This window comes from Oenanthe melanoleuca, chromosome 28 (assembly GCF_029582105.1).
Source record: "Oenanthe melanoleuca isolate GR-GAL-2019-014 chromosome 28, OMel1.0, whole genome shotgun sequence".
Taxonomy (NCBI): Eukaryota; Metazoa; Chordata; class Aves; order Passeriformes; family Muscicapidae; genus Oenanthe; species Oenanthe melanoleuca.
Window position 1 is genome coordinate 5,715,058 of NC_079361.1, and position 68,322 is coordinate 5,783,379.

At 46.0% G+C, this 68,322-nt stretch overlaps 6 protein-coding genes across 10 annotated transcripts; 2 read left to right on the top strand and 4 right to left on the bottom strand.

Moving 5' to 3' along the window:
- Window positions 1-16,988: 16,988 nt before the first annotated feature.
- AP1M1 (adaptor related protein complex 1 subunit mu 1) lies at window positions 16,989-25,580 on the bottom strand. The gene is made up of 12 exons (XM_056512734.1): window positions 25,428-25,580; window positions 24,735-24,891; window positions 24,293-24,360; window positions 23,620-23,750; window positions 23,325-23,472; window positions 22,872-22,998; window positions 22,019-22,161; window positions 21,261-21,332; window positions 20,827-20,985; window positions 20,090-20,215; window positions 19,815-19,890; window positions 16,989-19,145 (listed from the first exon to the last, which is right to left on the bottom strand). The coding sequence occupies exons 1-12, from the start codon at window positions 25,467-25,469 to the stop codon at window positions 19,123-19,125; spliced, it is 1,272 nt and encodes a 423-aa protein (XP_056368709.1). The 5' UTR covers window positions 25,470-25,580; the 3' UTR covers window positions 16,989-19,122.
- A 447-nt stretch (window positions 25,581-26,027) lies between these two features.
- Window positions 26,028-28,137, bottom strand: FAM32A (family with sequence similarity 32 member A). Its single transcript, XM_056512743.1, has 4 exons — window positions 27,287-28,137; window positions 27,031-27,169; window positions 26,884-26,937; window positions 26,028-26,726 (listed from the first exon to the last, which is right to left on the bottom strand). Exons 1-4 carry the CDS (start codon window positions 27,361-27,363, stop codon window positions 26,658-26,660), a joined length of 339 nt encoding a protein of 112 aa, XP_056368718.1. The 5' UTR covers window positions 27,364-28,137; the 3' UTR covers window positions 26,028-26,657.
- A 1,330-nt stretch (window positions 28,138-29,467) lies between these two features.
- On the top strand, window positions 29,468-33,751 carry CIB3 (calcium and integrin binding family member 3). 2 transcript variants are annotated; one of them, XM_056512741.1, is made up of 6 exons: window positions 29,468-30,052; window positions 30,363-30,397; window positions 31,223-31,334; window positions 31,678-31,825; window positions 32,567-32,762; window positions 33,259-33,751. In XM_056512741.1, the coding sequence occupies exons 1-6, from the start codon at window positions 30,002-30,004 to the stop codon at window positions 33,278-33,280; spliced, it is 564 nt and encodes a 187-aa protein (XP_056368716.1). In that variant the 5' UTR covers window positions 29,468-30,001; the 3' UTR covers window positions 33,281-33,751. The 2 variants fall into 2 exon arrangements, with proteins under 2 accessions (XP_056368716.1, XP_056368717.1); XM_056512742.1 differs by lacking the exon at window positions 33,259-33,751 and adding an exon at window positions 32,878-33,187.
- A 126-nt stretch (window positions 33,752-33,877) lies between these two features.
- RAB8A (RAB8A, member RAS oncogene family) lies at window positions 33,878-41,060 on the bottom strand. The gene is made up of 8 exons (XM_056512740.1): window positions 40,759-41,060; window positions 40,399-40,459; window positions 40,106-40,166; window positions 39,678-39,755; window positions 39,175-39,264; window positions 38,499-38,564; window positions 38,123-38,173; window positions 33,878-37,755 (listed from the first exon to the last, which is right to left on the bottom strand). The coding sequence occupies exons 1-8, from the start codon at window positions 40,880-40,882 to the stop codon at window positions 37,663-37,665; spliced, it is 624 nt and encodes a 207-aa protein (XP_056368715.1). The 5' UTR covers window positions 40,883-41,060; the 3' UTR covers window positions 33,878-37,662.
- An 80-nt stretch (window positions 41,061-41,140) lies between these two features.
- TPM4 (tropomyosin 4) lies at window positions 41,141-50,342 on the bottom strand. Of its 4 annotated transcripts, none has more exons than XM_056512737.1 (9): window positions 49,935-50,342; window positions 47,822-47,947; window positions 44,411-44,544; window positions 44,042-44,159; window positions 43,562-43,632; window positions 43,265-43,340; window positions 42,913-42,975; window positions 42,764-42,833; window positions 41,141-42,238 (listed from the first exon to the last, which is right to left on the bottom strand). In XM_056512737.1, the coding sequence occupies exons 1-9, from the start codon at window positions 50,046-50,048 to the stop codon at window positions 42,156-42,158; spliced, it is 855 nt and encodes a 284-aa protein (XP_056368712.1). In that variant the 5' UTR covers window positions 50,049-50,342; the 3' UTR covers window positions 41,141-42,155. The 4 variants fall into 4 exon arrangements, with proteins under 4 accessions (XP_056368712.1, XP_056368710.1, XP_056368714.1 ...); XM_056512735.1 differs by having other exon boundaries at window positions 41,141-41,526; window positions 49,935-50,284; XM_056512739.1 differs by lacking the exons at window positions 47,822-47,947; window positions 49,935-50,342 and adding an exon at window positions 46,465-46,740.
- A 10,953-nt stretch (window positions 50,343-61,295) lies between these two features.
- On the top strand, window positions 61,296-61,559 carry TINCR (TINCR ubiquitin domain containing). The gene has a single exon (XM_056512956.1). The coding sequence runs from the start codon at window positions 61,296-61,298 to the stop codon at window positions 61,557-61,559; it is 264 nt and encodes an 87-aa protein (XP_056368931.1).
- The last annotated feature ends 6,763 nt before the right edge of the window (window positions 61,560-68,322 follow it).

Here is a 68,322-nt window from a genome sequence, read left to right on the forward strand (position 1 = left end):
CCCAGCTCGGAAATGGTGATGCTCTGTACTCGAAGGATAAAGTGGTGGAGAGTTCATTCCTCCCTGGGATGATAAGGCCAGCTCTTACCCAGCTAAAGGCAACTGGAGCTGATACTATTGCAGCTCTACAGATCCAAGGAATTCTCCTTAAAGGATTACCTTCAGTCCCTTAGTTGTGTCCTGAACTTCTAGATCTTGCCTATTACTCTGGTTTTGGGGTTGCCTGTCTCTGTGGGGTTTGTATGACAGCAGCATTTTTGTTCTCTGCCTTTCCTTTGGAGCTTGGCTATTGTGTGAGAGCATCTCCAATGGAAAAGCTCCTCTCTATCATGAGGAATTGTCTCAGTTACACTGTTCAAACAGCTGTGCTTTTCTATACCAGAGACAAGGAAATACTGATCAGGGAGCTGAGCGTATCAAGCGTGATCTTCAACAAGTAACTACCATCATCTCTCAGCCACCATCTCTACCATGACCCTTATTCTGATTGAAATCACTTTACTCCCTGATTTATCTACATTTCACACAGATGTGGCTAACTCTGCAGTTGAAAAAGAAGTGTACACAATGTATACAATTTCTACATGTGAAATAGTTGAATTGTGCAGTTAAGTTGCTGCTTTTTGTGGCTTTTATCTCACATCATACCCTGCAATGGGGTTTTGGCTGTGCAAAGGCTATTCTCTTTTGAATGGATCTTGGCAAGTGAGGCTTTTAAATCCAGCATATCATTTTGGCAAGTGATCCTTATTTTGCAAATGTAGAATGGTTGCAGTCATAGCTCCCAGCATTTGCCCTTGTAGTTTATGGAACAAGTGGTATGGAATAGCAGATTCACATTTATTTTCAGGCAGGAAGCCAGTAGTGCAAAAATGTCTCATGAACTGAATGGTTAGGGTGAAACCTTTTTAAAAAAGAATCAAGGTGGTTGGGCTGCGTTTATCATGCACAGCTAAGAGGTCTAAAAATGACTTGTTTTGATCCTATTTGGAGCTCACTATAATTAAAAACTGACTTTGTGCAGATTGGCTTTCTGTGTCACAGCCCATCTTGGGACAGTAATACCAGCAAGAACAATTAGTTTAAGTGTCCTTCACAATTGCTGTTTGTTTGCACCCAGTTTCTGGTGGAAGCTGCAGGACGACCCCACTCTTGCCAGCAGCCTCAGTAATTGCCCACTAGTCACTGAAGGACAGACACACCAAGCACTTTCAAAGCTCACTTGCCCTCCTTCAAATATAACTGAAATTTATAGCTAGCAGCTTCTAAAATAACTCACATCACTACCACCTCCAAAAACAGCTCTGGAACCATGTGGCCTTGTGGTTATGGCTCTGGGGTTGTGGTGGTGAAGTCAGAGATTCAAATCCAGTTGTAGGGAGATAAAAAGCTTCAAAGAAAGTGAAACTGGTTTTGCCTTGATTAGGTGGAAATAATAACACCTCATTTTGCATACACCTGAAAACCTAAATTCAGAGCCAAAAATCAGGTACAATGCAGAATTCCATGTCACAGCAAGAGATGCACTGGATGTGAATATCGTGTGGTTGCTCCTGCCAATTTTCATGTCAGAGGGGCTTGAAAGTCAGGGTCTGAAGCCTTCAGAGGCAACACAGGCAGAGACTGGTAAGGTCCACTCTATTTTTCAATGCACCTTTTGGCTGATTGGTGTTTCAGATAGGAAAGGATTTTGTTTCCTTACTACATGAGAGCTGCTCAGAGCTCTCTCTCTAAGCATTTAGGGAACATTTGCAGTTGTGCAAGAATCCCATGGATGCTGCACTGGAAATTGTTATGATTGTACAATGATTAGTAAATACAAATACAATAATAGCTCTATGATTTTACATTGTACAGGAGTTACAATTCGAAGGAGCCAAATAAAAACCAGACAGCTTTATAAACAGATGACTTTAGCCTTCAATACCAAAATTATCTAAACCTGAACTAAATGTAAATACATTTCTGAGTCATTTGGCACATCTGGAAAGCTCTAAGTCCCCTCTCAATATGCAGAATTTTCACAAAGCCATCACTGTCCTGAGTTATTCCTATAGCCAGTTGATATGTTTTGAGGCTTTATAGAGAAATCCTTGAGGGAATTTCCTTCAAAAACTGGGCCAGGTCCTACATTGGCTTTAGGAGGGACCTGCCTACCTGTCCAAAAGAAAACCCACCCCAAGCCCCACTGAAACTCCAGACTTGTGATGTTAGCTTCCAGGTTTTGTATCTCTCACTGACACTGGATCTAATTCCCACTATTTACACAGGGTTCAGAAGAATTTAAACTTGATAATGAAGGTCAGGTTTAAGTCTCACTTCATTGTACACAGGAAATAAATGTGAAGGCATATTTCAAGCATAAATGTCTACAAACTCTCTGCTACAGATGACAACAAGAAGAGTCCATGGAGTTATTAATCCTAAGGATAGCTGTTACTGGGTTAAGAGGACATCTAGATGTGAGCATGTCACATTTTTCTGATTTATTTAGTAGCATTCCGATGGGAAAACATAGAGATGTTAACGTGCATCAGTGCTACATATTGTCCCTGTAGGAAAATCCAAACCTGATTCCTTGGTGACAAGCTTGGCAGATTATTTCTTGAACTGAATCAAAATTAAGTTTGCAACAGAGGCAGATCTGAAGCATTCACAGAAAGAGAACTGGTGCTTCCATTGTTGGATTCCAGTGGCTATCAAAGATGTCTTTGAATTTATACAATTAGAAGGAGCCAAATAAAAACCAAACAATTTTCCAAGCAGATGGCCTCAGCCTTTGATACCAAAATTTTCAAGTTCCCTACACAGTGGTTTTAAGATAGATGTTAATGGATCTTCAAGCAAGAAGCATTAGTGATCTGGACTACAGCAACATTTTAATTAAGAAGTTGTACAATAACAGACTCAAAATGTAAACTTCAAAACATTTAAAGCCAAAATTGCCGTGGATTCAGAACTGGCATTGAGCATGTAATTTTTAGCATTCCAGACTGCCTTCATTATAGTTCAAGAAGCCACAGAAATACACCGTTACGAGCCAGGAATAGTTCGTCCTTTTATTTGGAAAGAGAATTACAGAGGGAGCTATTGGGAACTGAAGTTTAGTTCCTAAAGCAGGAGCAGTCTGCAGTATTTTTATACACAACTGCAACCACAGACTCGCACTCACTCAAACACGCCGGACTAAATGGTGCCGGCTGTATAAATACTCAACACCAAGTTAAAACACAGGTTCTTTTTTATTTCAGCTTTGAAGGTTTATCATGCTATTTCTACTTTTTCAATATCATTTTAAGTCTAGATGACATCATATATATATATATATATATATATATATATATATATATATAGAGTGCCAGTAACTTAAACCAACAAATTAAATTTGGAAAAAGGCTGATTCCTTTCTGGACATTGTTGATGGACACAAAGCTTGCTTCCATTTGTGAACATCCACTTAAAATTACAAAGTAAATCCTCTAGGACTTGCTATATTATGATTTTTTTCCAGTGAGTTACTCCACAACTACATCAGAATGCTCATATAATATTTTCTTCAGAAATTGGACTCACATAACTTGTTGGTATGCAAAATATGTAAGGCCACAGTCTGTTCTGAATTACACTCCTGCAAACTGTTGAAACTTAAAAGGGAGTTTAAAATATGCATGAGTAAGGAAAACAAATGGAGCCTCAATTTGCAGAGTGCCTTGAGATCTTTAGAAGATTTTCTGGAGATCTTTACAAGATCACTGTACACTTTGTTACTGTACCTTCAAGACAGGGAAGTGTTCTGATTCTTAAACTACTGTAGTCGAGGTTTTACCAATGCTTTTGATAAATGAAAATGGTAGCAGCAGCAGATGCCCCACACTAAGGTTCTAAACTCACTATAATTAATTAAAAAGCTCTAATGGAAAAAGATCCTAAATCTTATGGCTGGTCAGACATCAACTCTGGTTTTATTTTACAGAGAGCAGTAAATAAGCCTGACATGGACAGACATGAAAGAACATTCTAGAAGTGGTCGGTTGCAATAATTCTGCCCAGGAAGCTGCTGAAGAGCACAGCAGACTGGCTGCCCTCTCCTTTGCTGTCTCTTTTTCCCTGTGTTGTTATAAAATCAGGGGAATTGATTTTGCTTCATGACTTTGGTTGACTTGGGCTATAGAGCTGCACTTCTAAAGCCTGAATTCTGGGAGAGAACATTTTTAACTTGCTTTAGAAACTGTTTTGGCTATTTTCAGATTGACTATTGAACCACAGTGGAAGTCTGTGTATTCAAGATATTTCGGGTGATTGTGTAACTGGAAAAAACTGTCCTGATTTTAAAGTATTTTTGGCCTACAAGTGGAAGCAAATAAGCAAATTTGGAGACTCGCTGGAAAGTAATTGCTCCTGCAGGATGATGGCTGTGCCAGGAACTCTGGCAGCTTCACTATTAAGCTTCAAAAACCTCTATTTTCTGATGCAAAGGATTGAACCAAGGATACATAATCTAAAATGTAAGGAACTTGGAAAGAATAGATGTCTATGAAGGGAAATGTCCAAGCATATGAACTGCACTAGGAGGGAATCCAAGGGAAAAACGCCTGGCAAAGTCTGGAGGCTCCTTGGCTCGTCGTGGTGGGAAGCAGGAGCTGTGGGGCAGCGAGAGTCTGCTCTGGGGTGCAGCTGCTCGTGGCACAGACTCCGGGGTTATCAGATGTGATCTCGGGCTGATCGAGAGCTTGTGCAGGAAGAGCTGCTGATGCCAATGACACGAGAGAGGAGCAAGAGAAGCTCCTTGACAGTGAAGCGCTGGATTCCAGCCCTTGGCTAAGAACAGTCTGTCCCTGCACTTCCATCCAGTGATTCATCGGTGACTGGGAAAGAGTCATAAGAGCACCGCTGTCAGCTAATGTGTCATTAAAGGAAGTGTTCTGCTTCTTTTTTTCCTAAACAAGAAGTTAACAAGTGTTGTTTTTGCCTCGCCAGGCTGTAATCTGGCATTTCAAAGGCTGCAGTGCCTTGCCTTTGCTGCTGTTCCCTCGCACTCAGGGCTGTGGCTGAATTCACCCAGGCTGGTTTGCAGGGCTCTGTGCTGTCAGCTCTCTCCACGGCTCCTCGACAGAAATCCCTGCTCTTACCCCTAGCAGCCGAAGTGTTGAGCAGAAAACCTCAAGGGGCTGTGGAGAGACACAAGTGGCTTTGAAGCTGAAAGAAAAGTTTTTCAACTGAAGAAAAATTTAGAGATACGTGCATAACCAATTCCCTCCTGCTGAGTTTACTTTTCTTTTTCCTTTTCTTCTTGCTTTTAATTTTTCTTTTCCCTATTTTCTTTTTTTCTAACCAATATTTGCTTGAGCTGCCCTTTCTCTGTATTCCCAGACTGGGGCTATAGCACAGCAATAGTTTTCTGGTTGTGTAGATTTATCTTTGTAGATGCTTCTTTCCCAATCCAGCCCAAATGGGCATGTCCAAAGAACTTTAACCTTCCTGAGGCACCCAGAACAGTTCAATACAGGTGACAACAGAAATAAAGATTTTTAATGCTTTGTCTTTAGGATTTATATCTGGGTTCAGTCTATGCAGTAGCAGAGTAGTAAATCAGCCACATGAGCATTAGCTCTCTCTTTCTGCTGATGGGATACTCAATTCCCTTCTGAGACACCCTGAGAGGAGAGGGGAAATCCTCCAGAGAGAGAAAATCTTCCTGATAACAATAAAGTGCCTGTGCCATGGTGAAATGTGCATGTCCCTGTTTTTCTGTAGTGCCATGGGTAGTAAGTATGAGGTGCTGAATTCATTAATGTTAGCAAAGATCTAATTTCCTGTCTGATAGAAATTTATAGTATCATAACTCGTTTTTTGCTGCTCTTTAGAGCAAGCAAAGTAATTGCATTCTGATTAAATTATATATTTATATTTATATTTATATTTATATTTATATTTATATTTATATTTATATTTATATTTATATTTATATTTATATTTATATTTATATTTATATTATTATTTATATTATTATTTATATAAGATATAAGCCATCTCTGTATAAGCTATATTTATATGTACACACACACTTATATATAAATCCAAAGATCTTGTCTGAAAGGGGCACTGAAGAAAGGCTACAAGAGGAGAAGGACCAGTGTGATCTGTGCAAAAAGAAGCTATTTAGCCATAATGCAGGTTTTTGAAATTGTTTCCATATATCTTTTAGGAAAAACAAATGTCCTTGCTATATAATAAATCCAGGTCACAGGTATATAAATACAACAGAAACCATCACTAGCTCAGAATCAAATGGCATAAAACAAGCACGCCCAGTTAAACCTCCCCAAACAACCTGCCCAAAGCTCCAGCATTAAAAACCTGGAAGAAAAAAGTACAAGGTTCAAGTAACTACCCCATGGATACAAATTGCATAAACTCTCCTATTATGAGCTCATCTGGGTGGTTGTGTTTGTGGGGTTTTTGCTTAAAACATCACCCCTTCAGTGATGTGTTGGCTCAGCTGTGCTGTGGGAAGGGTTGTTGTGATGGGATGTGGTGCTTTTTCCATCTTGTCACTGCCCCTGGCTGCGTGGCAGCACTTCCTGAGCAAATGGGCTTGTGGCAGCAGAGGAGCAGCTCCATTTCTCATTCCAGAAGCTTCTGTAAATGGGTGATCCTGCAGAACACAGGTGCACGCCTTCCAGGCGTCCCTGACACTGGGGTTTGGTGACAGGAGGGAAACTGGCAGCTTTGGGCACGTAGTGAGCTGTTTCAGGGACAGGGTGCAGGCTTGTACTGCCTTTTCATTTGTCTGTTTGGCCAGAGCAAGGTGCAGCCCTTTCATTTGCCTTTTTGGCCTAGAGCACAGATGAGTTTTCAACTCCTCCACAATTTCACATTAACCGAACAAGTCGTTGGAAACCACCGAAACTCAGCCCTCTACGAAAGCAACCCCGAGATGAGCAGCAACTGCTGTAGGGCTTGAAGCGACAATGGTGAATTACAGTGTCTATCAGCAGTGCTCCTTTTTCCTTTGGAGCTGGTTTGGAGGGTGCTGCTGTGGCCAGGGAAGATGCCCTGGAGAAGGACAGGACAGCTCTGCATGCCAGGCAGTGACATTTGTAGCTGTTCTCTCCTCCTGCTGGTTTTCTGAGAGCTCAAACAGCCTTTTTGACAGAAAAGCAATTTTTCAAACTCACTACCATCTTTGAAACTGCAGCCTGAGAACAAACAAAACTCATCTCACCAGTAGCATTGCCTGTGTACTTGAGCTCTAGCTGTGCTCTCACTGATAGTGGTGTGCGAGGTGGGGAGTGGACCCTGGCCCTACAGGAGAGAGACAAACCCAACTAGATTTAAATGGGTTAGTTACAAGTGAGCTCTTTAGGCAGGGACTGATTTTGTCTTTGGTGCTTGCTCACTCTGTGCTGCAGGGGAGGTTTTTGTGTGCCTGGGACTTCTCAACACCACAGCAGGTCAGTGCCAATAGAAAGCAGACTCGGGCAGGTGGTGCTGCGAGCTGCAGCTCTCCCGGCAGAGGTGAGGGATTCGCCCGGGAAACGCGCGAGAAATGCTCTAATGTGGGTCAGCTGGGGAGTCACAGTCATCTTCCAATTCTCTCTCCCCCTCCAAATTACTCTTGGCTCCTGCACTGGTGCAGCTGGTAAGGACATGCTGTGAGGCAACTCCTACAGGCACTCTGGATTCTGAAATGCGCTGCTCAGTGAAGCAACTTAGTAGTTATCATTCCCTCAAAAAAGTCCAGAAATAATATCTTGGAGCCAAAGTGGAGCTTGCCAAGGAATGAATGCCCTTGGGTGGAGATTACTGATGCTGTATTTGTTACAATAGGCAGGAGATATCAGACCATTCTTTAAAATAAGCTACAGTAAACAAGTTGGGTAGCTGAGCCCTTCAAATGTTTCATTATTGATGAGTTTTAAAGTTAAGAGCTTCTATCGTACAAATCTTGATCTAGGGAAAGATAAATGTGCTGTTTTTTAGCATTTCACTACAAACATGGTGTTTGTGCCAACTGACAATGATTAAATACGGTCGTCTCTTCTGAGAACTGTAACCGCACCGAGCTCCCCGCCACCAACTGCAGATAAAAGGAGTCAAATCATGTGTGGTTTCCTTCAGACAAAACTTGTGGTGTAGTGTTTCGTGAATGATGTTGTCCAAAGGCAAAATAATCTGTTTTGCCCAAAGATATTTTTACAGAAGACTGCAAGAGTTTATTTTTCAATAACAGACAAAGTTAATTTATCCTTTGCACCATGCTCAGTGATGGCTCTTTGTTAGTGCAGAGGTTCAATGCTACAATATGCAATGGGAATTTTTATGCTCCCAATTGCTTTAATTCTAACAATGGCTAAAAAGGCAATAACCTCAAAACAAGCTGAATATATGGTGGGGTTTTTCTTAATAAAATCTAAAATTCTAGCCATTTTCCCACCACTGTGCCCTAGCTCCTGTGCCTGCTCTTGCAGAGTGGTGCCCCCAATACCCCTGAGACAAGGGCTCAGCCCAGCTTCACGGGCATTGCGGGGCTGTGACAGAGCCCTGGCACTGACAGGTGCTGTTTTACACAGAAAATGAAAAGCAGCTGTTTCTTTCTTTTCAAAAGTATCAGAAAAACAAGAAGATGGTTCCCTCCCTATGTGGGCCAAAGGCTCCTTCAGTCCTTTCACTTTCAGCCACGCTGGTAGCACTAGTTCTCTGCCTTTCTCTGAGGAGGTTTTCCAATTTATTTCACTGGTGCTCTTTCTGGCCCGTGGGAATTAGCTACAACTGCCCTTCCCCTGTTACAGACCAAGATAAAAGCAGTGGTGGAGCCACCCAAAAACCCCAAAAAGAGAAACAAAGAGTCCCAGCCCCAGGCACCTCAGCACCCAGAGGGTGCTCTGCAGAAGGCTTGGTTTGCTCGCCCTGGGAGGATGCTCGCCCTCCCCAGCAGCCCAGTGCCAGCAGCTCTGGCACCTCATGGCACCTCCAGTGCCCAGCAGCCCCTTTTGCCAGGCACCACCAGTGCAGGAATGTTTGCTTGGCATGGCTCAGTCGTGGCCCATCCCCAAGCAGGTGTATCCCAAGTGCTTTAAGCTCCACTTTATAGGGAATGGCCTTTACAAGACATGGGCTTGGGGCAGTGGCCTGCTGTCCAAATAACCTTCTGGAACACCTGGACACTGCCAGGAGGAGGATCTTAGAGGAAATCTGTTGTGACTGACAGTTGTGATTCATCGTGACTGACCTGCTAATGCCTCCTGTGCCCTGAGAGGGTCCTAAACCCACCGGGTGGTATTTAAACCTTTCCTCTACTGGCAGAGCTGTTCAATGGCTCTGAATCAATGGCTGTTGAAGATGGGATCTGACATGGGGCACCATTAAATGTTGGGCCACAAAACAGCAGGCTGACAGCCTCCCTTCAGAACTGCACTATGGATGCAGGGAAAAGCAGCTGTAACATTTATTTTCTCTCTCACTCTGTGACTCTGTGGGAGATGAGATGGTCAGAAGCCAGGAGATGTGAGGCCAACATCCTCCACACAAGGACCAAGCCAGCATCTTCTCACCCATACAGCAAAGGACAGGGGAACCAATGGGCTGGAGGGAAAAGGGAAAAATACCTGGTGTTCAGTCTAGAAAATGAGGCAGCACTCGCAGCTGTGGGTGCGGATGGAGGGCAGGGAGCAGAACATTTTTGATACCAGCTGCCCAACAAGGCAGAGTGGGACACCCCATGTGCCACTGCACTTTCCCACAGCACAACCAGCACTCTCACCCAGGATTTGTGCAGGAAACGTGGGTGAGAGGTTCTCCGAGAGCAGAAATGATCCTGCACCAGCCCAGCCTCCCTCTGTGCTGGGCTGTGCCTTGACTCAGCGTGTGGGGAGTCACAGCTGGGGACGTCCCACAGCACCTGCAGGAACTTGAACCGAGTGTGGAGGTGGTGGTGCTGTGAGGGCAAGAGCTTTGGTGAGATCAGCAGGGGGAAAAGCCTCGAGGAAGGATAACGCTGATGTTTTGGAGCTGCAGAGCTCCTACAGCCCTCGGGAGCATCACCTGCAGAGTCCACCCAAGGACAGGTCCTGTGGCAGCAGCTCTGGGGCTGCAATTTTTGGAAGAGGTGGGTTTTCTGGTAGAGGTTCCTCCCCACCTTCACACAGGACTCTGAGCTCTCCCCTGCATCAATTCTATCAGTAAATGCTTGCACACGAACACATGCTCCCCTGGAAGCAAACTCCTCTGGCTTGACTTAGCTTTAACTTCCAGGCATTGCAGCTGCTGTTTCTTTTCTCTGCTGAATTCACGTTTTCACCCCAATAAAAAAAATTCTTGTATTTGCTACAAAAAAATTTCACTTCATTAATCTGCATCCCTCTGGCTTTACTGTCACAAAATACTGCTTGGAAAAGAGAAAGCTGCTTCGGTGCTGCTGCCTCAGAGGGTTTGGGCACTCCAACATTTGAGGCAGGAAGACCAAAATGTTCCCTCCTTCCCACCACCTCCACCAGCATGTTTCAAGAGTGAGCAAGAGGGAGGAAATAAAACTCTTAGTGCCCCATCTACGACTGTGTCACCCCTGTCATCATTCAGCCCATAATATTTTGGGTATTTGACACAGTACATGAACGATAAGTTTGGGGACATAATTTTGCCCTGCAATGGTGAGCCTTCAAGTGCTGCAGCTCGTGGCTCTGGCTTTGCCTGGAGGTGTCAGGATGTTTTGAGACAGGCATCAGGGAGGGCCAAACGAAGTTTCTGCGAGAAGCTAAGTGCTCAAATGGGCCTGCAGACTTCTAGTTCAGGTTGATTTGTTTAGTGTGTACTATATAGAATAAAATAGAAAGAAAATCCTGACTTTTCTCATTGTAGAAGCCAATTTTATTAGTAACAAAATGATCCTGTTGTCTATATTTACCAAAACATTTGCTATATAAAAGATATCTTTGATTTCTGATGTCAAGAGATTTAAGAAAAATTGTAATAAGAGTGTGGCTGTGGGAACTCTCTCAGAGAATACACAATAGTGCATTAAGGGTTGTATTGCACTGATTATTCTGAAAGATCAAAATGACCCTCAAGTTATTAGAATTTCTCATTATGCACTTTTTAGGAAAAATTTGGGCAATCTTCACACTGCGGGTTTGGTGTTGTAGTTTTTCCTTCTTGGTAGTTACAATTACTTTGGATGAAAACAGTGACGACAGCTGTGGAAAAACCCACTCCAGCTTTATCAAATGGGCCAAGTGAGGCTTGCCATAATCAGCAAGTGGTGTAATTCCATGCAGAATATTAATTGCAATATTGGCCCCCTTCCAACAGACCTCTTTTACAGCCCCATTGAAATCCTATTTGCTCTGATCTAACACTGGTTATAGATGTTACTGCACTTTTTTTGCCATTAACTGTGTGAGGCAGAAGGGCTGTTTCTGTTCAACACATGGATCATGCAGAACACTGCTCATTTCAGAGCCCAAATATAACATTTTATCATCAAGTGAATCTGAAATTTGCTTGGATAGAACTCAATCTTGCACCATAGAAGTCTATGAGTATTTAATGAAAGCTAAACACGGTCTGCATTGATATGATTTATGGATTTGTTGTTTATATGCTAAAGGCTTCTTTTCAAGGGTTATATCACCGTATTAATTCCTTTAAACATGTCCATCTGCACTCAAATAATAAAAATACACATATGGACTGTAATGAAATACCATCCTGAACCATGCAGGGCAAGAAAATTCATGCTGCAACTATAGCAACTACTAAAATAGCAAAGCACACTGGTTTCTGACATGAACCTGTTCCTAATGTCCAAGAGACACTGTGTGCTGCGAGCTTTATATACCAGTTCCCAAAATATCCGAGTCCTGATAGGATGAGAAAATACTGTCATGTTCTTGCACCAGGCCAATTACAAAGCTGTAGTTCCTGTGCTGGTAAAGATGTTTCCTGTTGATAACACAACAGGACAACACAGCACTTAGCTGCTAATGTTATCTGGGACCCTTGTGACCTCTTGGAAACTTTAACAATTGTAGAGTCCAACACACGTAGAAGCCTCTCTTCTTGTGCTTTTGTTGGAATAAATAAGCAAGAAAGAAATAAACACTTGTTCTGCAGCCATGTGCTCAGTATTGGTCAGGGAGTAATTAGAGATGGCTGAAACACAGAGAGCTCAGCTCAAGGAGCAGCAGGTTCCTCCCTCTGATGCAGAGCAGTGCTCGACTGATAAGGCCTTTTCTAAGCAAATAAAACGCAGTGAATTCTACACTGTAATATTTTTTGTCCACTTAAAACATACTCATCTTCAGCTTTATAGACTGCCTTTTTGTGTTTGAAGATGAAAAAAACAGGTTTCATTTGTTTATACTGTCAGCATTTCTGAACAATCCTCCTTCATTATCCTTTCCCTCAAGCTTTTCCCTAAACTTTTATATTGAAATTCCTTCAAACCCTTCCTGCCTGTGCAGTTTTGTCCCATTTCCTTGGCCAGACACAGCAGTGAAGGTACAGCTTGGAGCAGCCTTCCAGTAGTTTTAAGAAACGGCTTCCTGAAAATAGAAAACTGCAGCTGAGTTTGGGTGTTATATTATCTCTCAATAACTGGCTGTTTCTAGCACACCTTTGAGAAATCCTACATCCACCATCCAATAGATATTTGCCAGCCCACAAAGCCCTTATGTAAAACCCCCCTAAATCTTGATACTACAGGAAACCCAGTGCCCCTACTTTCTCCTAGACTTTGTGAGTTAAATTCTTCATTGTCTGCTGGGGAGGAGCCAGCAGCTTCTATGACCTCTTTAACTACTTAAAGTAGAAAAATCCAAAGCAAGATTTGCCCAGATTTGGAGCAACACCCATTCTCATCAGTTCAATCCAGTTTGTCCATGAAGCATCACCTGCAAAACTTCCCCTGAAATCCAACAGGTACATCAGTGACCTGTAACCCAGTGGCTTGAAGATCTATAAATAACAGATAGATGGATTTAGCCCATGTGCCTGATTTCCCTAGGTATTCTTCTATCCCTCAAAAACTGCAGTGCAACCACCATGCTGCTTCAGATGGTCTGAGATTCTCAGATGAGAAATTCTCAGAAGAAATTCTCTGATGAGATATAGGAAATTCCTTGACAAAAGTGCTTTTCCTAACTTAATAGAAAAAAAAAACATTTTAAAAGCTTTATAATTGAATATTTGGACTTCAGTTCAGTGTGAAGAATGAGTCCTTTCAATGGTCTTTTAAACAGCCAATTGCTCTTCACCTACACCTGCCCAACTGGAATAGCAGAGGTAAACCTAGCCAGTGTTCTTCCTTGCTCCATTGTTATTCCTGCTGGAAAGAGGCAGAACCTCTTGCAGTGATTTCCTCTGAGTGCTGCTTATTCACAGCAAGTCACAGTGGGAGTGGGTGGGAGGCAGAGTTCATTCATTTTTGTAGCATAACATAGAGCAGATTGTGTTTGGATTTCACTAGATATTTGTTGTTTTATGTTTCTTCGCTTTATATTGGAGAAAGGCCTGCAACAAAACTTTGATCCAAGGTACAAATCCACGGCCAAGATTTGAACTAGGCTTACAAAACTTGCTCCAGAACAGGCTGCAGCCCAGCATGCTGACTCTAGAGCGTCTTGTTCTTCACGCTGCTGATCATTTGATTCAGGCCTGGTTCTATTTATTTATTTGACCATCAGCCTGCAAACGAACTCAGATGCTCCATGATCTAGTCCATTATTTGTTGAGAGTAACTCAGTAATTCAGCGCACAGCAAAATAAAGTTTCACTGATGCAATGCTTCAGCTGTCAGGGTAGGACCTAAGACCAGATGGACACAAAGAGATGCAGTGTTGAGGAGGAATGAGATAACAAGAGAGAGGTTATAAACTGGGCATAATTTCTGATATTAAACTCAAAATTATCCAAATCCTCTGGTTCAATGAGTTTGTCAACAATCACAGAGCAGCAGAACAGCTGAAGTGGGAAAAGTGGCTTTAATCTTCCAGTGTAATGCCATGGATTCTGCAGGGCTATGGAAGGTCTCAGTTTCAGATGGCTGTTTGCACCAACTTCTTGGGAGCTTAGTCTGGGATAGATCCTGATAAAACAGCACTCCTTCATTTTCAGAACTAATACAGATCTGAGTTTAGCTATAACTCCTATCTCCAAAAACACCCTTACATCATTTTTTATAGGAGCTGGTGTAAAGGAAGAGTGCTGCCCAGAGCAGTGATGACACTGAGGCCACACCACGATCCCCACACAGCCCCTGCACTGCCAAAGCCCAGGAGGTCAGTCACAGCACAGGAACTGGACAAGGTCGTTAAAGCCCATCTTGTTCCATCATACCCTGCCAGGAGGATGGACACCTTCTATTAGATCAGGCTGATCCAAGCTCTGTCAAACCTGCTCTTGAATATTCCCAAGGAAAGGGCAGCCTTTCTCTGGGCAGCCTGTGCCAGGGCCTCACCATCCTCAAAACCAAAACTTCCGAATATCCAATCTAAACCTTATTTCTCTCAGTGTGATGCCATTCCCCCTGGTCCTGTCACACTAAGCTCTTGTAAAGAGTCTCTTTCCATCTTTCTTGTGGGCTCCCTTCAGATACTGGCAGGTCACAGTTAGGTCACCACAAAGATCTTCTCCAGGCTGAACAATCCCAATTCTCTCAGTCTTTCCTCACAGGAGAGTTGTCCCATCCCTCTGATCATCTTGGTGGCCTCCTCTGGGCTTGTTCCAACAGGTCTGTGTCCTTCCTGTGCTGGGGCCCCCAAAGACCCAAAGTTTTTCACTAATTCCCTAATGTGCAATAGCTACAAAAGGGAACCTCCTGCATCTGCCTGCAGTGAGCTGTAACTGCTTTCACAAATGCTGAGTCAGGACAACGTGCTGTAACTACAGGAGAAACAAGTTTTATCTCTGTGGAGGGAGGGCATGACATATGAACACACTGAATTGCACAAAGTTCCCTGGAAAAAAGTTTTACATTTGTTTGTTTACATTTTTACTTCTCTTGTAGCATTAGTAATATTGTTGCATGGTTAATTACCATGGCAATTAAGATAATTCATATTGTCCCTTGACTTTGTTCTCTCATGTTTTCTGCAAGGCCATCAACCCTCACTGTGCCAGGGCTGCTGAAATTACAAACAGCAGTGGGTGTCAACCACAAAGGGGAAAAAAAGCACTGAACATATTGCAACACTGCATTTGGCACAAGATAAGGACAGAGGTGCCAAAGTTTAGCCTTTTTATTTTCACAGAATAAAGTCAGAAATAAACAGGTGCAATCTCCTAACCAGAGGCAAATCCACTCGATAGTCTCATGATCTCTCTTTATGTTTTATAGGCAAAACCAGCTCAGACTAGAATTGGGAAGCAAATACAAGCAGTCCAAACAGTATTCCAGCAGAAATAGATGCCAAGAAAGAAGGAAGAGTGGGAAAACTTTAAAGAACACACAACGAAAGACTCTCTGCTGCTGGAAGACCAAGGTGGAATGAAGCTTTTCTAAGGCACCCATTTTACTTGATTGAGAAGCAGGTTTTGGCTTAATTTATAGAGACATAACCAGTTTTCCCTAGAGCTAATCAAGTGTGGGGGGGTGAAAAGCTCCTCCTTCTTTTATATTGTATCACACAGGAGCTTTCAGACCACCAGCTGAGGTTTAGTTTGTGACCCAGCAATGTCCAGTACCAATGTACAACCCCGAGTAGCTGCTCCTTGGTGCTGCACTGGCTCATCCCTTCCCTTGGTACCGACCCCTCTGCTGCACTTTGCAGGAGTACCGGTATCAGCCACGTGAGAGAAAAAGAAAGAAGAATGTTAAAACTATCCAGCTAAATTGAGAAGTTGCTCAACTCCAAAAATCACACTGCATAAGGCTAAGATAATTTAATGCACCCAGTGACTAAAACAGCTGTGCCCTCCAGGTCCAGGCAGGTTGAGCACATCCCACTGTGACCCTCAGCGTCCCCCGGAGCAGCGTGCTCGGGATGCCACCTCCCGGCAGAGCTGCTCCGGGCTCTCACTCGCCCTGAGAAAGCCGAGAGCGCTGACACACACCCGCTGCTAGAGGAAATAACGCTGCTGGGCCAGGGAGTGCCGCTGAGGCCGCTGGAGAGGCAGTTATCTGATCGGGGAGCGATGGAACGGCGCGGAACGGGGTGCCAGGAGTGCGCCTGGGCAGGGACAGCGCACAGCTCCTGCTGCCAACACAGCTACGAAACCAGAGTCAGCTGAAAACACAGATTAGACACTTCACTGTGATTTGAAACATGCAAATTTTCTTTTAAAAGTCTTTTGTATTAGGTACTTACCTATAAACATGGTGGCAAACCAAGACATTTACATTTTACCACATTAAGCAGAAAACGAAGTTCAGCGAGATAAAGATTTATAAATTGGTCTAAGAACAAAACTTGTGGGAAAAAAATTACTCATAGGATCACAGACTAGTTTGTGCTGGAAGAGATATGACAGCCTATCTCACTCTAAATGGGACACCTTGCACTGCCCCAGGCGCTCCACACCCCGTCTGACCCGGCCTCGGGCACTGCCAAGGATCCAGGGGCAGCCACAGCTCCTCTGGGCAGCCTGTCAGCCTGCCCCCCTGCACAGGGCAGTTCCCTCTCAGTGTCCCACCCAATCCTGCCCTCCTTGTACGAGATCAACTGCTGGAAAAACATCCCTTGTTTCTGTCTTTCTGCCTGTGCAGCTACACAGGCACCCACACTGGAACAATGAATGGATGAAAAGGGGGGTGGCATTTTGCTTTCTGAGCACCAGTTTTATGGTGCATGGGTGGATTTTGCAGAGAATAGAAAAAGGAATTTTTTTTCAGAATTTGGTAAACAAATCAGGAATATTAGTACTTCCTGCTTTTATAAAGGTCTGTTCCACCTATTCAGGCCTCACATTAGAAGAGCTGAACATACTCTGAGATTAGAGGCTACTACCTGGTGTAGATCAAACTGCAAAAGAATCAGGCAAAGTACAACTGATTCAAAGAGGACTTTTTGCCCTTTATTACCTTCTGGACAAGCATGGCTGATGCCCCATCATCAAAACAACCAAACTGTAACAAAATAGGAGAAAATATGGTTCTGGTCCGCAAGATCCAGACTTCAAGAGGAAAACAAAGATATGGAGAGTCACATTTTACAGACATAATTAGAGCAAACACTTGGAAAAAGAAAGTCAGCAGAAAGTGATTTGTCAACCAGTTACAGTTTTAATATAAAAAGTTTTAGTCCAGTCATAAGCTTAATTGTTCAAATGAAAATGAGTAGTGGAACTGAAATCTTGAACAAGGTGATTTTGTTTCAACATCAAGCTTGTTGGGTGACAGTCAGAACACACCTGTCCACACCCTTGGCTGCCAAAAACTGGGGCGTGGTTGTTGCCAAACACCACAGACTTTATTTCCTGAGGCAGATCTGCAATGTCCCAGCAGCTGCAGCTCGGGGGAGTTTAGCTGATTTTTGGCTAACTGTACACACAGGTGTCTCTATACAGTCTACAAGGACTCAGTGAGGACAGTGACTGAAATATCTCCTCACTCTCTGTGGACACTCCTGGACTCTCCCACCAGTGGAGAATTTAGCACACAATGTATTATCACATCACATCTGCAGACATAGATATTTAGATTTTGACGGTTTAAGTTTAGCACCTCTCAGGAGTACTAAATTCAACCCAAAACATCCTAAAAGTTGTGTAAGGAAAATACTGAAAACTGTCACAATTTTCCTGAAAAAAACCCTCACCAAAACCCAAAATAACTATGTACACTCATGCCAATTGTAGCTTCTCAGAAAAAAAAAATTAAATGGCATGTAAAAAAAATAATACCTTTAAGAATAACATTGTGACCTGTTACTCATTCTGTCAGGAAGATACAGTAATAGCTGTTTACAAACAAAAAAGATAAAGAAAACATCTCTCCTTAGGGCAAATGAAGTTTAACAGTTCTAGCTAACTATAGCAAAAAGGGAAGTATTTGCCCTAAATTAACACAAAAGGCAAGCTGGAAGAAAGATGGCAACTGTATTTCTGTCGGCCTCTTCTTATACAGTAACTTCCAGGAAGAGCTTGGAGTATAGTATTATTATCTGGAAAAATAATAATGAACTCCCAATCTTCCTACCAAATTATATCACCTCTAGAGGTGTTTTGGTCTTTTAATACCTAATCTAAGGCTTTATGCCTATATATTACAATTGGGAACTTGTTTGATGAACAGAAATTTTAAAAAGCAAATACCAGTCAGTTGGCAGAGGGTTTCCAGGCCCTGGGGAGTCACAAGGTTGGAACTCTTCCACCTGCATTTCGACTGACTAGAGCCAGCACTCCTGCTTCCAGAGCCTCTCCCACAGGCATTTACTCCTGTCATCTCTTGTTCTCAGTTAACCCCTATTTTTGTTTCCAAACCTTTCACCTGAAGTTCTCTCAGATTAATTCCTTTGAAACCATGCAAAAAAAAAAACCCAAAAAAACAACAAAATCAAACCAAACCAAAAACCCCAAAACAAAAAAAAAAAAAAAAAAAAAAAAAAAAAAGAGCAACAAATGAACAGTATTTTTTTACTTCAGGTAATTTCAACTCATATTCTGCAATTTTTTTAAGTTAACAGAGCTGTGAATGAGTTAAGGCACCCAAATGCCCAGAAAAAAAAATAAATACCTTGGGCTAAATACAACAAAGTGTTCAGCAGTCATTTAATTGCACAATCATCTCCCTAATTTATAGCACAATGCTGCCAATGTCTTTAGGGATCCTAAAATACAAATACTAGAAACTCTGCGACTGTAACGGACAAGGCATCGACAAGACATTCCCAAGGTTCATTCTGGATTCCTGGCTCCTCAATGTAACTGCTACTCCTAATGTAATTAGCATTTAGCAGCAAGATCAGCATGTTCTAAGAATGAAATAAATATTCACACAATCAATACTAATGGTTCAAAAGCTCAAACACATTATTGAAATCAATAAATTTCCAATCTTTCTTCTGTCAATCCAAGATTGCAGAAACGAGACCCTTGGCAACAACACTCAGCTCTCAGGACCACAGAGGCTTCTGCAAATGAATTCTGGGCCCGAAGGCTCCTTGTCTGTGGTGCCTGTGAGGTGTTTTACTGTGTTCGGAGCTGGTAGTCTGTGAAGGGGAAAAAACCAACAAAAATGCAACTTTAGTAATTTGTCTCATTAAAAGAAGTAAAGTAGAGCAGCAAGTTGGGAAAAAGTGATAAAATGCATTCTCATATTAACATATATTAATACAAGAATATGCAAATATCAATAAATACTGAGAGGAAAAGCCTTCAACTGTAGGAGGGACAGGTTAGATGGGATATCAGGAATAAATTCTTTCCTGTGCAGGGGGTGAGGCTTCTCCCATCCCTGGAAGTGTCCAAGGCCAGGCTGGATGGGGCTGGGAGCAGCCTGGGACAGTGGAAGGTGTCCCTGCCCAGGGCTGAGGGTGAAATGAGATGAGCTTTAAGGTCTCTCCCCACTAAAAATCTGGCATTTTGTACTCAACAGTGTCTTATACATTTTAAAGTTGGCAGAATGGTATGTGTGAGCATACTGCTAACGATGTGCTTGTTTTTAAATTTACCAAATTCCAGCTCAATTAGAAAATGCTTGAACAGCCTTACCACTCCACCCCACTGGGTCTTTCATTAAGACACCAAAAAGGGGACAAGAAAACAAACAGCTGTAGCTTAATCTACTGTGTATCTAAACCAGACAGTTCCACGCTCAAAAATATGAGCTTCAATTTGTTGGTGTATTCTGGAGAAACTAAATATTCCCTGACTCTCACCTCCATTCTGGGTGATGTACCGGACCCAGGGCAAAGCCTGGTAGCCACTCTTCTCAATTATCTTTAGGTAACGAACCTGAAAAGAAAGATCTGTAAGACACAAAGTTTCCCATGTTGGCCAAGCAGTATTTACCAAAAAAGAAAAGCAAAAAATCTGACCTTTTTATGGGTAAAAATCTGCCTTATGGATAAAACTGAACATCAAGATGAGAAACACCTTGCATGTTAAAGCCCATCATGTGAATTTTTCAGTATTTCTGATCTCTATCACTAACCTGGATTCCTGAAGTGGTGAAATACGGAATCTCAAACTTTACGCTAATGGGAGGTTTTCCTTCCTTGTCTTCAGCTTCAACACTTGGAAGTCCAAAGTGAGCTCTCATCAGGTATTCTTTTCCACCCTACCCAAAAGGGACAGTTTAGTATTTTTTCTTGAAATAATAACAAAAAACTTGCAATGATACAAAGTTTTCTTAATGTCAAACTGCTGAACTCCACTATTTATTCCAGCTCTTCTCCAGGGCTTCAAAGTGACATGTGTTTTTATATTAAAAATCCTTTTTATTTTTTTTTAAAAAAAGAAGCAGATCCAGCTTGAGGCATAATGCATTTTCTTCCAGTCTCATACTCAAAAACTCAGATTAAATAGTGACACACAGCTGTACTATCACACCATTAGCAGAGGACAGAGCTCATGCTCATGGAACCACCCAAGAAGTAGAGCCTGACAAAACTCAAACAGCTGCTGCTAAAGCCAGGCCAAGGATTACTCCACCCAGAGACATCACTCAAAAATCTGCTCTCTACCCGGGTTCTGAAAAAACGCCCAAGTGAAAAAAATATAAACAACATCTATTAGCAAGTTCCAATCTTTCATCCATGGAAAAAGAGTCCACTGCTACTTGTCTGATACCAACAGAATCTGCTTTAGGCAAAGTCTAAATGTGAATTAAATATTAGTATTATGTAATTATTACACTCTTGGGTGGTAAGAGTGAAAAATAACACTTACTGGGAAAGATTTAATGGACCAGACAATTTCACTGTTCTCTGGAACCCATTTGACACTTCCAACAGTGGTTTTAAACTTTGGCGAGTCCGCATCGTTTGGAACCGGGATGTGAATCTCCACGTTGTTGGCAGTTGATCTACGCTTAAACTGACTCTTCGCCTAAAGAAGAAAAAAAAATAAAGCAGTAAAGCAGGGTCTAAGTATTTTCATGATGCTGGCGAGCTCAGAGAGCTTTGAGACACACAGCTCCCCTCCACCCCAACCTGTTATCCTGAGAACCAGAACTGACCCTGAGACCATAACTTACAAATGAAGTCTTCAAAGTCCCACAGAAATACTGAATTCTTGTACAAAAATGTGTATGCTGCTCATCAGTATTTGAAAACAAACAAAAGAAGACTAAAATTTGCCATAATTATTTAAGGATGTCTGACCTTGATCATGTACTCGATGCGGCTGTGGGAATGTTTCTCAATCACAGACTCAATCCAGATCAGGGGTTTTACCTGGTGGGGAAAAATCACATTACAGCTCTGAGTTTTAGACAGAGTCACTAAAATGTTGCTTTCCCATAAGAATACACTCAATATGTGAACCACACAGAACATGCAGCCTGTGGTGTTCAAAATGACAGAATTGTGGTTTTGTACAAAATAATTATACAAAGGAGCAAGCACTGATATACGAATGAGCAAATGTACAAGAATTATAGGTTTGAAAATTAATATCTCAGATTAATCCCTCATGGCAAACACTTGCATCAGAAAATATTCGGTAGTTTAACATACTAAGGACTGAACTATTGATTTGCTATAGACCTTCTCTAGATTGAATTTTTTGACTCTTCTGAAACAAAGGCCATCTTTATCACCATGGCCGGCACAATCCAATAAAACTGACATAAAAACTGTTGTTAACAAGCACAATGAATTGCTACACTGACATTATGTAGTTAGATTAAAAACATAGTCACAGTGTTTCAAAAACAGTTTCAATAGCAGCTGAAAATACAGAGACTTACTGCTAAGTCTAAACTTTCTTCTTCCTCCAGAAGGAGTGAGCACTAAGTTTTGCTATTGAAAGTTGACTGGAAAACCCATGTGCTGCTCACATTCCAAGAAAACAAAATGCAGGGAAAGCCACTATGGCTACAATCTAAACCGTTCTCAAAAAGGCAAACATCCAGACTCACGTGGGTATTGAGACGATATGACATGAGCTCAAATTCCCCATCAGGTGGAATGAAAGAGATTGTCCTGTCGTTTTCAAAGCGAGAGAGACGAACACACTGGTGAAACTTCACATCTTCCAGTTCTACTGATTTACTTTTCCCACCTAGCAGGAAACACACAGGTCACACAAACTATGGCCCAAGACTCACGGCAGCACAGCTGCTGCCTGCTGACGTTCCTCCCTTTCAGCCAACTTTCTAGGACTGGGGCAGTGACCGTCCCCCTGTGTGGGGCACTGCTGAGGCACCTCAAATCCTGGCATCAGTTTTGGGCCCCTCACAACAAGGAAAACACTGAGGGACTGCAGTGTGTCCAGAAAACAAAACAGAGCTGAGGAAGGGGCTGGAGCCCCAGGAGTGGCTGAGGGAGCTGGGAAAGGGGCTCAGCCTGGAGAAAAGGAGGCTCGGGGGGACCTTCTGGCTCTGCACAATTCCTGGGCAGGCACGGGGTCAGGCTCTGCTCCCAGGCAGCACAGGACAGGACAAGAGGAAATGTCCTCAAGTTGTGCCAGTGCAGGTTTAGGTTACATTGTGAGAAAATTTCTTCACTGAAATGATGGTCACACATTGGCACAGGCTGCCCAGGGCACTGGTGGGGCCACCAGCCTTGGAAGTGTTGAAAAGGCCAGTGGATGTGACACTTGGGGACATGGGTTAGTGGTCAACACAGTGGTGTTGGTCAGCAGTTGGATCTCATAAATTTAGAGGGCTTTTCCAGCCTTTGTGATTCTGTGATTACAATGCTACCCAAGCATCCCAAACCTCTGACTCCAGATAGCATCTGTCATGATTATCACGATACTGCAACACTCACGGCCTGTATTATCGAACAGAACTTTGTCATTCAAGCCCAGGCGCAGCTCCGGCATTCCTGAGAGGAACACTCTCATTTTAATGGATCCAACGATCTCACTCCGTAACACATTTCCATTGGCACTGACCTGAACAAGGATGAAGAACAAGGTAAGACATCCTGGGTTTTCTTGGATGTATTTCTTATGAGGCATTAATCCAGTGGAGTGAATTAGATCAGGGAGCTGAAGGAGAACACACACAGAGGAGGAAAGGACACATCCAAACATCAGCAATACACACAATTAAAGCATTGTACTGCATTTCCTTGGGGGAACTTATTGATTACATTGCTTTAAGTGCCACAGCACACCCTCCACAGTCAGACCTTTTACTGCAGGTTTTTATACAAAAAGCCACTTTTAGCACTTCTTACTACAATTCTCACACAAAAGTTAAACTACAAGGTACCCACCAAAAGGTTAACAGACTCTATGACATCCAGGAACACCTCGTTTTTCCTGTATTTTATCCCTTCTGATCTCCAGGAAACAGCGTTTGTAACAGTGGCAGGCGGGCGTGGGGCTCCAGTTTCAAGTTTGTGGCCTTCCTGAGTGATGTACCTTCACAACCATAGAATTGACATTGCAAAAAGAGAAAATCAATATTTTTGATAATTAGAACATACCAAAACATTTGTTTGCCCACAGAAAAAGGCTCAAAACATTCCAAGGGCTTTGTTACTGAAAGTGATGCAGAGTGATACTTACTCTTGTAAAATTTTACTATCAGTGGTTTGTGGATAACCAAAATCCATAAGCTCATCTAACAACTCATAAATAATAACAAAATTATCCCTAATGCTCTCTTCTTCCAGCTCCTTGAAATATTCAGAAAAAACCTGAAATGCAAAAACAGGAGGGAGAGGGAGAAGAAGAACATTAACCAAGGAAGCACAGGACATGCAGAAGGTATTCCTGCATCTAAAATAATAATCTTCTAAAGTTCCAACCCAAACCCCATACTTCTCAAACAGCATTCTGCTCAGATCAGCTCCAGGAAACCCACCACAATCAAAACAGATACAGAGAATCCTAGAAGAAGCTATTATGAAAAATATTTATTCGGGAGAAAATATTTTTCACACCAGGCACAGATGAACCAAACACAGATCTGTGTAAGGCACCATGACACACACACCAATTCACAGTCTCCACAGGTGCTCAGGTCCTGTGTAACTACTTACAGCACTGTGCCTCATCCTCTGCCTACACAGCTACAAAATATCAGTGCCCTTATTAGTAGTTAAGAAGACAGTTCTACAAAATGATCAAAGATAACATAAAAATGCTATTATCTAAGTTCTTAAAAAAAATGTGAAAGGTCTATGCACTTCTATTTAGACAGAAAAGAACACAAAGTTTACTTTTGAAATATACTCACCTGAACTACTTTATATAAAAATGAAAACACCAGTGATACACAAGCATTTTTCTTTGAAGTTGCAACAACTGTGAAAGGATGTTCAGGAATGTGCATTTAAAACAAGTTTACTAAGAGCATTTTAAAAAGCCTAATTTTAGGTAATTAGAGTTGCCTAGAAGATTGATGCATTAACTTCTTAACAGCAACTTTGTTCCATGGAGATAGGAAGATAAACACTCAGGAAGCCATTAATTAAAGTAAAATTAATAAAAATACTTTTCTGGACCTTATACTGCTGGTGTATATTACACTAGATACAAAAACCTTATTTAATATAGCAAACATTACTGAATATAGCCTCTTTATGCCACTTCACTCATTCTCTGACTCGCACTTTGACATAAAAAAACCCAAACCAGTAACTGTTGGTATGTAAACACATCTGTGGCATAAAGGATACGATACAGGTTGTTATGTTTAATCCACATGAAACGAACTCCTCCATGTGCTAGGATAGGAGAAAGCGTCCCCTCTTCTTCCTTTTCCATAAGGATTGGCATAAAATGTTCCACCTCTGACATGTCCACATCTCCACGATAATTCCGACAGATCAGAACCTATCAAGAAAGTAACCAAATCCTTGTTTTTTCTCTTTCACTTTTTTTTCCTCTTTCATAAGGACGTTATCATGCAAGACATTAAATGCTTGAAAAGCCCCTTTAAAGTCATCCAGCTTCCCTAGAGCCTCTCTGTATTTATAAGTGCAAATCACAATGCCAAAATACTTTGACAATTAGAACGCAATTAGAACCAATATTTAATTGCAAAGTCATGGATTACTATCTTCCAGACCTACCCTTCCCCTATTACTGCTCACGCTCTAACAATGACTTTAGGATAGGAACACACCAAACTCCCGTGAGGCAAAGCGGCCGCACTAACGGCAGAGATTATTGCCCTGGGCATGCCGCCTCACTCAACATCTCTACCGGCGAGGGGCTACAGGCCACAGCTCCCCTGTCCCCGCTCGGCTAATGCGGGGCTGGCCGCGAGGCGGTGCCGGGAAGGGGAGGGCGGCCCCTGCAGCCCTCACAGAAGCGGCGGAACCCCCAGCTCGACGCCGGCGCCGCTGAACCCGGCGGCAGGGCCTCACCTTCCCCTTCAGGTCCAGCACATAGACGGCGCTGGCCGACATCGCCGGGCCGCGTCCCGCCCGCTCCCGCTTCCGCAGGGAAGTGACGTCAAGCCGGAACCGGCGGCTCGCGCAGTGACGCGCGCGTTGCGGCGGAAGGACACCGCGAGTAGCGGTGCCGTTAAATAGTCCCGGCGTGCTGTCCCCCGGGAACGTCCTCGGAGCGCCGGCACAGCCCCGGCTGAGGCGGGGCCCCGGACACACCGAGTACCCAGGGCTCAACGGCGCCCGCGGCCCAACGCAAGTCGGTTAAGAATGTTCCGGTTTAAGCGGCGCCTTAGGATTTCGAACTTCAAGATACTCGTTATGCCTCAGAGGGGATAAGAATCGTAAAGGCAGGTTCGGCGCTTCCAAAACTCCACACACAAACTTTGCTCAGCGCACCGCCCCGATTTTATACCAGTTATACCAGCACCAAAAAAGGGATGAAAGCAGCGTTTAAGTAAGTTACATCAAAGTTACAGTGGACTCCTCTGAAAGAGCTCAAGGTAGAAATGATACAGTTTTCCACAAAAATCGGATTCAGTACCCGGTGCACGGCAAGCCAGTAAAGAGACGCTCGAGAGACAAACTTACAATTTATTTCGGAGTTGCAAAAGCCTGGGTGCTCGGTGGGATTCCAGAAATTCACCACATCAGCTATCAAAACTTGGACATCACTTAGAGCTTATTGGCTGCTCTCTATTTCATGCATTAAACCTCCCTTCTTACGGATTAGGCTTGAAAGTATACAAAGATCGATTGTCTTTCCTAAGACAATTTTACATATTTCACATTTTGCAACATGGCCTCTAACAGAACTTGATAGAAAGTAATTATACAATTCACATAACTTACAAGAGAAGCTTAAATGTGAGACTCTTCACTTCAAAAAGGGAGAACTGTTAGAACCAAGGAAATAAACGAATGTTTTCCATCTGGCTCACAGCAATTCGTTTTGGCCTTAATCTAACTATAAACACTAAAAAAAACCAGCCCTGTGCATTGACGTAAACCAGAGCTCCTCAGCCCAGAGGAGACATTACTGGATATTGGGTTTTAAAAAACAAGACTATAAAGTAAGACAGTATAAAGTCATAAAAGCTCAGAAGATGTAATAGACAATATGGAGAAAAGACAGATTTACATGGCAACCCTGCTTGATACAAACAAAACACAACTCCAGCTCCAGAGCCGTGAAAAGCAGCCCAGTCATTTAGTCCAGCTGACTTTGGGAATGTCGTAATGCTCCGTCAGAGTATCCAAGTGCCTGTTGAAGTCCTGGGGGAGGGAAAGAGAAAGAAAACCGGTGCTGACATCACCATGTTGAACCACAAGATCCCCTGGGTCCCTGCTTGTGTTTTCCAGGGTGAAACAGTTCCTTCAGCCCAACAATAAACACACGCTGGCCTGAGGAACTCGGGATGGTTTTGCTCACCTCCACTCGCTGCTTGTGGGTTTTGGACGCTTTCTTCAGGATCCGCTCCATTTGCTGCAGGAGACACAGAAGGGCCGGTTACTCCCGGCACTCGCAGCCCCCTCAGCGGCCGCACACGAGGGGTGACGGGGGTTTCTAAAGCCTTACCCGCTTCTCTTGCATCTTTTCGTAGGCAACTTGCGCCGGGGTCCGCTTGTCCAGCCCGCGCTTCTTCTCCTCCTCCTGCTTCTTGCTGCTCACGATCTGCTCCAGGATCTGGGCCTTGTCTTTCGCCTTCTTCTTCTTCCTGCGGGGAGAGCCCGGTCAGCGTTCAGCGCCGGGCTGCGTATCCCCTCCTCGCCCACCGTTCTCCCCGCCCCTCCTCACCGGCCCCGTTCTGCCCCGGCTCCCCCCGACCCCTCACCGCTTGCCGGCCCCTAGGGCCCCGCCGCTGCCCTTCAGCCGCAGGGGACCGCGCTGCACCGCCTCGTAATCCGCCATGACGGAGCGGCCGCGCCCGCGCCCCCTGCCGGCACCGCCGCGGCCGGGAACCGCGCTCGAGCCCCGCCCGGCGCCTGCGTGAGGGGAGCCGAGGCGGCAGCGAGCGCTCGCAGCTCCGTGAGGGGAACCGGGAACCGAGCCCTGCCCGGCCTCTCCGTGAGGGGAGCCGAGGCGGCAGCGAGCGCTCGCAGCTCCGTGAGGGGAACCGGGAACCGAGCCCTGCCCGGCCTCTCCGTGAGGGAGCCGAGGCGGCAACGAGCGCTCGCAGCTCCGTGAGGGTGAGAGGAATGTTACATTTGTCTTTACAAATAAATTGTAAATCTGTTGGTAGATAAAGTTAGCACCTAGAGATAAAAGAAACAATGGGAGGGATTACACTGATTGGTGAATGGAAAAAGAGATTTGCCTTTACAAACAAACTGTAGGTTTGCTGGTAAATGAAATTGGGTAACAGAAGATGAAAGAAGCAACAGGGGGGGAAACTATGAATTCTACAAGAATTAAAAATTAAAAGGGAGGGTTATACATTAGAGGGGAATGTCAGGTGTCAGGCGTTCCGGGAAGTCTGTGCCTCTCGAGTACCTCAGCCAATGGGGAAAGAGAGAGGGAAAAGCGGCCGGGAAATTAGGATAAAAAGGGAGGCTGCGTCCTCCAAAAATTCGAGAGATCCCAGGGGAATGCCCCATGGCCTCTCCCTTTATTCGAATAAAGCAAAAAGGACTCCTCTGTCTCCTTTTTGGACATAAACCTCTGGTGTTTGTGGATTAATTTTCCTTACAAGGGGAACCGGGAACCGAGCCCTGCCCGGCCTCTCCGTGAGGGGAGCCGAGGCGGCAGCGAGCGCTCGCAGCTCCGTGAGGGGAACCGGGAACCGAGCCCTGCCCGGCCTCTCCGTGAGGGGAACCGGCAGTGAGCCCAGTCTGTGGGTATCTCCGTGAGCGGAACAGAAGCGGGACTTGCAAAATGTGGAGTATGTCAAGATTATTTTAAATTAGAATGTTTTTTAAAATACAAACTCCTTGTATGCTTTCAAACAAGAAAGGAGACCTAGCAGCTAGCGGCCCTTAGTCAACGACATATGGGAACTAACAAGCTTTAGGGATGCATTAAATCAAAATGTTGATGCGTGTATGTATACATTGATAATCCGGCAAAGGCCTCGAGGTCTGTATATCCTACAAGCTGAACTATCTTCATTGTAACACTTAAGATCATATCTAAGGGCCAAAGAGATCCTGCCCAGGTGCAGACCCTTCCCCATTGCATGTGGAGATAGCTGGGGATGGCTAACTTGTATGGAAATTACTAAATAATCTTAATAGAGGGGCTGACCTTGGAAAAAGACTGACTCTGAACTTCTGTAAATAATGGTGTGGGAAGTCCAGTGGGGCGTGTTGGTTTTGTGGAAACCCCCCAAGCATCTATGCTTGTGCAAGTAATGTCTCTCTCAAGTGTGTAATTATTGGCCTGTTGCACACCACATAATAAATCTGATTATGAGGACAACAGGACGGAATTGCCTTGAGGAGAACACTCAGAGATCCAGGCTACACCAGGAGAAACCAGTTCCATCCCTCCCCACACTTCTTGTTGCACCCTGAACAGACCCATCCCAGATAGTTTTTGCCGTGTGAAGATGCCCTGAGGAGCAAGCTCGCCCCAGCAATGGATCTTCCAGCAGCCAGAGGGAACCAGTGACCCAGAAACAGAGACTTTATAGGTCCATGAAAAAGCAGCCTGCCACATGCTGTGCAGCCAGTTCCTCTTTTTTCCCCTTGTTTTTCACCTTTCATACAGCCTGCAGAATCACATTTCTGCTCACATGTATAAACTACACACTCACACATCTTTTCAGTGTAAAGGCCATATATGCAGCAGTATAGATGAATGTCACGATAATAACCGTTAATTAATAATAACAAACATCAGCAGATGATGCAGAAGAAAGGGAGTGAGGAGACTTTATGGCCACTATCTCCAGTACAAGCTACCATCAGCATTAGTGTGTTATAACGTGCATTATGGGAAAATACTGATACAGGCTGCCCAGAGCAGTGGTGACCATCCCTGGAAGTGTTCAAAAAATGTGTGGATGTGGCACTTGGGGACATGGTATAGTGGTGACCTTGGCAGTGCTGCATTAATGGTTGCACTCCATGACCTAAAAGGGCTTTTCCAACCTCTACAATTCTGACTATACGAAGTGAGAAGGAAAGGAAGAGGGGCTACCAAATTTCCATCATTTGGTGTTAAATTTTAAAGAAGAAAAACGCTACTAACATTTTTCAGTTAATTCACCATATGTGAAGACAGGAAAAAGCAGGATCCACTGGGTCTACCTGCAGCTGAAGAGCACTGATCAGCAGCCATTACTTATTTGGCTAAATCCTGTAACCTGAGTCTCCGTGGTGCACACAGGAGACGGGTGAATGCTGCTGGATAAGAGCCTCAAGCAGCCACACTAAAGATTTGATGAAATGCTCTTATTATGATACTTTGCAGCCTGTAGAAGATGGTTACCTGATCCTCTGCTGTACCTGAGCCTCATTGTTGCAGCTTTTAATAACTGAATATCCAGAGGGCCTCTAAAGGTGCCTTTGAGGAAAGAACTGACCAGAGTCAGTATTCCCAGCTCAAAATGGGCAACAAGCAAACCATTTTCACTCAAGAGCAACTGGATGCATATCAGGTATAAAGCAAACTAAATGGCTGTTTGGACAGGACATTGAATAATGGCAAAGGTGTTGTTGGGTTTTTTAAAACAACATATTTTAAAAATTAATAAATAGAGGTACTGAATTGCAGCAAAGATTTTAGTAACGTAGTTTGATTTTTACATCAAAAGGAAGGGTTGTAAGGTACTCCTAATTGTATGCCAAAAGGAAATCTTTAATGCTTACACATACACTACAGTATAACTTCATTTAAGCATGGGAAAAATTTGGACCAATACATGCTAAAAACTGTCATTATGTGTTATACTTTTTCTTATTTCATAGGACTGCACATTTTTCACAAGGAAAGAAATTCTGAGGTGAGTCTTCTGTATGCATGTTGTGAGTAAAGGACAGAGATTGCTGTAAAGGCAGGTTACATATGAGGTAAGGTATTAAAAAATAATTTTAAAATGGATTTAGTCAAATTTAAAGTGATACCTTGGCATGATCTGAGCAGTTTGGTTGGCTTTTTTCATTTACAAACCCTATCCTAAACTGAGTCAGAATTCTAAATTCTGTGGTAATGTACTAATCCCTCTTTATTTATTAGAAATAAATGTAATGAATTATGTCTTAGTGGCAGCGATGTCCAAGATTCTTTCACATGGTTTTCAGACAGATGCTTCAAAGTGTACTTTTATTCTCTGGAATACTTTGCTGGTTTATGAAAACTTTAATGATTGTGTCAAATTTTCTTCATGTTTTCTTGTAAATGATTACATTGCTGCTCCAAGATTTTTTTCCAAGATTTTTCCTGAAGTCTTCACGTGCCTCATTGAACTCCCTATTTAATCTCTGGCCAAAGGATCTGACAAAGGCAGGATCAGGATTCTTTTTTGGTGGGAACAAAAGTGAGAGTCCTCACTGAAAACATGAACTTGTTCTCCTTTCGTAAGGGTTTGGCTGCGTGTCCTGTGTAAGCATTTTCACCTGACAGTCCTATTATGAAGCTTCGTACTTTTCACCAGTTACACTATGTTGCTTGTTTTAATAATGGCTTTTCCATCAAAAACATACTGTTACTTAGTGACCAATGCCCACCTGGTAACGGGTGCAAAGTGTGAAAAATGAGGTGGAAAAGCACCTTGTTCTCAGGAATCTAAAGAGCCCGTTCAGCCAGCAAGCCTTTGTGTGTGTGTCAGGCTGTTTTACAGGTACCGAGATCTGGCCCCGCAGCTCGTCCCCCTCGACTACTCTGCCAGCCCAGCCGTGACTCTGCCCTACGAGCTCATCGGCAGCATGCCAGAGCTCAAGGTACCGAGCACTCCCCTCAGCGACACACTTCAGTTCCATCTACCCTTTGTGAATAATTCATCCACCACTAATTGCTGGGAGGCTTACATAGAAATAAATTTGGGCTATTGAAGTCAAAGTCTTTCTGGAAGCTTCTAGTAATTCCCAGAAAACACGCTGAAACAGCACAAAGATTAAACAGGGTGCAGCTGTGTCTGCTTCTGACCCAGCATTGTACAAGAATTTAAAGGCAGAAAGGGGAGAATTTGCCAAAAAGGTGTTTCAGCAAAAATAGTCTTGCTGTACTTGCCTTACCAATGCTAGTGAGGATGACCTTCCCTTGCTGCTGTGCTCTGTTTCCCAGGACAACCCATTCCGCCAGCGGATAGCAGAGGTGTTCTCAGAGCATGGAGATGGCAATATGACTTTAGATGATTTTTTGGACATGTTTTCTGTGCTAAGTGAAATGGCTCCCAGAGACCTGAAAGCTTATTATGCTTTTAAAATTTATGGTGAGTGAGACATGTTTAAAAAGTAAGTGGGGAAATCCTGCAGCTTCATGTAGGGCTGCAAAATCCTCACTTTGTCACCATAATGATTTCTAGTTACCATGTCTTTTAATTGCACTTGAATGTTTGTTCTCCCTCTTCTGAAAACTTCTGGTTTTCTTTATCCTTTTGTCTCTAATTTATTTGGTATTAAGATTCACTACAGAATTTACAACTTGAAATTATCTGCAGTTTTCAAGAGCTGATAAACATTAAGAAATATTTCTGTCTGAGGGGCTGCTTGGAAAAGTACAGCACAGGAGATCTGGCTGCCCGTGAATCTGTGGGGTGGATTTGGGAGGGGGAGGCAGAGAAACACACTGCAGCCTTTTTTCTCCAAGGAGAAATGTAAAGATTTTTTTTTTAAAGTACCATTTACAGTTTTTCTTTATGATCAGCTAAAGACAAACAACATATCAAACCAACATAATCTTGCTGGAAATACTGAATGATGGCTAGGCTATGTTTAGCCATTAAACTACTTACAGTTGTTACCCTTATGTAAGAAAAGGAGAAATTAAGAGATTTTTATTGTGTAACTCATTTCTTTTATAAATAGATAGCGGTAACTTCATTTCTGATTTGAGAGTTTTTATAAAAATCCATCACAGCTTGGGAACCAAACCCTTCTATCGGGTCCTGGCAAAAAAAACATGTAAAATGCTGATTTTTGTCGCTTTAAATTAACTTTGTCTCCTTTGCCAGACTTCAACAATGATGATTACATATGCAAATCAGATCTAGAGAAAACTGTTAACAAATTAACCCGAAATGAACTGACCCCGGAAGAAGTCAGCCTTGTGTGCGAAAAGGTGATTTATGAGGCTGATGTGGACAACGATGGCAAGCTGTCCTTGGCAGATTTTCAGCGTATGATCGTACGAGCTCCAGATTTCCTCAGGTAATATTTGCTTTTAATTTCTAACATAAAATTATCTTAGTTTCCTTGTCAGAAACCTCTGAAGTATGTGTTTACATCTCCTCAGCATTTGCAGATCACCACTCTTCCCTTGCAGGTTCTAGTAGAGCTGCCCACTGCAAACACTGCAAAAATAGATGCTTGAAAAAGCCTGGAGGCTTCTTGACTTGCTTTTGAACTTCCAAAGTACTTTTTACATGCTAAAAGGTCCTTGTAACTTAAAAAGTTAGTATTAGTGCTTAGGCTACATGATAAATGCATGGTATTTGCTCACTCAGTGCTTAACATTGTGTTAATGTGGTTTCTGGTGCACATCTTACACAAAACAACACTCAAATCTTGCATTTATTTAATGCACCCAGTCTTTGCAAATGCTTTGAAAAATAAAGTTTCCAGTTTATCACAGAGTCCTACAATTATGTAGTAATTCCTTTTAAGAGAGTGATATGTAAGTATCATGACTTCCTTTTTTTAACAGCACCTTTCATATTCGAATCTGAATCTAGTCAACCACGGGGACGGGAGCGCTTCTGGGGCTTTCAACAGCTCTTGAGATAACCAGCCATGAAAGCACAAGATGAGAGGGGCAAAGAGGACAACTTCTGGTAACAGAACCACTCAGAGAACTGTCTTTTGTTTCTCTCTTTCAAGGGAACAATTAATTAATCTCTTCATCAGGATTTCCCTGCAATTTAGCAAAATGTCTACTCCCCACTCTCAGCTAGAGCAAACCTGGCCTGGACAATCAGAAGGGAAGTATTTTTTTTAAAGTTCAGACACCACCAGGTACTAAAGGAACTTGTATCAAACTATAACCTCTAAAAATTCGCCCAAAAATGTCTTAACCTGTAAAAAAATCTCTTTAGTTTCCAAAACCTAAGTAACTCCTCTGATTACTTATGGTGTTAATAAACTGTCCAGTGAATCAATTCCTGAACTATTCTCCCACAGTGCAGGATTTACAATGAAAAAGTCAGCATAGTTTAGACATAAGAGTCTACCTACCCCAGGTCCTGTCCTTCTTCACCATTTTCAGAAATCTCGTTTTCTACACCCACCAAGGTCCCTATGCACAAATGATTAATAGGACTGAAAACTGAAATTTGTAAAATTCTCTTTTCATAAGAAGTTTATTTGTGCAGTACTCAGGGTCCTGTACAAGAGACTAAAAACAGACATACTGTAATAGTTTTGTTTTAATACAAACATGAAAATCAATGAAAAGTGTTTAAGAAAGCAGTTGTAATGTGGGAAGGGTGGCAGCCAAAAGTGATCATTCAAAAAATACAATTTACAGTTATTTTTACAAATTTTGGGACGCATTACATATCCTTCAAAACAAAGTCGTAAGTCCCAACTCATACTCAATGTGGAGCAGATGATTCCTGCAGAAAGGCTGGAGAGACCAGTTAACCAGCCAGTAACCTTTATCAACCACAGCAACTCCAGGGATCAGTGACGGAAGGGTCAGGGAATAAGGCAGCCTGGAACACTCAGACTGCAGTTACCATTCACATTCCTTTGAACAGATGTTTAGTTAAGCCAGAAATGAAGATGCAAGTTAGTCATCGTTTTTCCCCAAGCTCTCCAACTTCTACAAGCACAAAGGAGCCCATCCTCACACAGCTGTTTGTGCATTCCCCTTGCAAGTCCAAGAGAAGAAGGAATCATGGCAGTTTTCAGCATGATCATCAGCCAAAAACACCACCACAATAACCCCTCAGCAATCACCAGGGAGATGATCAGCATCTCATATGAAAGGAGAGACTAAATAATTTTCAGCAGCAGTATATATTTAAAATAATCCATAGGATTTATAAATCTGAGGCTGAAAGTCTGATGGTGGCATAAGGTTCTGATGTCAGGAAACATGAGCTGTGCCTGTCAGCACAGGACATAGACAACACAAGTGTTAAGTAAGTGTTAGAACAGCAGCTCCACTATTTATTGACACACTGACAGGTCTCCACCCCAAGGAGTGACAACTCTACAATGTACTGCAACCAGCCTCAAAAATAAGGTCATGCACAGAATTCCATGATACTCACTGAAGTAAGGGAATCTGACGACATGCTCAAAAATAGGTTTGTTTCTCTACAAAAAAATTAATCAATTACCTGACATTTTAGTGGTATTTAGACACTGAGAATGTGTAGTAAGCACAGTTAGTTTTGCAGACCTACCTCTGTTCCTCAGTTTTACAGATTTTGTACCCAATTTCTGACTTTATCCTCCTTAGTTCAAGAAAGCTTAGACACAAGTAACTACTGTATTTTCACAGTACCTCTCTGACAGTTGTATTTTCCATTACATTCATAGTTAATAAACACAGTAATTGAATGATGTGATGGAAACATAGTGTACTTCCCCTGGATTTGATGCGTGTGTTTAGTGGCACATAACTAAGCCCATGTGCAGTGCAGTCTTTAACCTTTTCCTCTCTTACACTTGCATTTTAAGTTTCATGTTGCTTACACAGATCTAATGTCTGTGTAGAGCCTTCACACCCAGAAGTACACTGATGACTGCAGTCAGTTTGAGACCTCCTGAGATCAAGCAATAATGCTGTTCGTAAACCCAACCATTTCAAAGGAAATAATGTCATAATTAGGTATACAAACACATGCAACAACCAGTGTAAATTTAAACAGAAGATATTCACATACAAAGAATTCTGAATGAAAGAGTAATTTCAGATTTAGAAAATGAGTGAAAAATCACAATACCATCCTTCACGTATTACCCATTTGTAAATGAATACAGTTTGCTTTCCCATCTTGAGGTGAGTTATTGATACAGTCCACAGGCAAGAACCAGAATCATGGCAGACTCACGGTATCAAGTCAGATAAACCACCAATTTTCCAGTCACTCTGAAAAACAAATCTGGCTCAGCATCTGGCTGTAAAAAGCACAAGACAGATTCTTGTTATAACTATTACAGTTATTACTAAGCCAGAAGCAAATCGTTACAGTTATGTAGGAAATTCAGCCTGTCTTATTACTGCCCCAGTCGTGCCTCAGTCATTTATTGAAGCACTCACAAACTTTTTAAAACATCCTTAGCTCAAGACAGAGGTGCTGCTTGTCCAGTCTACAGCTGCGTGTTAACTACACTCTGAAGCACACACTGTCTAGAAGCCTCCTTAGTTACTTAACATAGTTTTATCCTACAAATACATCTGTGTGTAAATCCACTAAAGGGCATGTTCATCAAGTCCTCATCCTAAAAAGCCACAAGTAAACAAAAACCCAAACCATCATAAGGTTCTGGTGAGAGGAAAGCTTTAATCAGGAAAGAGATCATCTAAATGCATCTAAAATGCATTGTTATAAACCAGTAAGTTACACAGTGAAATCTTCTTCCATTTTGGAACAGGCAGTATTCCTGTTGGGCCCAATTGCATGCTGCAGATTTATACAGTTTAATTGTGAATCCAACATATACTTAACTACAACTACACCTTTTAGTACTACTCTGAGGCCCAGAGTTCAATACCACAAACTTGAAGAAAACAAAACTGGTTAGTAAATTCCACAACTCCAAATCCAACTTCAATTTTACCCTTAACTGCAGCTGTCAATGTAAACAGAGCATGTTTCAGTTGCAGCAGGCTGCAGGACACGGGTGCTGTGTTCACTGCAGTCAGGCAGAGCACTGCTCAATCCCTGGCAGCTGGTGCTCTCACTGCTCCTGCCATCGGTCTAATGCAGTCAGGCTCGCAGCCCCTGACCTGTGAGCAAGCACCCCCCCAGGGCTGCACTGGAATGTGCTGGACTGGGCTGGTGGGAATGAGGAACACAGAGAGCTCCTGTGAGAACAGGCTGTTGCTGCCTGACGGTCACCCAGCAGCAAGGCCAGCGTCAGTCTGAGAGCCTCTTTGCAGAAAGTGTTCTGATGTGCAACGTTGATTTGCATAAGTGAGCAAGTGTGCTTAGGGACACACGACTGGGAGCAGTGCACTACATTTCCTTGTCATGATTTAAAACTATCTACTGTAGCTTGATAGGTCTGGAGTCTTTCCCAGGGAGAGTGGTAAAAATCACCCACTGTAAGATGACGGATTTTGTGTAAGCGTCTCCCTGTCTGACCCTGGTTCTCAAAGAATAGATGTCAGATCATCTGTACAGGACTCAATGTAGCCATCAGCTCCTATTAAACATGTCTGAATGTCTGGAGTACTTAATTAAACACAGTCAAATCTAACATGGATGAATTACCAATGCTAAGGACCCATTCTATTTATAGCACATATTCTTTTTTAAAAAATATAGAGATTCCTTTGAGGAGAATTTTTTTAAAATTTCAATTGTACTTGTGGATTGTCTAGAGTAACACAACTGAGTAGGAGACAGGCAGATAAAGGAGTTTCTCTGCAGGAGTAAAGAGGTGGAGCTGCAGAAGGCTCCCTCGTACCTCCTGGGAAGGCATCAGCCTGTGCTGCTCATCCTGGTGCATTTGTGGGATGCTCTCATGCCACTGTTCTGTGTGCAGCTACAAACTGGATATGCACATGTACCGTGTATGCACACCTGGACTTCATTACAGTGGCATTTAAGTTTGTTATTTTGATCACAGCTTCATCTTTCTAAACTGGACACGTGACAGATATGAATGAAGATTGAAGTCTGTCAGCAATGGTGCTGCATCCCAGGTCACGTGATCCATTCTTCCTCTGCTAGACAATACACACCCCGTGGCAATCTGACAAAAATAAACCTGCTTCACCTCCAAAACTGAAGAGTCAGACAGTTACCAAAATAAACCATTTCTTATTCAGATGGTCACAAAGTGACAAGGTATGTTGGGAGCACTAAATCCACAGAGAGAGGAAACCTCACTTAGCACAGGCACAGTCCAGCTCAGATTAAGGCCGTGTCCCTCACAGAAGAACACATCGGAAAAAGCTGCTTTTCTTTTGCTGGTCTTGTGTGATTTTGACTCCCTGGTTGCTGCCTTGAGGGCTATTGCCTTCCTGAAGATGGAAAGAATATCCAGTTACTTATTTATACTCAAGAGATTCTTCATCTGGTCATTCTGTTGAACCAAGCCTGACATACACAAAAACCTCTCCCACAATCAATAAGAAGCTTCAATCATTTATCCGAGTCTTACACCAGCCACGACAAAAAACTGGAAAACTGCATCTGAAATGCAGAGACAGCCAACATCAGAGCACACTTTGACAAACTAAAAATAAAAATTTCTAGAACTTTCAGTGATCCTTCATGAAAGAGAGTATGATACATTTTTTATACACTGTAAAACAGTTCTTGCAATGTGGCTTTTGGTTCGCTTGTTTTTCCTATCTAAATCCAGCATGGATGAAATCAGTTACTCACCAACTTTTTGTCCATTTTTGCTTTGATATCTCTCGCAAGAGTGAAAAATGCCTGTGACAAGTCCAACAGTTCAGTGTTACAGGATAAATAAAATGTTTTCTAACAGTTTTGTTTAGCAATAAGCTGCCTTCCCAAGTTTTGACATACTACATAAGAACAGTATTTTTCCCTCTGCTCCTTCTCTATCTCCTTCTTTCTGAGCCCCAAAGCCTCACTGGCCCCTCCAGCCAGGGTCTGTGCTGCAGGAAAACACTTAACAACCCTTCTGTGGAACCCAACAATGGAGTTCTGCATCCCACCAGGATGGGCAACTGTTCCACACTGCTGCTTTGCACAAAAAGGACAATAAATACGAGAGAAAGGCATTAGTACTTACATTCTCTATGTTTATATTTGCTTTTGCACTGGTCTCCATGAATTTAATCCCGAAACTTGCAGCAAGCTGAACAAAAACAGATTGCACATTAGCTGAACAACTGCAGGAACAACTCCAAACACGCCCCTGAGCACAGCATCTGTCCCTGCTGCCACCAGTCAGTGGAGCTGGGGATTTACTCATGCAGAACAATTTGCAAAATTCAAGAATTAAATCTCACTGCAATTGGTATCTGTTCTCACTGGCTTTGCTCTGCTCTTTTACATTCTGCACACATCTTAACTTGCTGTTTTTTATTTGTTTCTTGCACAGATACCTTGTCAGTCTCATAAGAACTACAGAGCAGAAAAAAACTCTGCCTCAACAAACTAACATCTGACATCAGAAAAGACAATCCCATCTACCTTGTCTCACAGACATTTTCTCTGTGTCCAACTCTAGCATGCTTTTAGAAAAGTCCCGCTCACTGCCTTGCATCTGTTAGATAACTGACAAGAATCCTTAACGCAGGTTCTGCTTTTGATCCCAGTGGGGGAAAGCACTGCCAGGACAGCCTGGGGAACTTTCAGTCATTCCACTCAGGCACCCCACTGTGCTACCATGGCAGACAAGCATCAGTGCATTTTCTAGACTCTGAAAAGCCTAAGTCAAAATACATCAAAGCCACAGCACTCACCTTCTCCCCTTGCTCTCTAGAGACTTGTCTTTTGTCATTTGCATCACATTTGTTCCCCAGGATCATTTTTTCAACATCTGGAGAGGCATGCTGAGACAAACATAGACCAGAGACTTGGGTTTGGCTTTTGTAGATAAACATTGTCAGACAGATGAGGCACCATTGAGTACTCAAAACAGAGATGCCAGGCCTGAGAATCTTCCAGAGATTTCCAGGCTCCCACCAACCCATCATCCCAGCATGTGACGTGCACCATGGCAATTCTTATCAGTTATTGTGGCAGGAAACGGTCACATTAGGTGCCCTCAGAGTACAGGGGCTACAGCCCTCACAACAAATCCCCATCAGCCAAGGTATTCCAGAGCTGTTACTGATTTCCAGCCCACTTATCTTTCGAGTACCCTGCAGCGCGTTCAGTAATGCTTCTGAAGCAATTAAAGCTTCAATTACTTTCAGAGGAAGAAATGACACCTCTAACAGTCAGTAATAAGGAGAGAAATTACCTCTTCAATATTCCTCACCCAGTTTCGAATGTTTTCAAAAGACTTTTCGTTGGTGATGTCATACACTAACATAATGCCCTAAAGGTAATGAAAAAGATTTTTTCAGCAGGAGTTAAAGGTTTATCCATAGCAGAGAGGAGCGACTCAGCAGTGGCTATTTTTAACAACTGGTTCCCAGTTAATGGCAGTGAGATAAGGTGTGCAGGACATGTATTTACAGAGCAAAACACAGAGGAAGCTGCCTTTCCAAAGTCCCGTATCATCCCAGCACAGCTCCAGCAGCACCAGGAGCAGGAGCTGTGAGCTTCCAGCCTGGCAGACCACGCTGTGAGAGGGTCAGCTGTGAGTGTTCCACCTCAGACCCAGCTGCCTGACCCACCCAGATGGGTTTATCACGAGCCCGTCACAAAATCACCATTTGCTCCTACCATGGCTCCCCTGTAGTAGGCGGTTGTGATGGTCCGGAACCGCTCCTGCCCGGCCGTGTCCCTGCAACAGACAGAACCTGGCGCTCACACAAACTGCCTCCACAGCAGCTCAAGTTAACACTACCAAAAGACTTAAACAAATTTGAACCAGTCTTCAGAGCACTAGAACTACCTGCTGGGTTCTAAAATGCCATAAACTACTAAACAGCACAACTGGGTAAAAACCCATCACATCGCCACGCACACCACACAGCCCCAGCTCTCAGACGCTCACTGCAGCAGAGAAGCCTTACCAGATCTGCAGCTTGATTCTCTTGCCATCGAGTTCTATTGTTCTAATTTTAAAGTCGATACCTGAAACGAGAACCGATTCCATTACTCACACGTCCTGCCCAAAGGCCAAATCCAGCGCTTTCCCCTCAGTGACGCCGCTCAGTTTCACGTCCTCAGCGCTCCCTCCCGCTGGCCCCCGGCACCGCCCGCACCGGCCGGAGCTGCCCCCCACGGACGGGACCGCAGCCGCCCCCCACGGACGGGACCGGAGTCCCCCGCCGCGGCAGCGACCCCGCCCGCCGGTGCCGCGGAGCCCCCGAGCGGGACTCCCGGGCGGGCCGCTTGTAGCGCAGCGAGGCGCGGCCCCAGCGGGCGCTCACCGATGGTGGAGATGAAGGTGGCGTTGAAGGCGTCCTCGGAGAAGCGGAACAGGGCACAGGTCTTGCCCACACCCGAGTCGCCGATCAGCAGCAGCTTGAACAGGTAGTCGTAGGTCTTCGCCATGTTGGTGGCACCAGCCCCGCCCGCCACACGCTCATTGGCCGAGCTCGGCGGGGAGCGCACGGAGCCGGCACGCCATTGGCGAGAGGCCGTGCCCCGGGTGCAAGCGGCTCTGCGATTGGCTGCCGGCTCCACCGCCGGCGTCTCGTCACTTCCGGTAGGGACCGACTAGATCGGGCGGGCACAGTGACGTTACTGCCCGTGCCGTGACGTCACGCCCTCCAGCAGCAGCGGTACAAAAAGTCGCGGAGAGGCCTCGGACTGTGAGAAATTGTTTAATATGAAACGGCAGGGACAGGTGCCCGCGGGGGCGGCGCCGCAGCTCGGGTGCAGCTTCTACTGGGGGTTATATGCAAGGACTAAGGAACCGTGAGGAGCAGGCAGGCACGGCCGTGCAGCGGCCCCGGCAGGGCAGGGCAGCGCTCCGGGGGCTGCCCAGGGCCCATCGTGCGGCTGCGCTGCTCATAACTTAATCGGCTTTTCCAGGACACTGAGAGAGAAAGGAGAGAGGGGCGATGCAGGGACAGGGCTGCGTCCTGTTGGCTGCTGTCAGCTCTGCGCCTCTCATATACAGTTCAGTTCATTTAGCGTCTGGTCCAGTGTCTGGTGCAAGCCCAAGTTCTCCTCCTTGGCTTGAGCAAGTTTTTCTGGAGAGAAAGAAGTAAACCACAAGATTTAAATCACATTATTCTACAGCCTTTCCTCTTTAAATAAAACTTGGGGTAACTTACCTTCATAGTTAAGACACCTTTATAGCTATATCATCAAAATGGGGCCAGTTTTTTGTAATTTCTGTCCTTAAGGGAGGTTTTTGGACACGTCCCATGAGATGTGAAAAGACCTGTGTTTTAATGTGTCATTTATAGGACATATCCTGCTGGGTTTTCCTTGGACTTTCAGAGGTTTTTAAGCAGGCTGGTGGAGCACAAGTAGACACTGAGCCCACATAAAGCTTTTTGCTGACACCCACATCCCTGGGAACACTAGAATTGGAGTGTTTGCCAGAGCCAGGTCCTGCCCCATCCTGGCTGTGTTTTGCCCAACCCCACATGAGGAGCTGAATGTGTCTCAGTGTGATCACCGGTGTATTTGAGGTGATTTATACAGAAGTGAACCCCGAAGGATGAAAGGTAGAGGTATCATGTTTTATTGAACTGAGTTCCCACAGAGGTGGAAGGGTTGCTTGTGGAAGTGGCACAGGAGTGACAGGGATTGCAGGCAAGAAAAGCTCGAGAAAACACAGTGAGAGCCCCCTGTGTCCCCACACAAGGGCAGGTCACAAAGAAGTCATGTCGTTCAGGGCATGGTCAAGCTCCTCACTGATGGCTTTGTACTTCAGCTTCTGAGCGTAGAGCTCATCTGTCAGTCCCGAGGGCAGCAGGAACAGGCCAGCAAGAAATGCAGGGAGGAGAAGAGGCCACAGGAGGAGAACGGAGACAGGCAAAAGGCAACAACAGCCAAAGGAGTTGGGGAGGAAAACAAAAGAAGAGAACAGAGGTGTAGTTGAGTATCAGAAGGAAAGCAAAACACCCACAAAGCTGCCTGGTCAGAAGTTTCACCTATGTAAACTTCCTGTCTTTTTGTAATCTTACAATTATTTTCCAGTAAGCAGATTCAGTAGGGCAGGGATCTTGAGCCCCTGAGTTCCTCTATCTGTGAGTTGGCTAAAATCAGGTAATTGTTACCAACTTTATGAAAGAAAACTTTTTTTTCAGGAGAACTTCCACCACACAGAGCAGGTGCCCAGTGGACACATCACACCCATGTACCAATATGCACGAAGAGAGCTGCTGCTCTTTCCCAATAAAATCCACCACCCACTCCTAGAATTTGTTCTCTGATCTGAAAATGACCACTTGTAAAGAAACTTGACTCATTCCATACCTTCCAGATCATCAATAGACTTTTCCAGTTTGGCAACAGTTCTCTCAGCAAATTCTGCACGAGTTTCAGCCTATAAAAATTGAAATAGAATCATTGGATACTCCTAGAAAGATTATGCCCAAAGACAGTTTGGGGATGGCCAAACTTACTTCTTTCAGCTTGTCAGAGAGAATCTTGATTTCTTCTTCATATTTATCTTCTTTTTCCGAATACTGTGAAAACAATAAACACTCTTGAAGGGAAGATGTAGCAATAATAAATGTTTAAGAAACTGTGACCTATTTATAAGCATTCTTCCTTTTACAACAGCTGCAAACACCATTTCTGTGCTTTTCTCCTCTCCCCCACACCTTCAGGCTTGTTGGGCAGAACTGATCAAGTGGTATCCACAAGCAGGCAGGTAAAACTTTTCATTTGCTTTGTATTTCTGGTTTATTTCTATGAATTCTATTTACAAGTTTTTGCTTTGCCCATATCCTTTAGTTTACTGAAATAACCAACCTTTTCAGATTGAGCTTCCAATGATTTCAGGTTGTTTGTGACATTCTTTAACTCCTCTTCAAGGTCACTACATTTACTATAAGGGGAAAACAGAAGTATGAATTACTAGTCTTCCTGTTATGATTTGGAGGAGTCTAAAAAATACAAGGGAGGAAGTAATTAAGTCTGAAAGAAGAAAACTGGGTATATAGTGTACAAACAAACTTTTCTACAAGTGCTAACTACATGCCTGCCTACCAGGAGACTTTTAAATGAAATGTAGTGTTGATCTTTCCCATATTCCAAAAAGTTACTCACACTTCAGACACCTCTGCACGCTCCTCAGCTCTTTCCAGTTCACCCTCCAAAATAACCAGTTTACGGGCAACCTGTAAAAGACAACAGCCGTGTCAGGCCAGGCTGTAATTCACAGAATCACAGCATGGCTTGGGCTGGGAGGGACCTCAAAAACCATCGAGTTCCATCCCCTGCCACAGGCTGGGACAAGTTCCTTTCAGATTTCAGAATGAACTCAGCAGTACTCTGCTCCTGCTTCCTCTGGAGTAAGGGAATGAGGTTAAAGCACACACCCACAGATGTAACAGCCCTCCCCCAATTAGCTATTTTTAGTATTAGGTACCTAAGACGCTGCAAATCACTATTAAAATTCCTCCTTGCTGGGAATGTTCCAAGGTTGAAGCATCACCCAGTGCCAAGTGAACAGAGGGACTAAACTGAGGAGTAACATTATTGTTCATGGCTCTCCAGTACATTTCACCATTTCCTTCTCCCTTTTACCTCCTCATACTTGCGGTCGGCTTCTTCAGCAATGTGCTTGGCCTCCTTCAACTGCATTTCCTGAATTTCCATTTTCTCTTCATCTTTCATGGCTCTGTTCTCAATAACCTTCATTCCTCTGCAGAAGTTAAAGCATGTTTAATGTAGTAGCATTTTGGCACTTGTATCTCAACTTCACAAAATGGAATTTGACATTTGTAACTCAAAAGTGGCCCATTATGACCATCGTGTTCATCAAGGCTAACGGAATTACCAGTCAAGCTTGTAAAAAAGTTTCAAGTCTCTGACCTGCAGCCCACATTAGCACATGCAGATACAAAATTACACAGGAATATTTTATTCATATATATTCATTTTTAAACAATGTACCTCTCGCTCTCATCTGCTGCTTTCTCAGCCTCCTCCAGTTTCTGCAGGGCTGTGGCCAGTCGTTCCTGGGCACGATCCAGCTCCTCTTCCACGAGCTGGATGCGTCTGTTCAGAGCTGCCACCTCACCTTCAGCCTGCGTGAAACACCCGCCCAGAACGGGGTTACACAGGTCACTCTGCTGGCAGCGCTCCCAGCTAACCCGCTCCCTTCAAACTGCAACAGCATCTCCCTGCACATGCAGGCAGCTCAGGGGCCCTTCTGCCTCTGCTTTTTTGTTTGCTTAAACTGTGGCATCTCAGGAATGTCAAGGTATGGAGTGTTTGCCTGTTCTTTCTTTTTTTAATGGCACTTATCATTCTTGCCACACATAAAGGAACTCTACCGGACTGCAAATGGATCGGGGTATTTTTGGAGCACTTCACAGGGCTGCATCTATCAAAATTTTAAAAATGAACTGTTTCCATGATGGCTTAGTTCCAAAACCTTCACCGTTGATTTCTCTGCCCTTGGTTTCAGTGACACCCTGTCACAGCTCGCTGTGAAGCCTGAGCCCGTTCCTGATCCATCCTGGCTCCCAAGCCTGCAAACGCAGTAGAATCTACGCGGTCAGCTGGGCACAGGCAGTGGCCTCAGCATGGCAGAGTCAGGCTTTTTTGGGACAAAATTAGATATATGCTTAAAATAAGTTCACTTTGCTTCCTGTGGTACTTAAAGGAATTAGGCAGGATGCATTTCTTAGTAACATCTGTTTGTATATTATTGAATAAACTGCACAGTAATTGGAATAACATTAACGTATAAAAAAAATTAGTTAATAAATGGAAAAGATTGCTGGAAGAAACGCTCAATGCAGAAAACATGGACAAACTGGTGTCCATAAATGTTTACTAATATACAGCTCCTTTAGTTGCTTGTTTTTGAAGGAAAATAAAGCCCTGCTAGGGGCTTGTGCACTTTATTGTCCCCAAATCTGAGAAGGATTGCCATATACACGATTAACTTTTTTGTCTTCCAAACACTTTTATGTGATATAGACCCTAGAGGGGTGACTGTTTTATGCTTTACGTTAAAACACTTCAGAAAAAAAAAAAAAAGTTTTGCTGCAGCTTAGCAGATTTGGTCACTGACCACTCCTAAGCTGGAGGAAGTGGTTTCCATTCACTTCTGAGCCATCTTGGAAAGGAGTTCAGTGGCTGATCCAAATGGAAGCTGACCCAAGATTCCTCTAGTCATAAATTATCCAACATTTCATCTGTTTTTACCCAGTGCAGTGTTTAACTTCCCGATTTATACACAAGAGATCGATCATGTACAAAACTGGCATCTGTTCTGTGGCAGAAACTCCTTCCACTAGCCAGGGTACTTTTAAGTCCCATTTTAATTCAGCAAGATTCCAAAGCTAAGGAGCCGGGGCCACTGGGAATCTGGGGTGAGCCTGGCTCCACCTCTCCCAGCAGCAGCCCGAAGTCCTTATACGGTAAAACTAACTCGCTGACATGTGATAAAATAGCAGGAAGATGCCGGGAAGGCTGATCGCACACAAATCTAAGTGAAACCAGCTGTCCGACCCCGGGAGAGCCGCACGCTAGCGGAGAATTCGCATTTCTCTGTGAAAACTAGGACGGAAAGTTATTTTTCAGCAGTTCGGACATTTCCCAGCTGTGCTGAAGCCAGCGGTGCGGCGCCGAGAGGCGGGAACTCCCCGCTCCGTGTCATGCAGCGCTTTTCCCTAATTAAACTGCATTTCCTACGCCGCTCCCCGGTGCCGATGGGCCCTCGAACGCCGTTTCCGCAGGAGCGGGGCCCCGGAGCGCGGCTCCCCGGGGATGGGGCGGGCGCGGCGCTGCGGCAGCGCCGGGGCTGCGGCGGGCGGTGCGAGCGGAGCGAGCGGAGCGGGGACAGCCCAGGGATGGAGGTGCCGGCGGCCGAGCCGCCCGCCCGCAGCGGGAAGAGCCGGGCGCGCCCCAGCGAGAGAGAGCCAGAGACAGGAAGGAAGGAGCAGCCCGGGAGAGAGCGACCGAGAGAGGCGAGCAGGCAGCCCGGGCGGTCTCACTTTCTCCCGCAGGTCCCGTTCCAGGTCCAGCTCCCGCTGGAGGACCTGGGCGCGATCCTCCGCCTCATCCGCCTGTTGCTGCAGGCACTGGATCTTCCTCTTGACGGCTTCCAGGGAGCTCGGCGCGGCCATGGGCGCGTTCGGCGGGCTGGGCGCGGAGCGCGGCACGTGGCGGCCCGCGCCTTTCAATGGCCCGTGACGTCACGCGCCTGGAGGTGGAGTGGTGACGTCGCGCTGGGACCGGGCCGGCACGGCGGGACCGGCGGGACCCGGCCCCGCTCGGGGATGCGGGCCCGGACCCGCTCGGACCCGTTCGGACCCGCTCGGACCCGGCCCCGCTCGGGGATGCGGGCCCGGACCCGCTCGGACCCGCTCGGACCCGTTCGGACCCGGCCCCGCTCGGGGATGCGGGCTCGGACCCGCTCGGACCCGTTCGGACCCGGCCCCGCTCGGGGATGCGGGCTCGGACCCGTTCGGACCCGGCCCCGCTCGGGGATGCGGGCTCGGACCCGCTCGGACCCGCTCGGACCCGGCCCCGCTCGGGGATGCGGGCCCGGACCCGCTCGGACCCACTCGGACCCGGCCCCGCTCGGGGATGTGGGCCCGGACCCGCTCGGACCCACTCGGACCCGGCCCCGCTCGGGGATGTGGGCCCGGACCCGCTCGGACCCGCTCGGACCCGGCCCCGCTCGGGGATGTGGGCCCGGACCCGCTCGGACCCGGCCCCGCTCGGGGATGTGGGCCCGGACCCGCTCGGACCCGCTCGGACCCGGCCCCGCTCGGGGATGCGGGCCCGGACCCCCTCGGACCCGCTCGGACCCGGCCCCGCTCGGGGATGCAGCCCTGGACCCCAGCCAGCCCCGGAGCCCGCCCGGCCCCAGTCCCGGCCCCGAGCGGAGGTGTTGGCCCCGCTGCCGGCGCTACCCGCGCTCCGCCGCTGCCCCAGCGGGCGGGGTGTGGCGGGGAGCCTGCACCGGCCTTTACCCTGCCGCGGGGATGAAGGCAAAGGGCACCGTATGCTACGGCATAGTTCTGCTGCCGTCTCCCATTTTCCTTGGAAAGTCACCATTTTGTTTATTTCTATTAAAGGAGATTTCTCCTTTCCTAAAGAATTCCCATCCGTTTCGGGGGGGCAGAGGTCCCCCGGGGTCCCACCAGGTCCCCTCCGGGTGCCCCTGGAGCCTCAAGCGGTGCCAGCTCCCGGGGGCAGCTGGGCATACCGTGGTCTCGGTGCAGAATTGCCCCGCTCCCTTTACAAGAGGGGAGATTAAAACCCTGCACCGTAAGCCCGCCTTTCTATCCCCCGGCAAAATACACAGAGCAGAGTTACAGGCAAGCGTTAGCCATGCATACGTACATCAGTGGCCTTCTTCTCAGCCTGCTCCAGTTTTTCCTGGGCATCTTTGAGAGCCTCTGAGTATTTATCCAGCTCATCTTCAGTTCCTTTCAACTTCTTCTGCAGAGCTACCAGCTCATCCTCCACCTTTCAAGAGAAAAGAAACCCAAAGTGAGCATACTGATGTAGTATCAGTTACAGTTTAATGTGAGAAAACCACTCTTTACTATTTGTTTTAACCCAGTATAGCATACAAAGGGCCACAAAAGACCAGATCAAAGTTTGCTGGTGACAGTAGTTTGAGAACGACTGCTAGCAGTTGCCAGGAAAGGATCATTAGAAAGTTGTCATCCTTGAATAATGTTGCCTGCTGCCACACACACACAGAGAATATGGTTTAATGCAGAACTTGGTATAAGACCTTTTTCACCTCACTTTTTTTTTTTTTTTTTTTCTTGGACATTTTGCAGCAGTTTTGCAGCATAATTATAGATGTTTTTAAATTATGTCCTTTTAGTGTTTGTTCTAACACTATTACCTGATGATTTTTCAGGAAAATATTCAATTCCTGTACAGCTGAAAAAAATTAGTGGTTCTTCCTTAATGATCTTTGTGTTTCAATACACTTCAACCCAAATGAGATACCCTGGAGGTATCTAGGAGGGAACAGGGCTGGCCTTGCTATAGGTGGGACTCGTGACATGGGAGGTCCCTTCCAACCTGGATTATTCTCTAATTGAGGCTCAACACAGTGTGCTCAGACTCCTCCATACCATATAAATCCATATTGTTCGCAGAATGGTGCTATTTATAACCTGCTGGGAGACTGTTTAGTGGCAAACTGTCTCGTGCTCCCTGAAGAATTCACGTTATCAAAGGCTTGCTGCTGATAAGGGTGGGCCTGCAAACCCATCTGCTTCATCCTTTCATTTGCAACACAAAACAGCTCAGTCTGTTGAGACACTGATTTATCCTTTTAGCTCCACCTTGACAGAAATTTACTATATCAAAATAGCGTGTGTTTTGGTGTACTTCCTTCATTTTAGTTTCACTGATAGTTTTAAAGACATTTTTGGAAGTGTGCTATTCTGGAATGTTGTTATCTTGCAGAGAGTAACCAGACAGTGTGAGAGAACTGCAAACCTTGCTTGGCTGTTCTAACAGAGGGACAGTGAGCAGCATGAAGCAGATGCTGGCTTTGTGTATGAATAATAAAGTAACTATTTGAGTACTCTGCCCACATTAAAAAAAGCAGCTTTTGAGAAAAAAAAAAAAAAAAAAAAAAGAGACAATTCAGAAAAGAGGAGCAAGATCAAAGGTTTATTTTTTCTAAAGAAGAAGAAATATTAGGCCAGATGAATGCCTGCAACATATTGGAGCAGTGTGGAAGATGTAGAAGCAGCCAAATTAGAGAACGTAAAAGGGAGAGATGGGGTACTTTTACAAGAAGTGCTGCAAAAACTTGAACATAGTCAGTTAATATTTCAAGATCATTCTGGGAGTACCAAAGCTCGGATAAGAGACAGACACCCAGAATAAAGACGCTGAAAAGCAAAAGAATATGAAAATGTTATCATTAGAATTCAGTTAAAAGAACAGCATTCAAATTAAGATATTTCCCATTATTCTTGACCAAAAAAATAAGGGAACATATCTCCTGTTGAGTCTCAGCTGGCACCTCTAAGGGGCACTCTCTGCACCAAGAACTTGAAGTGAACTTTATTAATTCACTTCAAGGAGAGGCTTAATTAATGTTCAGACACAGCCAACTCTATTAGCACTAGTCCTACAGGTGTCAGGGTTTACAGCTTTGATTTTAAATATGTAAACGCCTTTTGCATGGAATCAAAGCATGAGAAATTTAGGACAATTATGTAAGATTCAAGAAAATTTGGACAAAGTACTGTTAATAATCTGTGGATGATGTTAATTTTGGAAAGACTGAGATGGCTGAGAAGTTACAGCCTAGTCCTGGCTGTACAAGCATAACAAAAAGGCAAAAAAACTTCAGAAGAATATTAACAGAAAACTGACATCAAATTATTTTGCTTTCTGAATCAGAACATTCCACACAGTATTTTGTTACACTTATTTCCACAGCACACACACAGGCAGTGATTTTATTTCCACTTACCTGCTTGCATTTGTCCTCAGCTGCCTTCTTATCCGTCTCAGCCTGCTCTGCTCTGTCAATGGCATTCTCCTTGTCTAACTTCAACATCTGCATCTTTTTCTTGATAGCTTCCATTTTTGCTCAAGGACAGGCTCAGGGATCTGTCACGCAGCTAAAAGAATCTGATGAGTAAAATTTTAGGTTTTTAACAGCTTGTCTCTGCAGGACAGAGAATGAAGTTGTACCCAGGCAAGTCACAGGGAAAATGAGCTACAAGTGGTTTTAGAGAGCTTTAAACCCAGAGCCCCTGGACAAAACCCAGATCTATTGGCCTCTTCTCTGGTGTTCCATACACAGCCTTTCTAAGGAATGAGCTGGAACAGACTCACTAGAGGAATCTTCACCACTCCATCTCCTTATTTGGGTCCTGTTTTCTTAAAGAGAAAACTGTTTCCATTTTTAAGCTTCTGACAGAAGCAAAAGTGTTGACATATGAACACATGCTTGAAGAAAAGCTGATTAGCTCCTCTTTGTGTGTGCAGAGCAATTAACCAACCCAGCAGATCTTGGGGATGGCCTGCCTTCCTGGAATAATGGAATGAAGCTAATGAAGGGAAGGATCTCTTTAAATTACTCCAAAATAAATCAATACATAAAATAAATAAACAAATAAAAAAATCTATGCTTAAGAAGCATACATATGCTTAAGAAGCTCAATTTAAGTTGCAAAAAGATACAGGATATGAGACAGCAGAGGTTTTTGCTGTAAAAATAAGCACTGGTGTTAAGGAACTAGCTGTAATGTGTGATAGTATAACACATAAATTAGTCAAAATTTAGATGTCAAGTTCAGGCTCAAGGCAAACTCAGTGAGTTTGAGTGCCTGTCCTTGAAATTTCCCTCACTAAATACTTGGGGAAATGAACAACACCTGAAGTTGCAGTCTGATGAGCACCATAAATTATTCCTTCTGCTGTATGAAGGAGTCACCTTCACTCTGTCAGGGAAGAGCAGGCTCTGGGGAGCACAGGAGTAGCTCCACTGACAGAGGACACCGAGCAGAGCATCCAACAGCCCCAGAATGAGCTCTGCTTCCTTTTGCAGCTCTATTAAACACATCCCCAAAACCATTCCATCCTTTTACAGGCTCTTGCTGAGCCTCACAGCCTGACACAGCCTTGTCCTGACTGCTCTGACGTTCTCATGTACTGATGTACAGCATTTTCCAGGGCAGTCTGGCAGCACTTTTGGACTTTGATACCCTGGGCACCCGCACAGAGCCATGGAATATACTGAGATGGATCCCAGAGTGACCATCAAGTCCAGCTCCTGGCTCTGCGCAAATACTCCACCAATCCATCCTGTGCCTGAATCTTGCCCAAATGCTCCTGGAGCTCTGGCAGCCTTGGGAATACGTCCAGTGCCCAACCACCCTCTGGGGGAAGAACCTTTTCCTGATATCCAGCCTTCGCCTCCCCCAGTTCTTTCCCCAGTGCAGCTGCGTTGAGCGCACAATGGCCCTGCCCTGCTCAGCTCTGCCGTGCCCTGCTCGGTTCTGCCGTGCCCTGCTCAGTTCTGCCGTTCTCTGCTCAGTTCTGCTGTGCCCTGCACAGTTCTGCCGTTCTCTGCTCGGTTCTGCCGTTCTCTGCTCAGCTCTGCCATGCCCTGCTCGGTTCTGCCGTTCTCTGCTCAGTTCTGCTGTGCCCTGCACAGTTCTGCCGTTCTCTGCTCGGTTCTGCCGTTCTCTGCTCTCTGCAGCCCTCGGTCCCTCCCTCGCCACCCCAGCTGAGCCCCTGTTCAATCCCCAGCCAGGAGGGCTCCAGGACACTCGGCACAGGACCCAGACCTTCCCCATCCTCTGGGGCTGAGATGCACGGCACTGAAAGGCCTTTGGAAGAGACTTTTAGGGAAAAACGTGCCCTTTATTGAACTAAACATGATGGCAGAGTGGACATGAAACCAACACCAGCACAATGCCTGTGGCTGGGCTAGTGGATGGCACAGGGCTGTGTTTGGAATTTGTTCTGAACATAGGGTTGAGAATATAGTGATGTTTTTTTTATTCCTGAGCTTGCACAAGGCCAAGGCCTTTCCTGCGACTTACAGGACCATGCTGAGGAGGGGGCTGGGAGTGCCTGAGAGATTGAGAGGGCACACTGCCACAATATTCCAGACCATCTGTCATCACACTTGGGATATAAACGGGGAGAAGGAGCAAATGGGGAACTTTTGGAGTGATGGCATTTGTCTTCCCATGTCACAATTCCACGGGATGAGGCCTTGTTCTCCTGGAGGTGCGCAACACCTGCCCACAGGAAGCAGCGAATTAATTCCCTGTTTTCCTTTCCTTGTGTGCACAGCTTTTGTTTTCCCTATAAAACTGTCTTTATTTCAACCCACGAGTTCTCCAGCTTTTACCCCTCTGATTTTCTCTGATCCCGCTTGTGCGCGAGCGAGTGGCTATGGGGTGCTTGGTAGTCAGCTGGGGTTAAACCACGACAACGATTTGCTGTTGTTGTTTAAATCAAAATGAATTAATTTTACGAAAACCCAGGCCGCCCCGCAGCGCCGACGCGCGGCCTTCACCCCCGCCCCAAGATGGCGGCCGCGCTCCCTGAGGGGCGGTGCTGAGGCGGGGCCAAGATGGCGGCGGTGCCGAGGTGTTGGTGGCCGGCCCGTGGCTCCCCGGGTTGAGGGAGCGGCCCGCGGCTGTCCGGGCTGCGCTCCCCGGGCTGTGGCTCCCCGGGTTGAGGGAGCGGCCCGCGGCTGTCCGGGCTGCGCTCCCCGGGCTGTGGCTCCCCGGGTTGAGGGAGCGGCCCGCGGCTGTCCGGGCTGCGCTCCCCGGGCTGTGGCTCCCCGACCCGCGCGAACGGCGGCGGGTCCCGGCCGCAGCAGCCGCTGCAGTCTGCTTCCTTTGTGTGTCTGTTTTACCCGGTTTTTCCTATTCTTTTTCGTTTGTTTTTGTTTGAATATATATTAGACAAAAACCACCTTGGAATGTTTAACAGCTCTAACTATAGTCTTTGCTTGTAAACTAGTGCTGGCACTTGATGTGCGCCTGTATCCCTCTGAACGCATCTCATAATTAAAGGTGCTTTTTCTGGGTAGCTCTGCAGCAAGGTGGCCCCCAGGCATTTTTTAAAATCCAATTCCAATGACTTTTAAGTTATTCTGTGCTTTGAACAGTGGAAGATAAGATCACATAGGGCCTCAGCCTGGAGCAGGTTTATGCCATGGGGTGAAGCGTTGTGTTATCAGTGTTTCCAAACCTTGAGAAAGGTCATTACAGCCCAATAAACCATGTTAATCACTATCACTTGCACTTCTCACTGTCCTGCCCTGGCAGTTTGCTGGCTTTGGGGGTGAAAACCAAAGGAGCGGAGTGATGGTCAGTGCTGGTGACCCAGGACACACAGGGTCATGGCAGGCACGGCCGTGCTGCAGCCGCCTCTGCAGCACAGCCCTGGCGATCCCCAGCAGCTGTGTTTGGGACAAGATGCCCTTTGATGGGGCTCCTGGGCTGGCTGCAGCCCGGTGCTCAGCTCACACTGCCCCGTCCGTTCACAGCAGCTGTGTTTGGGACAAGATGCCCCTTTGATGGGGCTCCTGGGCTGGCTGCAGCCCGGTGCTCAGCTCACACTGCCCCGTCCATTCACAGCAGCTGTGTTTGGGACAAGATGCCCCTTTGATGGGGCTCCTGGGCTGGCTGCAGCCCGGTGCTCAGCTCACACTGCCCCGTCCGTTCACAGCAGCTGTGTTTGGGACAAGATGCCCCTTTGATGGGGCTCCTGGGCTGGCTGCAGCCCGGTGCTCAGCTCACACTGCCCCGTCCATTCACAGCAGCTGTGTTTGGGACAAGATGCCCCTTTGATGGGGCTCCTGGGCTGGCTGCAGCCCGGTGCTCAGCTCACACTGCCCCGTCCGTTCACAGCAGCTGTCGGTGCCTGCGGCTCCTCCAGGGCTCCCTCCCCTCGGCCGCGCTGCTGCCGTTCTGCCTTCAGACCTGCTTCCCCCTGGCTCCTGCAGGCTGCATGTGCCACAGGCTGACTCCAAGGAGCGAGCTTGGGGTGCAGTTTGAAGACACAAGGGGAGCGAATAGAGTGGGAAGGACGGTGTTAACCCTGTTAGACCCAGCTCATGTAGGGACTTGTGGAATGGAGGCTGATACAAGGCTGTACGTGCTGCTCCTTGGGACAACAGCTGCTTGTACCAATAGGTGTGCATTTTGAGCTGTTCCGTGGCTGCTCTCACAGCCTCTTCATCATTTCTGTGATTGAGAGAAGCACAAGTGGTTTTCCAGTCAGCTCACCAGCCCCTTTCCTGCCCCAGGCTCAGACAGGTTTAGAATCAGGGCTGGGGAAGCAAACACCGAACAGGATTCTTTTTTCTTTCTATTTCAACTGCAGGAAGATAATTTTTCTAATCAACTCTGCTGCATGACTCAGAGCCACATTTAGAAAGGAACATCAAGAGACATGTCACCCTCTGTAGCCCTTCAACCAGGTACATGCCCTTCTTCCCTTCCCTGCTTCACGAACTGGAGAGAAGCTGAAGAATTCAGTGATGATAATCCTGTCAGTCCCACAGCCTCTGGTTTTCATTAGCTTGGGAAACAGTGAGCAACCAAGAGAGAAAGAACACTCTAAACCATTTCTTTTTTGTTTGTTTGTTTCAGGCAGGCAGGAAGGTTCTTTACAGGCTGTAAGAGCTGCTTTGTTTTTCCTTTTCTTTCTGAGGGATTGTTTGGGCTGAGCAAAGCTTGGCGAGGTTGGTGTGTAAATATGAGAGGATACCAGAAGGAAATGAAGTTGGATTGTTGGAGAGTGTGCTCATTCCTTTGGAGGCTGTAAGGGAAGCTTGTCACAGCAGGGATCTGAACAGACTGGGGGTGGTCAGACCTGTGGCCCGAACTCGGCAGTCTAAGCATTTTCTCTGCTGTCAATCCCTACTCCTTTTTTGTTAGCTGAGACCCACAACACGGCCCATTTCACTAGCTGGGAAAAACAGACACTTCATATCCCTCAGCTTCTCCTGCAGCTCCTTCTCTGCCCCAAACTTGGGCTGTAAAAGATCTCCTTCCCCTCTTTCACACTGATTGAGCTTCAACTCCTCATACACAAAGCTGCATGTATCAAGGCTAGAAGCCATTCAGAGCTTGAGAGAAGAAAGAAGCTATTTACAATCCTTTACCAAATACCTTAATTATCTCCTAATAATCACTCACTTGTAAACTTTCTGTTGTGGAAACGATATAATATTATGTATCAGTAAAAAAGGTGTCACTAGACTGAACATCAAACTTGTCTCTTCCTGGCATTTCCTTTTAAATGACAAGATCTGTAAACGCTCACATCTCAGTGAATTTTTTGCTCTGTGGGTTCTCCCTGCAGGGTGCTCTCCCTCTATCCTTCCCAGTGTGTGCCAGTACCAACCTGAAATGTGTTCTCATTAAGGATCTGTTACTGGCCACGGATGAACACAAGGTACTGGGCTGAGTGTGATGAAAATAGTAGATCTGCTTTTCCTGTGTCTAGATCCAAGGGAAATCTACCTCTTTTCTTCAATAATCCCAGTTACCTGCATTTCCCAGCAGGTCTTTGAACACCTGAGATGATGAGGTTTACACTGTTTTGAATTGCAGAATTCACTCAATACCTGAAGTATACACCTACTTGGGAACTGCCAGAATTCACTGCCAGAATCGGGTGCAGCAGAAGAAAGCAGATGCCACCCTGAATGCATGCTAATATTTCTGGCTAACACAGAATGGAGAGGATCCTAGAAAAGAAGGAATTGGCAGCCTCTACCGGAAGATTTTGGCTGCCCTTCTTTTCTCTGTACTGGTCTTCATCGGTGAGGCCTTTCAGCTGCATTTAGAGCATAGGACTGTCCCTGCGGGCCATCTCTGCCTGTTTTTCACTGTTCCAGCCCATTGCTGGGCCACAGCCCGTGCTTCAGGCTCTCCCTGGCCGTTAGATGGCAATGCAGATCCACAGATTCTCTCTCTTCCTTGAGCCTCTGGAAAACGATGGTGCTACAGCTGGAATGGCTCATAGAGCCCAAATCTGCTATTTCTGCCCATCTCACTTTTCAAGACTGAGCACCTGAATTTGTTTTGCCTGAAATAGATGGCAGCTGCTCTGAGTCCTCAGTGGCACAAGCGCTGGCTCTCTCCATCCAGGCCTTCCTTTGTGCACAGAGGTTTGGGGTTTTTTGCTCTTCCATCAGTTAACTCATTTGTCTTCTGTTTTGCTTTTTGCACCACCATTTTGTTGTCTTGCTTATTTCTCAGCTTGTAGCCAGCCCTCTGAGGCGAGTGAGTCATGGGCTGCCTCAGGCCAAACCCCAAGGATACAGACTTGAGGGTCATCAATCTCCCATCTGGGAAGTTATAGAGAACACCAGTGAGAAATAGCTACCACCACAAAATGCTTTCCTCCATAGCATTTTTTCAGCTTTTCCATTGTCTGCACTTGACTGGTTCATTTAACATGTGCATTACCAGGTTTTTTTCCTTCACATTGCCTTTTACACCAGAAAATGTCACCAACTCACATCCAACTTTTGCTCAGAAAACTTGCAGATTCCAAACCCAGGCAGGTTTTCTCCTTCAAAATGAAATTTAAATCCCTATTTTTTTTTCCTGGAGGCTGTTTGAAGTTCAATTCCATGCCAAACAGTCCACCAACAAGCAGTGCAATATTTTTGCTGGGAAGCTGGCCAGGGCAGTTGTAGGGCCTTTTGGAATCTGACTGGGATACTTGCAGCAAGATCTGCTTTACTTGGTGACTTCACCTGTGTTAGTGGCAGAAATCTTCATTTGTAGCAGAAAAATGACAGTACTATCTTAAAAAAAGAATCTATTATACAGGTGGAGCAGATGGAGAGCTCCTGACTGTGGCCCAGAACAGGGCAGGAAGACGTTGGCACTTTCCCTGTGCCAGGCAAGGAGGGGAGGTTGATGCTCGTACCTCCCGTACACATTAAAGGAAGCACCTTCCAGCTTTTCTGGATTTAAAATGTCTAAACAAAGAGGATTTTGTCTTAATCCCCAGGAGAAGTGCTCCTCTATCACAGAAAGGCCCTTTCTTCCTGGTGCACAAGAAGTTAATAGTGTTCCTAAGCCCTCTTGCAGATGTGAGCAGTGTGCTGCAGATAAGTTGGATCAGGAGAAAGCGTTATCACTTGGGCTTACATATTTTGTGCTTATCCATTGGACTCTAAAAAGCTGTTGCATTTAATTACTCATTTCTTAAAGCATTTATTAATCATTTATTACCTCTTTGTTCATTTACTGTAGATGTAACTTGACATATAAAGTGAGCCCAGTCATTTCATAACCAAGCACGTCTCAGGAGGAGTAAAGCACTGAGTGGTAGGAAAGGCCTTACTCATCCTGGCACGTGGTGGTGCAGCTCTACTTAGAGCCTCTGGTACTTTAGAAATAGAAATACCAGTGCCTTAAGCTGTCCCATCACCTGAGATATCCGAGGCACTGATGAATTAGGTGACAGCTGCATATTGGACTGAAGATTTATAACCTTGTGTCGCTGTTAAGCTGCCCAGCTGTTCACTTAGGAATGAACCTTTCCCAGCCTCCTGCTCCCCAGCACTAGTGTGGGTGTCAGAGTCCACAGTGCTGCAACCTTCTCTCTGCACCTTTGGCTAATGGAGAAGGAGAGCAGTGTTAGGGCTGAGAATGTGCCCACCAGTTGAGCTGAGGCTTTTTGGGAGCCTCACAAAAAGCGCCTCTTTGGCACCCAGTGTTGTAGCACTGCAGGTGTAAAGTCCGGCCAGCCTGACCAGGGTGGTCACCTCTCTGCTTCCAAACACAGTCACCCCAAAGAGACATCAGAGGAAAATCCTTAGTGTTCAGCACTACTGAGCACAAGTCCTGGGATCAGAGGGCTTCAGGGATCAGCAAAGGGTCTGCCTTGGCAGAGCAGCAGCACTGCTGAGTCATTTCCTCAAAGACTTAGAGGTTCTGCCAGGGGGATCAGGATCAGATTTCTCCCACATGTTTCAGTTTCCCTATGATTGCTACTAGGAAATAAAGGTTTCTTTATTTCCTGGTAGCAAGAAACATTTCCATATTGATACCTTTATTTCCATATTGGAACCTTTATTTCCTTATCGAAACCTTTATTTTCTTATTGAGCAGCATCCCACTTCTCTGTTGCCCTTTTCAAGGAGAGCAGCAGAGCAAACAGCAGAACAGCCACTGTCAAACAACCCCACCAAAAACCCACCCACCTAAGGAATGAGTATCTCTATTCTGTCATTTTGAGAAGGAGTTATAAGGCCCAAGATCATCTCAACCATCTTGAGACATCTTAACAAAGAATTTAATTTAGGCAGGTGTTTCTCTTTTGCTCTAGTCAATGAAGTAAGGAAGCTCTGAGAAGTGGAGACATTTTATAAATGCTGTTGCTTTATTTCTTCAGTGTGTAAAAAAAATCCCAGCCCACCTGGGTTTTAAATTGCTTTTCAGGCTTTCCTAATGAATGTCTCTGAATATTTGCATGTCTTTTGTTTGCCCTCGATATGGGGAAAAGCTTAAGTCAACAAGTTTTTATTTGATTTGTAAATAATGCCAGAGTAACACTTTATTATGGATTCCCAGAACTCCAACACCATGTCTTATCCTCCAGATATGACATACCAGAGACATCACCAGAGACAGGTGCAGGGTAGGGGACAGAAATGAAAATAATTTTGAGGAAAGACCATCTAGAACTTTATCTTATACCTCTGTTTAGCCCACAAACTATCAGGAGCTGGTGAAATAATTGGTTTGGGCAGATAATAAAACATCTTCAAGCAAAACTAAGGTATTTAATATACTGCTCAAGTCAATTCCCCTTATTTCTCCTGTCCTCTTGCTTTTAATAGTGGTTTAATGAAAAATCCAGAATTAATTGAAACTGGCATTAGACATTCACATGCTCCAGTGAGGATTTCATTGCTTCAGTATTTCATAAATGACTTCACTGCTATACTTCTCCTTATCCTGCTTTCATAGGCTAGGATATCATCCGTTTTCATAAAATGAAGGTCCCAATGTGGGCAGTGGGGGTACATGAGGAAAATTTGCAACCACATCATAGGAAAGAAATAAAAATAAGAGCTGCTTTCTTCCTGCCACCATCCCTGCTTTCTCTAGAATGATTTGCATCTGAGCCTTGATGGAAAAGAGCTGTCCTAAAAATAAACAGGCTCTGTCTGAAAGGTGTCTGAGGGAGGTATTTGGCAACTGTCAGGCTGTCACGTATGCCGGGAGGATGGAGCTGACGGACTGGCTGACAGCAGCCAGGCTCTGCTAACTGAGGGTGCCTTCTGCTCTCCCTGGCTCTCTCTGGGCCAATCCTGTTGGCCAGAGCTCTCAGACCACGCTGCGTCTGGGGCTGCTCCAGCTCTGGCTGCCGTCAATGAGAGTCTGCCCTTGGCTGGCTCTGGGAACTGGATCAGACCTTGCTTTACCCCTCAGACTCTGGCCTTACACCAGAGATGAAGTTTGGCTCCCTCAATGAGTGTCACCCCAATGGAGAAGGAATCACCAGGCCTGGGCTTGAGGATTTCTGCAGGTCTCTGGAAATGACCTGAGGTACCTGAATATGGGGACCAGAGCCTGACCTTTTGCTTTTCTTGGTTATAAGAGCTTTATCCCTCAGTTTCTCCATCTCTAATAGGGGTAGTGTTGTTCTGTCTTCAAGGTTATTGGCATTTTTGTAGATCCAGGCATCCTTAAACGTTCCCAAACCATGACTGTGCTCAACGAAATTCCTGTTTCCCATAAGGTGCTTAATGAACACGTGTTACACCATCCTGCAGTCATGAGGTGAGTTAACAAAAACACCAAGGCATGAGATGACTCATCTCAAGCCTTTGCAGCAACTCAGTGGCAGAACCAGGACCCAAGAATCCCAGACCCCACCAAAGCAATTATACTTTTGGAGTGACCCAAGTTGGAAAGAAAATGTTGCAAGTGGAAGCTTTAGTTCTTCTCAATTGCCCAGGGAAATCTCCACTGCCTGTGGTGTAAGTGAAGATATTTGCTGCTGTTCTTGGCAGAGACATGATGTGCTGGGGAGGGAAAAGGGAGGTGTGGAAGAAAGGTGGAATCCTCCTTGTTCCCTCCTGGGAGAGTGGACACTTCTCTTATTCTCAATGGGAGCTGACTGCTGCCTAATCTGAAAATCAGACTGTTTTGTTATCTGCTAGGCAAGAGCAGCTCCTTTTTAGTGAAGAGCAGATCCTGAACTCAACTGTCTTGCAGTGCTTTGGTCTGAAGATACTGGTCTATGTTGAGGAGAATGGACAAGGGAATTAATGCCTGTAATATGAGCTTCAGAAAAGTTACCTACAAGATAAGAGGGTGACTTGATCTTTTCGAGAAAAAGAGTAAAAAAGGCTTCCTTATCTTCATGGTGTTTGCTCTGAAGTATCATCTTGTGGCTGCCAGTCTGCCTTGCAGGATCAGTCTATTCCAGCCTGTGGCTGACATAACTCCTTCCTTCCAGAGGTGCCAATGCATTTCCCAAAGAGTGGCTGGCTCCTCTGCGTGCCAGCTGTGTCACCTGTCACCTGGTTCCTCTGTGTGCCACCTGTGTCACCTGGTTCCTCTGTGTGCCGGCTGTGTGCCTGCCGTGCTGCGGCCCTGAGGTGCTGATCCCACTCTCGTCATGCACAGGATGCAATCAGCCCTAATTGCAATTCAGCAATTAGGATCGAAAAGGAGAGGAGTGCAGGAGGATGAACCATCGAGGGGCTCATGTGAGTCAACAGCGGAGATCTGAGGGGATGATGAGGAGTGAATGAGTCCTGCCCCTTTGGAGGGTCCCAGATCGTTTGGGAACAGTAACTGCAGATCTCCTGAGGGAATCTGCGCTGCAAGGATCAGAGGTGCTCACACAGCCGGGCTCTATCTCTGTGAGGAATTTGTCACTATGCAGCTGTACTTCTCTTCATTAACGTGGCCATGTTAAATAGCTGTGAGGTTGCTAAATGCCTGCTTTGCTAACTGATCTCCCCAGCTGGCGGCTTTTTAGAGCAGGAGACACGAGGTTGCTAAGCCCATTCATTTCTCACATGCACCCACGTTTCTAATGTCTGTGGAGATCCAGCTTTAAAAGTCCTCTTCAAGCCACTGGAATGAAGAGTACCTCGTGAAGACACTGTAATTATGATGGGGTTTAGGGGTGTGTGGAAATGATTCACGGAGATGTTTCCCAGCCAGCAGGCTCGTGGAGCCAGGTGAGCTCTTCCCTGGAATGTGAAGCATGCAGCGTGGCAACTGGGAGGAACAGGTTTGGCAGGAGGTTTGGAGCTGTTTGCAGCCTCTCCAGAGCCACATCTGTGCTGAGCCGAGCCGAGCCGGGCGCGATGGACACGCTGCGCAGGAGCCTGTCCCGCTGGAAGAGGTTCCACATCAAGGTGCACCTGGCTGAGGAGGACCTGCTGCTGCCCCTGACCGTCCGGCCCAGGGACACGGTGATGGACCTGCGCGCCCTCCTGGTGCGGGAGGGCGTCACGTCCTGGAAGAAAACTTTTTATTACAACTCCAGGCAGCTCGAGGAGCACGAGACTCTCAAGGAAGCCAATATCCAGAATGGTTCTGTCCTCCTCCTTGTCAGCAATCAGAGGTAGGCAAGGAGCTCGTCTGCCGGGGGCACTGCAGAGGAGGGGGAGTGCTCTGTGTCTCAGCCCTTGGCCCCTTTCTCCTGGGGGTTTGCAGGATGCAGACCAGGAACTCAAATCCTGCCATTTCCAGCGGGACTGGGACTCCAGGCTGTTCATATCCAGACCTGCTGTGCTGTGAAATAAGCAGCTCAGAGGAGGAAATCTGCTTGCTGCTTCCTGTCCTGTCTCTGGTCAGGTCTCCTTTTTCTGGGTATGCGGCCAAGCACAGAGGGAGAGAATGACAGGAAAAAGGGGAGACTGTGCGACTTGGGAGTTCTGGGAACCTCTCACTTGTTCTTTTCTGTTGTGCCTATGTCTCCCCACTTCTTTGTAGTAAATACTTTCTGCAGGTGTTTGGGGGTGGACAGGAGAAGAGCTGTGAGCTGCCAGCAAAGCAGTGCTGGACAGGGATGGCAAGAGGCTGCAGCTCCCGAGATGTGTCTGAATCACAGCAGAAAGTAGCGTGAGAGCAGAGTGGGAGACTGGAGAGTCCCAGGAGAGCCAGTGCCTGGAGATCAGTCACGGCAAGTGCTGTGTTCTGGGGGATGAAAGCTGAGATCGTGCACCTCGGGCTCACTGGCCCACAGGACAGTTTGGATGCAATGTGGTGAATTTATGCCCACCTGCACTGCCTTTCCTAAAGCCTGGCTGTTGCTGCCAGCATGAGTAATTCTGTGAAGCACTTTGGGGATACTGGGTAGGAGAGGTATGTTGTGGGTATGTTGAGTCTAATTCATCTTTCTCAGTCCTGAGCCCTCTGAGTTATGTGTCTATGCTGATCAGAGTTTCCTCTCAGAAAAACCTGCACTAAAGACTTCAGTTCCTGATTATATCCCACATACTGGAATGGTCCTATTTTCCAGTCCAGAGGCAGCTTGAAATCTCACACAAAGAAGATTTAATAAAGCGTTTCCTTTCAGAGCTCTGCCAGACACAAGAGATTTCCCATCACTCAGCTAACTGCAAACCCCAAGTCACCCACGGCCTCTTTCTCCAACATCTCATTTCAGTTTTCTGATTAACTTGGCTCAGCTCCTCCTTTTCACCTGGTTTTTAATGGCAGAAGCACTTCTACTTTTTGTTGTTTCCATTATTTATTTCCCTAATTTTTACAGTCTGAATTTTTTGAGAGTATAAAAGGGTTTGGAGGGTCTGAGTTGATGGAGTGCACATCCTGATGCTTGTTGGGTAGATGCCTGGTTTCCACAGTGTGCTGTGTGCTTCCCACACGCTGCAGAAGTGGGGTGAGTAAAACTCCCCAGGAGATCCTGAGCAGTGTGCTGACTTCAGAGGGCCCACTGAAGTCACTGGCCATTTTTGAAAATCTAGACCTGTTGCTCAAAGTCCCAGCTCAATTTTTGTTAGCACATTAAAAAGGGAGTGGGATTTCTAATTTTTTTTTTTTTTTTTTTTTTTTTTCCCTTGGATTTCCTGCAAACCTTCCTGGTTCCTAAACCTTGGCCAATGTCCTGTTGCTTTTTCCAGGGCTGGGTGTAATGTGGAGTGTCCAGTCTCTACCTGAAGTCCTGTCTCCTTCACCTACTCCCAAAGGGTTTTCTGTGGTGTGTAAATGCCCAGATTCTGGGGACACATTTCTCTGAAGTTGCTGGGGTGACTGAGCTGTGGCAGGATGGTTCCCTTGGATATTTCTGAGATGTGCTCATGTGTGGCTGGGCAGTCACGCCCTGCATGGGCCAGTCCTGGCTCAGGGCAGGAGTGACTCAGCACCTGGCCAGGTCTCCAGCACAGAGAGGTTTAGAGGATTTTAGACACCTGTCTCTTGCTGCCACTGGGACTTAGGAAATACAGAGTTGGAGAAGGCTGCATTGTAACTGAGATTACAGCACCAATTTGAGTCTTAAGGTTACTCAGGCAGATCATTAGGTATCATAAATCCAGGTATTATAAATCCAATAGTATCATTGGAAATACACTGGTCTGTATCAAGTGGGCAACAGTGAATAACCATGGGGACTAGAACAAGAGTAGCCTATGCAGTGTTGGGACTGTCTAGAGCCACCCGAGCAGAGAAGATAGTGAAAACAGTGTTGCACTAGCCCGCAGTGCTGAGGGTTTAAGAGTTGGTTTAAATGTTTCACCAACTCAGTGAAGTGTGGACCCTCCCCATCCGAGGCAAGCATCTACTTCTTCAATTCTCCCTAAAAATCTTTGTCTCCTTCTTACTCTTTTGTGCTGTGGTACCAGCCAAACAGAGTGTTATTAATTCCAAGAGGGAAGTCGCTGGGATTGCCAAGGTCTGCAGCTCAGTGTCATGCCCATAAATATTAATGGTCACTCTGCATGCTGTGTGTTCCTGCAATGGGCTCACGGGACAGTTTGCTTTGAACCAGAGAAAACATGAAAATGACCCTATTTTTCATCTACCCCTCCCCTCTTAATGCCTTTGTAGATAATTGGCATTTAGCAAAGGCCAAGTCAGCATTTCCACTTCTTGCTCGTATTTTCTGGGGTTTGTAACTTAGTCATAAAAATTCACTTAAGGCGGCAGCTTGGCAGGAATGGGATCAGCATACCAGCTAATGCTGAAAATTTATTTGGACCTTAATGTTTAAAAGTTCGAGCAAGCCATTTTGGAGATCAGTCAACATGACCTCTCGCCCTGGGAAAACACATGGGCTGGCCAGAACTGCAAATACCACATCCACCTAGGATGCAATTCCCCTTCGTGCAGAGCCGGTTAATCACATTTCTGCTGTGCTGACTGGAATGGCAATACTGTTGCAGTAGGGGCTGAGTAAAGAACTCGCTGAAAAACAGTTTCTGCCCTAGAGAGTGACATATTACAATAACATGGTTTGTCAGTGGGTAAAACGAGCAAAGCAAGAGTTGGAATGGGAATGAGCCAGCAGAGAAATGCCCGGCTCAGTGGCCGTGGGCCAGCACGTGGTGCTCGAGCCATCAGTGCCTAGAGGAGAGCAGCAGTGGGTGCTGGCATGGGCAGCACAGGCACCCAGGCTGGCTGCAGGAGCATCCACGGGCATGCAGTGAGCTGTCCCAGGGCAGGAGCAGCCCTGGCACCGGCAGCAGAACCCGTTTGTCCGGCTCTGGAGGCGGCGCAGGGCTCCGAGCCCGGAGCTGCTCTGCTGGGGACGTGGGAGTTCTGGAACTGGCTCAGCTCTTCCCCAGTTTTGTGTGCTGGAAGCTCTTTGCTGGCTGTGTGCTGGGGAGCACCAACCAACAGGGCCATGCACGGGGCAGTGAGGGCAGAGCTGGGCAGTGAGGGCAGAGCTGGGCAGTGCTGGGCAGAGAGAGAGCTGGGCAGTGCTGGGCAGTGAGAGAGAGCTGGGCAGTGCTGGGCAGAGCTGGGCAGTGAGAGAGAGCTGGGCAGTGCTGGGCAGAGCTGGGCAGTGAGGGCAGAGCTGGGCAGTGCTGGGCACAGAGAGAGAGCTGGGCAGTGAGAGAGTGCTGGGCAGAGCTGGGCAGTGAGAGAGTGCTGGGCAGAGCTGGGCAGTGAGGGCAGAGCTGGGCAGAGAGAGAGAGCTGGGCAGTGCTGGGCAGAGCTGGGCAGTGAGAGCAGTGCTGGGCAGTGCTGGGCAGAGAGAGAGAGCTGGGCAGTGCTGGGCAGTGCTGGGTAGAGAGAGAGAGCTGGGCAGAGCTGGGCAGTGAGAGAGAGCTGGGCAGTGAGAGACAGCTGGGCAGTGCTGGGCAGAGAGAGAGAGCTGGGCAGTGAGAGAGTGCTGGGCAGTGCTGGGCAGAGAGAGAGAGCTGGGCAGTGAGAGAGAGCTGGGCAGTGCTGGGCAGTGCTGGGCAGTGAGAGAGAGCTGGGCAGTGAGAGCAGTGCTGGGCAGAGCTGGGCAGTGCTGGGCAGTGAGAGCAGTGCTGGGCAGTGCTGGGTAGAGAGAGAGAGCTGGGCAGAGCTGGGCAGTGAGAGAGAGCTGGGCAGAGCTGGGCAGTGAGAGCAGTGCTGGGCAGTGCTGGGCAGTGAGAGAGAGCTGGGCAGAGCTGGGCAGAGCTGGGCAGTGAGGGAGAGCTGGGCAGAGCTGGGCAGTGAGGGCAGTGCTGGGCAGTGCTGGGCAGAGAGAGAGAGCTGGGCAGTGAGAGAGTGCTGGGCAGAGCTGGGCAGTGAGGGCAGTGCTGGGCAGTGAGGGCAGTGCTGGGCAGTGCTGGGCAGTGAGAGAGAGCTGGGCAGTGAGAGAGTGCTGGGCAGTGCTGGGCAGTGAGAGAGAGCTGGGCAATGAGGGCAGAGCTGGGCAGAGCTGGGCAGTGCTGGGCAGTGCTGGGCAGTGAGAGCAGTGCTGGGCAGAGCTGGGCAGTGAGGGAGAGCTGGGCAGTGCTGGGCAGTGAGGGAGAGCTGGGCAGTGAGGGCAGTGCTGGGCAGAGCTGGGCAGTGCTGGGCAGTGAGAGCAGTGCTGGGCAGAGCTGGGCAGTGAGGGAGAGCTGGGCAGTGCTGGGCAGTGAGGGAGAGCTGGGCAGTGAGGGCAGTGCTGGGCAGAGCTGGGCAGTGAGAGAGAGCTGGGCAGAGCTGGGCAGTGCTGGGCAGAGCTGGGCAGTGCTGGGCAGTGCTGGGCAGAGAGAGAGAGCTGGGCAGAGCTGGGCAGTGCTGGGCAGAGCTGGGCAGTGCTGGGCAGTGCTGGGCAGAGAGAGAGAGCTGGGCAGAGCTGGGCAGTGCTGGGCAGAGCTGGGCAGTGCTGGGCAGTGAGGGAGAGCTGGGCAGTGAGGGCAGTGCTGGGCATATGGAGGTAGCTGCTCCTTGCTGATCATTTGTTGGCTGTGTTTTGATGTTCAGTGGGAGATGGAGGAAGATTGCCTTTAACTGGTGAATCCAGGACTAAGCCTGTGAGCTATTTCAGCTTGAGGGTGTCAGTGACTGATCCAGAGCTGTCCCCAGACGTGCCCAGTGTGCCTGTCCCTGCCCATTCCTAGGCATGGACAGTTCCATCTGGATCTGTGTGTGGAACATCACATTGACAGAGCCCTTGCTCTTGGTTCCAGGCTCGTCTCCTGTGCAGTCTCCTCTAGCAGTCACCCAGGCAAGATCTGTGCTGATAAATTAAGCAGTGCCTTGACTTCTCTCTCTCACACTGATGGAGTATTACACTGCAATTTTTGGCTCAGTCCAGGTGCATTTCAGGAGCCAGCATGGGCCAGGGGCTGCTCCTTATGGGATGCCTGGATATGTACATGCAGGTTTGGAGAGTAAGAATTTAACAGGAAAACCTTGGCCATTCTGTACCAGCTGTCCTCTGAATGCAGGAGAATGTCCCAGGCATGTTTGATTTACTGGCACAGACTCAGCCACAGCACTTGGGTCCCCTCAGCCTTTTGGAGGCTGTGGTTCATTGAGATCAGGCAGCTTTTCTCATCATACATGGCTTTCCTGGAGAATGGAGTTCAGGAAGTCATTGGTGAATAGGTTAAATAAAGTAGACACCAGCACTGAGTTCAGCAGAAGTCTATTATCTGGAACCTATTGGTGCTGATTTTCTGGCCTGGAGCCACCTGAAAGCATCCATCTCAGGCATTAGCTCAGTTACCATAACAACTCATCTAGGAACAGCTCCTGACAGCTCCAAGAGCAGACCAAGGTCCCACGTTGTATCCTGTAGCCACTCTCAGGTCAAAATAAGCCTGTCCAGATTCCTCCCTCTCCTGCAATCCAGCCTCAGTGTCCCTGGTGAGTGCCAGTCCTTGTAGCAGCTTTGACATGCCTGGGAACCTGTTTTGTTCTTCAGAGGCTGCTCAGTCTAGTTTTCCAAAGCTCCATCCACTCAAGGGTGGATATTTTACCTTCTGCCAGAATAACAAACCCATCTATCCTCAGGGAGCCCATTGCATTCCCTTCTTGACATTCAGTTTACAATGTCTGAATTTTTGGAACTGTAAATGAAAACGATGGCACAAGGTCCAGTTTAGCTGGTGCCAAACTCCTGCCTCTGTTTGATCCTGAGATGACACAAGGAGCACTGGCAGTGGCTCGCTGCACACTTCCATCACTGCCCTGTCACCCTGCCCACTGGCACTGCCTGGGATGCAGTCACCAAGCACAGCAGGTGGTGTTGGACCTCTAGAAACAAACAAACAAAAAGAACAGGACCTGCAGAGTTAGACCCTGAAAGCTCAGACCTGAAGCAAGTTCTTCACTCTGAGTTTCAGGGTGGATTTGTGACGCCTGCCCTTCTCACTGACCCTCCTGCTCCTGCAATTGCTCCTCAGCATGGAGGGGGAGACTTTTCACCCCCAGCCAACTTTTACAGCCTTGCCTGTGAAGCTGAGGCCCAGCAGCAGGCTCCAGGCACTTGCAGCAGGATAACGATCCTTTAAATAGCACTGGGAGTCTCTCTTCTCAGGGAGAACTAATTAAGTTCTTCAGTACATGCTTAGACATATGCTGACCTGGTATGGCCTTAACAGGTCTGCTTCCACCTAGCAGATAAATAATACTGGCTTAAAAATACCCTGCTAGAGCTGTGTTACTGAGGCAACAGCCAGCTGGGGGCTGATGCATCTCGGTGGCTGAAGGTGGTGTTTATGTGGATTACTCATGGGCCAAGCTCTCTGCTGGTGTGCTCAGTTAAGTGATTTTTAAGTTCTGAAAGCACTGGTGCAGTTACCTCTGCTGACACCTCACAGCACACAGGCCAGACAGTCACCCCTGTATTTATCTCATTCCCTTATTGTTTGGCCCAAGAAGCTCATTTAACAAAAACACAGGGTTGCATCGATGCAGAATGTGATCCACGGGGTTTGAATTCCTCCCTCTGCAGTTGCA

Excerpts from the sequence above, each read along its gene's own strand:
- AP1M1 (XM_056512734.1), bottom strand. The coding sequence starts at position 25,469 with ATGTCGGCCAGCGCCGTCTATGTGCTGGACCTGAAGGGGAAG. Across the intron at positions 23,473-23,619 it reads GATAGTAAAATTTTACAAGA|GTACATCACTCAGGAAGGCC; the intron begins GTAAGTATCACT and ends ATGGTTGTGAAG. Across the intron at positions 21,333-22,018 it reads CATATCGTCTCAATACCCAC|GTAAAACCCCTGATCTGGAT; the intron begins GTGAGTCTGGAT and ends TTTCCCCACCAG.
- FAM32A (XM_056512743.1), bottom strand. The coding sequence starts at position 27,363 with ATGGCGGATTACGAGGCGGTGCAGCGCGGTCCCCTGCGGCTGAAGGGC. Across the intron at positions 26,938-27,030 it reads AAAAGATGCAAGAGAAGCGG|CAAATGGAGCGGATCCTGAA; the intron begins GTAAGGCTTTAG and ends TGTCTCCTGCAG. Across the intron at positions 26,727-26,883 it reads CCCACAAGCAGCGAGTGGAG|GACTTCAACAGGCACTTGGA; the intron begins GTGAGCAAAACC and ends TCCCTCCCCCAG.
- CIB3 (XM_056512741.1), top strand. The coding sequence starts at position 30,002 with ATGGGCAACAAGCAAACCATTTTCACTCAAGAGCAACTGGATGCATAT. Across the intron at positions 30,053-30,362 it reads AGCAACTGGATGCATATCAG|GACTGCACATTTTTCACAAG; the intron begins GTATAAAGCAAA and ends CTTATTTCATAG. Across the intron at positions 32,763-33,258 it reads CGAGCTCCAGATTTCCTCAG|CACCTTTCATATTCGAATCT; the intron begins GTAATATTTGCT and ends TTTTTTTAACAG.
- RAB8A (XM_056512740.1), bottom strand. The coding sequence starts at position 40,882 with ATGGCGAAGACCTACGACTACCTGTTCAAGCTGCTGCTGATCGGCGAC. Across the intron at positions 39,756-40,105 it reads CCTACTACAGGGGAGCCATG|GGCATTATGTTAGTGTATGA; the intron begins GTAGGAGCAAAT and ends CATTACCTTTAG. Across the intron at positions 39,265-39,677 it reads GGGTGAGGAATATTGAAGAG|CATGCCTCTCCAGATGTTGA; the intron begins GTAATTTCTCTC and ends TGTTTGTCTCAG.
- TPM4 (XM_056512737.1), bottom strand. The coding sequence starts at position 50,048 with ATGGAAGCTATCAAGAAAAAGATGCAGATGTTGAAGTTAGACAAGGAG. Across the intron at positions 42,976-43,264 it reads TGGAAGCTCAATCTGAAAAG|TATTCGGAAAAAGAAGATAA; the intron begins GTTGGTTATTTC and ends TTGTTTTCACAG. Across the intron at positions 42,239-42,763 it reads GTCTATTGATGATCTGGAAG|ATGAGCTCTACGCTCAGAAG; the intron begins GTATGGAATGAG and ends CGGGACTGACAG.
- TINCR (XM_056512956.1), top strand. The coding sequence starts at position 61,296 with ATGGACACGCTGCGCAGGAGCCTGTCCCGCTGGAAGAGGTTCCACATC.